We start from the raw sequence: 72,089 nt of genomic DNA, 5'->3' as shown, positions 1-72,089 counted from the left end.
TGTGATGACAGGGGTCTTGGAGCTTTGGGATAACAGGGGCCATGGAGCATTGTGATGAAATGGGTACTGCAGCATGTTGATGGAATGGGTCATGGTTTATTGTGATGATAGCGATCATGGAGCATTGTGATGAAAGCGTTCATGGAGCATTTTGATGAAATGGGTCATGGAGCATTGTTGTGAAAGGTGTCATGGAGCAATGTGATGAAAGCGTTCATGGAGCATTGTGATGACAGTGGTGATGGGGCATTGTGATGAAAAGAGTCAAGGATCATTGTGATGGCAAGGGCCATAGAGCATTGTGATGACAAGTGCCTTGGAGGATTGTGATGATAAATTCTTGGAACATTGTAATGACTCGGGCATGGAATATTGTGATGACAAGAGTCATGGAGAATTGTGATGTCAGGGGTCATCGGGCATTGTGATGACAGGGGTCATGAGGCTTTTTGTTGACAGGAGTCATGGAGCATTGTGATGACAAGGGCTATGGAAAATTGTGACAACAGGTGTCATGGAGCATTGGGATAAAACTCGTCATGGAGCATTGTGGTTAAAGGGGTCATGTAGAATTGTGGTGAAAATGGCATGGAGCATGGAGAAGACCACAGCATGGAACATTGTGATGACAGGCGGTACGGAGCATTGTGATGAGAAGCGCCATGGAGCATTGTGATGACAAGAACCATTTAGCATTGTGATGAAACGTGTCATGGAGCTTTGTGATGAATGTGGTCACGGAGCATTGTGATGACAGTGGTCATGGGGCATTGTGAAGACGGGGGCATGGATCACTGTGAAGAAATGTGGCACGGAGCATTGTGATATCTGGGATCATGGAGCATTATGATAACAAGGGCAATGGAGCATTGTGATGACAGGGGTCATTGAGCATTGTGATGAAAGCTGTCATGAAGCATTAGGATGAAACGGGGCATGGAGCATTGTGATGACTGGGGTCATGAAGCATTGTGATGTCAGGTGTCATGGAGCATTGTGATGAAAGGCGTCTGGAGCATTGTGATGAAAGTGGTCATGGATTATTGTGATGAAATGGATAATGGAGCATTGTGATGACAAGGGCCATGGAGCATTGTGATGACAAGGGCCATGGAGCATTGTGATGAAAGGGGTCAAGGAGCATTGTGGTGACATTGGGCATTGAGCATTGTGATGATAAGCGCCATGGAGCATTTTGATGAGAAGGGCCTTTTAGCATTGTAATGAAACGGGTCATGGAGTTTTGTGATGAATGTGGTCACGGAGCATTGGGATGACAAGGGTCATGGAGCATTGAGATAAGAGGGGCCATGGAGCATTGTGATGAAATTGGTACTGCAGCATGTTGATGGAATGGGTCATGGTTTATTGTGATGATAGCGATCGTGGAGCATTGTGATAAAAGCCTTCATGGAGCACTGTGATGAAATGGGTCATGGAGCATTGTTGTGAAAAGGGTCCTGGAGCAAAGTGGTGACAGCGGTCATGGAGCATTGTGATGACACTGGTGATGGAGCATTGTGATGAAAAGAGTCAAGGATCATTGTGATGGCAAGGAACATAGAGCATTGTGATGACAAGTGCCTTGGAGCATTGTGATGATAAATTCTTGGAATATTGTAATGACTCGGGCATGGAACATTGTGATGACAAGAGTCATGGAGAATTGTGACAACAGGTGTCATGGAGCATTGGGATGAAACTCGTCATGGAGCATGATGATGAAAGGCGTCCGGTAGAATTGTGATGACAAGGGCATGGAGCATGGTGAAGACCACAGCATGGAACATTGTGATGACAGGCGTCATGGAGCATTGTGATGACAAGGGTCATGAAGAATTTTGATGATAAGGGCCATTTTCAATTGTGATGAAAATGGCCATGTTGCATTGTGATGACAAGGGCATGGAGCATGGAGAAGAACAGAGCATGGAGAAGACCTCAACATGGAGCATTGTGATGAGACGGGTCATGGATCATTGTGATGAAAATGGTAATGAATCATTTTGATGACAGTGGATATGGAGCATTGTGATGACAAGGGCCATGGAGCATTGTGATGAAAGGCATACTGGAGTATTGTAATGAAAGGGGTGATGTATTATTGTGATAAAAGGGATTATGGGGCATTGTGATGACAGGGGGTATGGAGCATTGTGATGAGAAGCGCCATGGAGCATTGTGATGACAAGGGCCACTTATCATTTTGATGAAACGTGTCATGGAGCATTGTGATGAATGTGGTCATGGAGCATTTTGATGACATTGGGCATGGAGCATTGTGATGACAAGCTCCATCGAACATTTTGATGACAAGGGCCTTTTAGCATTGTGATGAAACGGGTCATAGGGCTTTGTGGTATATGTTGTTATGGAGCATTGTGACGCCAGGGGGCATGGAGCACTGTGATGACAGGGGTCATGGAGCATTTTTACGAAAGGGGTACTGGAGCATGTTGATGGAATGGGTCATGGTTTATTGTGATGATAGTGATCATGGAGCATTGTGATGAAAGCGTTCATTGGGCATTGTGATGAAATGGGTCATGGAGCATTGTTGAGAAAGGTGTCATGGAGCCTTTGGATGAAAGCGTTCATGGAGTATTGTGATGACAGTGGTGATGGGGCATTGTTATGAAAAGAGTCAAGGATCATTGTGATGGCAAGGGCCATAGAGCATTGTGATGACAAGTGCCTTGGAGGATTGTGATGATAAATTCTTGGAACATTGTAATGACTCGGGCATGGAATATTGTGATGACAAGAGTCATGGAGAATTGTGATGTCAGGGGTCATCGGGCATTGTGATGACAGGGGTCATGAGGCTTTTTGTTGACAGGAGTCATGGAGCATTGTGATGACAAGGGCTATGGAAAATTGTGACAACAGGTGTCATGGAGCATTGGGATGAAACTCGTCATGGAGCATTGTGGTGAAAGGGGTCATGTAGAATTGTGATGAAAAGGGCATGGAGCATGGAGAAGACCACAGCATGGAACATTGTGATGACAGGGTGTATGGAGCATTGTGATGAGAAGCGCCATGGAGCATTGTGATGACAAGAGCCATTTAGCATTGTGATGAACCGTGTCATGGAGCTTTGTGATGAATGTGGTGACGGAGAATTGTGATGACAGTGGTCATGGGGCATTGTAAAGACGGGGGCATGGATCACTGTGAAGAAATGTGGCACGGAGCATTGTGATATCTGGGATCATGGAGCATTATGATAAAAAGGGCAATGGAGCATTGTGATGACAGGTGTCATGAAGCATTAGGATGAAACGGGGCATGGAGCACTGTGATGACTGGGGTCATGAAGCATTGTGATGTCAGGTATCATGGAGCATTGTGATGAAAGGCGTCTGGAGCATTGTGATGAAAGTGGTCATGGATTATTGTGATGAAATGGATAATGGAGCATTGTGATGACAAGGGCCATGGAGCATTGTGATGAAAAGGGCCTTTTAGCATTGTAATGAAACGGGTCATGGAGTTTTGTGATGAATGTGGTCACGGAGCATTGGGATGACAAGGGTCATGGAGCATTGAGATAAGAGGGGCCATGGAGCATTGTGATGAAATTGGTACTGCAGCATGCTGATGGAATGGGTCATGGTTTATTGTGATGATAGCGATCATGGAGCATTGTGATGAAAGCGTTCATGGAGCATTTTGATGAAATGGGTCATGGAGCATTGTTGTGAAAGGTGTCATGGAGCAATGTGATGACAGCGTTCATGGAGCATTGTGATGACAGTGGTGATGGGGCATTGTGATGAAAAGGGTCAAGGATCATTGTGATGGCAAGGGCCATAGAACATTGTGATGACAAGTGCCTTGGAGGATTGTGATGATAAATTCTTGGAACATTGTAATGACTCGGGCATGGAATATTGTGATGACAAGAGTCATGGAGAATTGTGATGTCAGGGATCATCGGGCATTGTGATGACAGGGGTCATGAGGCTTTTTGTTGACAGGAGTCATGGAGCATTGTGATGACAAAGGCTATGGAAAATTGTGACAACAGGTGTCATGGAGCATTGGGATGAAAGGGGTCATGGAGAATTGTGATGACAAGGGCATGGAGCATGGTGAAGACCACAGCATGGAACATGAACATTTTGATGACAGGGGTCATGGAGCATTGTGATGACAAGGGTCCTGGAGCATTCTGATGATAAGGGCCATTTTACATTGTGATGAAAATGGTCATGTTGCATTGTGATGACAAGGGCATGGAGCATGGAGAAGACCGGAGCATGGAGAAGACCTCAAAATGGAGCATTGTGATGAAAATGGTAATGAATCATTGTGATGACAGTGGCTATGGAGCATTGTGATGACAAGGGCCATGGAGCATTGTGATGAAAGGCATACTGGAGTATTGTAATGAAAGGGGTCATGTATTATTGTGATAAAAGGGATTATGGGGCATTGTGATGACAAGGGGTATGGAGCATTGTGATGAGAAGCGCTGTGGAGCATTGTGATGACATGGGCCATTTATCATTGTGATGAAACGTGTCATGGAGCATTGTGATGAATGTGGTCATGGAGCATTTTGATGACATTGGGCATGGAGCATTGTGATGACAAGCTCCATCGAACATTTTGATGACAAGGGGCTTTTACCATTGTGATGAAACGGGTCATAGGGCTTTGTGATATATGTTGTTATGGAGCATTGTGATGAAAGGGGGCATGAAGCATTGTTCTGAAAGGGGTCATTGAGCAATGTGATGACAGCGGTCATGGAGCATTGTCATGAAAGCGTTCATGGAGCATTGTGATGAAACGTGTCATGGAGCATTGTGATGAATGTGGTCATGCAGCATTTTGATGACATTGGGCATGGAGCATTGTGATGACAAGCTTCATCGAACATTTTGATGAGAAGAGGCTCTTTGCATTGTGATGAAACGGGTCATAGGGCTTTGTGGTATATGTTGTTATGGAGCATTGTGACAACAGGGGGCATGGAGCACTGTGATGACAGGGGTCATGGAGCATTGTGATGCAGGGTTCATGGAGCATTGAGATGACAAGGGTCATGGAGGATTATGATAACAGGGGCCATGGAGCATTGTGATGAAAGGGGTACTGCAGCATTCTGATGGAATGGATCATGGTTTATTGTGATGATAGCTATCATGGAGCATTGTAATGAAAGCGTTCATGGAGCATTGTGATGAAATGGGTCATGGAGAATTGTGATGAAACTGTTCATGGACCTTTGTGGTGACAGTGGTGATTGACTATTGTGATGAAAGGAGTCATGGATCATTGTGTTGGGAAGCACCATAGGGCATTGTGATGATAAGGGCCAGGGAGCATTGTGATGACAAGTGTCAAGGAGCATTGTGATTACAAGGGTCATGGAGCATTGTGATGACAAGGGCCTTGGAGTATTGTGATGATAAATTCATAGAACATTGTGATGACTCGGGCATGGAACACTGTGATGAGAAGAGTCATGGAGAATTGTGATGTAAGGGGTCATGAGGCTTTTTGATGACAGGGGTCATGTAGCATTGTGATGACAAGGGCCAATGAGAATTGTGACAACAGGTGTCATCGAGCATTGGGATGAAAGTTGTCATGGAGCCTTGTGATGAAAGGGGTCATGTAGAATTGTGATGACAAGGGCATGGAGTATGGTGAAGACCACTGCATGGAACATTGTGATGATATGGGTCTTAGCGCATTGTGATGAGAAGTGCCATGGAGCATTGCGATTACAAGGATCATGGAGCATTTTGATGATAATGACCATTTAACATTGTGATGAAAAGGGTCATGTAGCATAGTGATGACAAGGGCATTGGGCATGGAGAAGAACGGAGCATGGAGAAAACCTCAACGTGGAGCATTGTGATGAGACGGGTCATGGATCATTGTGATGAAAGTGGTAATGAATCATTGTGATGACAGTGGATATGGAGCATTGTGATGACAAGGGGCATGGAGCACTGTGATGACAGGGGTCTTGGAGCTTTGGCATAACAGGGGCCATGGAGCATTGTGATGAAATGGGTACTGCAGCATGTTGATGGAATGGGTCATGGTTGATTGTGATGATAGCGATCATGGAGCATTGTGTTGAAAGCCTTCATGGAGCATTGTGATGAAATGGGTCATGGAGCATTGTTGTGAAAGGTGTCATGGAGCAATGTGATGACAGCGGTCATGGAGCATTGTGATGACAAGGGTCATGGAGCCTTTGGATGAAAGCGTTCATGGAGCATTGTGATGACAGTGGTGATGGGGCATTGTGATGAAAAGAGTCAAGGATCATTGTGATGGCAAGGGCCATAGAGCATTGTGATGACAAGTGCCTTGGAGGATTGTGATGATAAATTCTTGGAACATTGTAATGATTCGGGCATAGAATATTGTGATGACAAGAGTCATGGAGAATTGTGATGTCAGGGGTCATGAGGCTTTTTGTTGACAGGAGTCATGGAGCATTGTGATGAGAAGGGCTATGGAAAATTGTGACAACAGGTGTCATGGAGCATTGGGATGAAACTCGTCATGGAGCATTGTGGTGAAAGGGGTCATGTAGAATTGTGATGAAAAGGGCATGGAGCATGGAGAAGACCACAGCATGGAACATTGTGATGACAGGGGGTATGGAGCATTGTGATGAGAAGCGCCATGGAGCATTGTGATGACAAGAGCCATTTAGCATTGTGATGAAACGTGTCGTGGAGCTTTGTGATGAATGTGGTCACGGAGCATTGTGATGACAGTGTTCATGGGGCATTGTGAAGACGGGGGCATGGATCACTGTGAAGAAATGTGTCACGGAGCATTGTGATATCAGGGATCATGGAGCATTATGATAACAAGGGCAATGGAGCATTGTGATGACAGGGGTCATTGAGCATTGTGATGAAAGCTGTCATGATACATTAGGATGAAACAGGGCATGGAGCATTGTGATGACTGGGGTCATGAAGCATTGTGATGTCAGGTGTCATGGAGCATTGTGATGAAAGGCGTCTGGAGCATTGTGATGAAAGTGGTCATGGATTATTGTGATGAAATGGATAATGGAGCATTGTGATGACAAGGGCCATGCAGCATTGTGATGACAAGGGCCATGGAGCATTGTGATGACATGGGTCAAGGAGCATTGTGGTGACATTGGGCATTGAGCATTGTGATGATAAGCGCCATGGAGCATTTTCATGAGAAGGGCCTTTTACCATTGTAATGAAACGGGTCATGGAGTTTTGTGATGAATATGGTCACGGAGCATTGGGATGACAAGGGTCATGGAGCATTGAGATAAGAGGGGCCATGGAGCATTGTGATGAAATTGGTACTGCAGCATGTTGATGGAATGGGTCATGGTTTATTGTGATGATAGCGATCGTGGAGCATTGTGATGAAAGCGTTCATGGAGCATTGTGATGAAATGGGTCATGGAGCATTGTTGTGAAAGGGGTCCTGGAGCAAAGTGGTGACAGCGGTCATGGAGCATTGTGATGACAAGGGTCATGGAGCCTTTGGATGAAAGCGTTCATGGAGCATTGTGATGACAGTGGTGATGGAGCATTGTGATGAAAAGAGTCAAGGATCATTGTGATGGCAAGGAACATAGAGCATTGTGATGACAAGTGCCTTGGAGGATTGTGATGATAAATTCTTGGAACATTGTAATGAGTTGGGCATGGAATATTGTGATGACAAGAGTCATGGAGAATTGTGATGTCAGGGGTCATCGGGCATTGTGATGACAGGTGTCATGAGGCTTTTTGTTGACAGGGGTCATGGAGCATTGTGAAGACAAGGGCCATGGAGAATTGTGACAACAGGTGTCATGGAACATTTGGATGAAACTCGTCATGGAGCATTGTGATGAAGGGGTCATTTAGAATTGTGATGACAAGGGCATGGAGCATGGAGAAGACCGGAGCATGGAGAAAACCTCAACATGGAGCATTGTGATGAGACGGGTCATGGATCATTGTGATGAAAATGGTAATGAATCATTGTGATGAGAGTGGCTATGGAGCATTGTGATGACAAGGGCCATGGAGCATTGTGATGAAAGGCATACTGGGGTATTGTAATGAAAGGGGACATGTATTATTGTGATAAAAGGGACTATGGGGCATTGTGATGACAGGGGGTATGGAGCATTGTGATGAGAAGCGCCATGGAGCATTGTGATGACAAGGGCCATTTAGCATTGTGATGAAACGTGTCATGGAGCATTGTGATGAATGTGGTCATGGAGCATTTTGACGACATTGGGCATGGAGCATTGTGATGACAAGCTCCATCGAATATTGGGATGACAAGAGGCTTTTAGCATTTTGATGAAACGGGTCATAGGGCTTTGTGGTATTTTTTATTATGGAGCATTGTGACGACAGGGGGCATGGAACACTGTGATAACAGGGGTCATCGAGCATTGTGATGTCAGGTTTCATGGAGAATTGTGATGTCAAGGGTCAAGGAGGATTGTGATAAGCGGGGCCATGGAGCATTGTGATGAAAGGGGTACTGCAGCATGTTGATGGAATGGGTCATGATTTCTTGTGATGATAGCGATCATGGAGCATTGTAATGAAAGCGTTCATGGAGCATTGTGATGAAATGGGTCATGGAGCATTGTGATAAAACCGTTCATGGAGCTTTGTGGTGACAGTGGTGATTGAGTATTGTGATGAAAGGAGTCATGGATCATTGTGATGGGAAGCGCCATAGAGCATTGTGATGACAAGGGCCATGGAGCATTGTGATGACAAGTGTCAAGGAGCATTTTGATTACAAGGGTCATGGAACATTGTGATGACAAGGGCCTTGGAGTATTGTGATGATAAATTCAGAGAACATTGTGATGACTCGGGCATGGAACACTGTGATGACAAGAGTCATGGAGAATTGTGATGTCAGGGGTCATCGGGCATTGTGATGTCAGGGATCATGAGGCTTTTTGATGACAGGGGACATGGAGCATTGTGATGACAAGGGCCAACGAGAATTGTGACACCAGGTGTCATTGAGCATTGGGATGAATGTTGTCATGGAGCCTTGTGATGAAAGGGGTCATGTCGAATTGTGCTGACAAGGGCATGGAGCATGGTGAAGACCACTGCATGGAACATTGTGATGATATGGGTCATAGCACATTGTGATGAGAAGTGCCATGGAGCATTGCGATTACAAGGATCATGGAGCATTTTGATGATAATGACTATTTAACATTGTGATGGAAAGGGTCATGTAGCATAGTGATGACAAGGGCATGGGGCATGGAGAGGACTGGAGCATGGAGAAAACCTCAACGTGGAGCATTGTGATAAGACGCGTCATCGATCCTTGTGATGAAAGTGGTAATGAATCATTGTGATGACAGTGGATATGGAGCATTGTGATGACAAGGTTCATGGAGCACTGTGATGACAGGGGTCATGGAGCTTTGGGATAACAGGGGCCATGGAGCATTGTGATGAAAATGATACTGGAGCATTGTGTTGAAAACTGTCATGGATTATTGTGATGATAGTGATCTTGGACTACTGTGATGATAGAGATCATGGAGCATTGTGATGAAAGCGTTCATGGAGCATTGTGATGAAATGCGTCATTGAGCATAGGAATGAAAGGAGTCATAGATCATTGTGACGATAAGGGTCAAGGAGCTTTGCGATGACAGGGTTGATGGAGTATTGTTATGTCAATGGTCATGGAGCGTTGTGATGACAAGGGCCATAGAACTTTGTGATGACAAGTGTCATGGAGAATTTTGATGACACCTGCCAAGGAGCATTGTGATGAAAGGGGTGATGGAGCATTGGGATGAAACTCGTCATAGAGCATTTTGATGAAACTGGTCATGGAGGCTTGTGATGAAAGGTGTCATGTAGGATTGTGATGACAAGGGCTTGGAACATGGTGAAGACCGCATGATGGAGCATTGTGATGACAAGTGCATGGAGCCTGAGGAGATCACAGCATGGAACATTGTAATGAGAGGGGTCATGGAGCATTGTGACGAAAAGAGTTAGGGAACATTGTGATGACAACGGCCATAGAGCATTGTGATGGCACGGGCCAAGGTGCATTGTGATGAAAGGGGTCATGGATCATTTTGATGAAAGTGGTCATGTATTATTTTGATGACAGGGCATATGGAGCATTGTGATGACAAGGGCCATGGATCATTTTGATGACAAGGGCCTTTTAGCATTGTGATGAAACGGTTCATGGAGCTTTGTGATGAATGTGGTCACGGAGCATTGTGATGACAGGGGTCATGGGGCATTGTGAAGACGGGGGCATGGATCATTGTGAAGATATATTTCACGGAGCATTGTGATATCAGGGATCATGTAGCATTATGATGACAAGGGCCATGGAGCATTGTGATGACAGGGGTCATTGAGCATTGTGATGAAAGCTGTCATGAAGCATTAGGATGAAACGGGGCATGGAGCATTGTGATGACTGGGGTCATGAAGCATTGTGATGTCAGGTGTCATGGAGCATTGTGATGAACGGCGTCTGGAGCATTGTGATGAAAGTGGTCATGGATTATTGTGATGAAATGGATAATGGAGCATTGTGATGACAAGGGCCATGGAGCATTGTGATGACAAGAGCCATGGAGCATTGATATGACAAGGTCAAGGAGCATTGTGGTGACATTGGGCATTGAGCATTGTGATGATAAGCGCCATGGAGCATTTTGATGACAAGGGCCTTTTAGCATTGTAATGAAACGGGTCATGGAGCTTTGTGATGAATGTGGTCATGGAGCATTTTGATGACATTGGGCATGGAGCATTGTGATGACAAGCTCCATCGAACATTTTGATGACAAGGGGCTTTTAGCATTGTGATGAAACGGGTCATAGGGCTTTGTGGTATATGTTGTTATGGAGCATTGTGACGACAGGGGGCATGGAGCACTGTGATGACAGGGGTCATGGAGCATTGTGATGTCAGGGTTCATGGAGCATTGTGATGACAAGGGTCATGGAGGATTATGATAACAGGGGCCATGGAGCATTGTGATGAAAGGGGTACTGCAGCTTGTTGATGGAATGGGTCATGGTTTATTGTGATGATAGCGATCATGGAGCATTGTGATGAAAACGTTCATGGAGCATTGTGATGAAATGGGTCATGGAGCATTGTTCTGAAAGGGGTCATGGAGCAATGTGATGACAGCGGTCATGGAGCATTGTGATGACAAGGGTCATGGAGCCTTTGGATGAAAGCATTCATGGAGCATTGTGATGACAGTGGTGATGGAGCATTGTGATGAAAAGAGTCAAGGATCATTGTGATGGCAAGGGCCATAGAGCATTGTGATGACAAGTGCCTTGGAGGATTGTGATGATAAATTCTTGGAACATTGTAATGACTCGGGCATGGAATATTGTGATGACAAGAGTCATGGAGAATTGTGATGTCAGGGGTCATCGGGCATTGTGATGACAGGGGTCATGAGGCTTTTTGTTGACAGGAGTCATGGAGCATTGTGATGACAAGGGCTATGGAAAATTGTGACAACAGGTGTCATGGAGCATTGGGATGAAACTCGTCATGGAGCATTGTGGTGAAAGGGGTCATGTAGAATTGTGATGAAAAGGGCATGGAGCATGGAGAAGACCACAGCATGGAACATTGTGATGACAGGGTGTATGGAGCATTGTGATGAGAAGCGCCATGGAGCATTGTGATGACAAGAGCCATTTAGCATTGTGATGAACCGTGTCATGGAGCTTTGTGATGAATGTGGTGACGGAGAATTGTGATGACAGTGGTCATGGGGCATTGTAAAGACGGGGGCATGGATCACTGTGAAGAAATGTGGCACGGAGCATTGTGATATCTGGGATCATGGAGCATTATGATAAAAAGGGCAATGGAGCATTGTGATGACAGGTGTCATGAAGCATTAGGATGAAACGGGGCATGGAGCACTGTGATGACTGGGGTCATGAAGCATTGTGATGTCAGGTATCATGGAGCATTGTGATGAAAGGCGTCTGGAGCAATGTGATGAAAGTGGTCATGGATTATTGTGATGAAATGGATAATGGAGCATTGTGATGACAAGGGCCATGGAGCATTGTGATGAAAAGGGCCTTTTAGCATTGTAATGAAACGGGTCATGGAGTTTTGTGATGAATGTGGTCACGGAGCATTGGGATGACAAGGGTCATGGAGCATTGAGATAAGAGGGGCCATGGAGCATTGTGATGAAATTGGTACTGCAGCATGCTGATGGAATGGGTCATGGTTTATTGTGATGATAGCGATCATGGAGCATTGTGATGAAAGCGTTCATGGAGCATTTTGATGAAATGGGTCATGGAGCATTGTTGTGAAAGGTGTCATGGAGCAATGTGATGACAGCGTTCATGGAGCATTGTGATGACAGTGGTGATGGGGCATTGTGATGAAAAGGGTCAAGGATCATTGTGATGGCAAGGGCCATAGAGCATTGTGATGACAAGTGCCTTGGAGGATTGTGATGATAAATTCTTGGAACATTGTAATGACTCGGGCATGGAATATTGTGATGACAAGAGTCATGGAGAATTGTGATGTCAGGGATCATCGGGCATTGTGATGACAGGGGTCATGAGGCTTTTTGTTGACAGGAGTCATGGAGCATTGTGATGACAAAGGCTATGGAAAATTGTGACAACAGGTGTCATGGAGCATTGGGATGAAAGGGGTCATGGAGAATTGTGATGACAAGGGCATGGAGCATGGTGAAGACCACAGCATGGAACATGAACATTTTGATGACAGGGGTCATGGAGCATTGTGATGACAAGGGTCCTGGAGCATTCTGATGATAAGGGCCATTTTACATTGTGATGAAAATGGTCATGTTGCATTGTGATGACAAGGGCATGGAGCATGGAGAAGACCGGAGCATGGAGAAGACCTCAAAGTGGAGCATTGTGATGAAAATGGTAATGAATCATTGTGATGACAGTGGCTATGGAGCATTGTGATGACAAGGGCCATGGAGCATTGTGATGAAAGGCATACTGGAGTATTGTAATGAAAGGGGTCATGTATTATTGTGATAAAAGGGATTATGGGGCATTGTGATGACAAGGGGTATGGAGCATTGTGATGAGAAGCGCTGTGGAGCATTGTGATGACATGGGCCATTTATCATTGTGATGAAACGTGTCATGGAGCATTGTGATGAATGTGGTCATGGAGCATTTTGATGACATTGGGCATGGAGCATTGTGATGACAAGCTCCATCGAACATTTTGATGACAAGGGGCTTTTACCATTGTGATGAAACGGGTCATAGGGCTTTGTGATATATGTTGTTATGGAGCATTGTGATGAAAGGGGGCATGAAGCATTGTTCTGAAAGGGGTCATTGAGCAATGTGATGACAGCGGTCATGGAGCATTGTCATGAAAGCGTTCATGGAGCATTGTGATGAAACGTGTCATGGAGCATTGTGATGAATGTGGTCATGCAGCATTTTGATGACATTGGGCATGGAGCATTGTGATGACAAGCTTCATCGAACATTTTGATGAGAAGAGGCTCTTTGCATTGTGATGAAACGGGTCATAGGGCTTTGTGGTATATGTTGTTATGGAGCATTGTGACAACAGGGGGCATGGAGCACTGTGATGACAGGGGTCATGGAGCATTGTGATGCAGGGTTCATGGAGCATTGAGATGACAAGGGTCATGGAGGATTATGATAACAGGGGCCATGGAGCATTGTGATGAAAGGGGTACTGCAGCATTCTGATGGAATGGATCATGGTTTATTGTGATGATAGCTATCATGGAGCATTGTAATGAAAGCGTTCATGGAGCATTGTGATGAAATGGGTCATGGAGAATTGTGATGAAACTGTTCATGGACCTTTGTGGTGACAGTGGTGATTGACTATTGTGATGAAAGGAGTCATGGATCATTGTGTTGGGAAGCACCATAGGGCATTGTGATGATAAGGGCCAGGGAGCATTGTGATGACAAGTGTCAAGGAGCATTGTGATTACAAGGGTCATGGAGCATTGTGATGACAAGGGCCTTGGAGTATTGTGATGATAAATTCATAGAACATTGTGATGACTCGGGCATGGAACACTGTGATGAGAAGAGTCATGGAGAATTGTGATGTAAGGGGTCATGAGGCTTTTTGATGACAGGGGTCATGTAGCATTGTGATGACAAGGGCCAATGAGAATTGTGACAACAGGTGTCATCGAGCATTGGGATGAAAGTTGTCATGGAGCCTTGTGATGAAAGGGGTCATGTAGAATTGTGATGACAAGGGCATGGAGCATGGTGAAGACCACTGCATGGAACATTGTGATGATATGGGTCTTAGCGCATTGTGATGAGAAGTGCCATGGAGCATTGCGATTACAAGGATCATGGAGCATTTTGATGATAATGACCATTTAACATTGTGATGAAAAGGGTCATGTAGCATAGTGATGACAAGGGCATTGGGCATGGAGAAGAACGGAGCATGGAGAAAACCTCAACGTGGAGCATTGTGATGAGACGGGTCATGGATCATTGTGATGAAAGTGGTAATGAATCATTGTGATGACAGTAGATATGGAGCATTGTGATGACAAGGGGCATGGAGCACTGTGATGACAGGGGTCTTGGAGCTTTGGGATAACAGGGGCCATGGAGCATTGTGATGAAATGGGTACTGCAGCATGTTGATGGAATGGGTCATGGTTTATTGTGATGATAGCAATCATGGAGCATTGTGATGAAAGCGTTCATGGAGCATTTTGATGAAATGGGTCATGGAGCATTGTTGTGAAAGGTGTCATGGAGCAATGTGATGAAAGCGTTCATGGAGCATTGTGATGACAGTGGTGATGGGGCATTGTGATGAAAAGAGTCAAGGATCATTGTGATGGCAAGGGCCATAGAGCATTGTGATGACAAGTGCCTTGGAGGATTGTGATGATAAATTCTTGGAACATTGTAATGACTCGGGCATGGAATATTGTGATGACAAGAGTCATGGAGAATTGTGATGTCAGGGGTCATCGGGCATTGTGATGACAGGGGTCATGAGGCTTTTTGTTGACAGGAGTCATGGAGCATTGTGATGACAAGGGCTATGGAAAATTGTGACAACAGGTGTCATGGAGCATTGGGATAAAACTCGTCATGGAGCATTGTGGTTAAAGGGGTCATGTAGAATTGTGGTGAAAAGGGCATGGAGCATGGAGAAGACCACAGCATGGAACATTGTGATGACAGGGGGTACGGAGCATTGTGATGAGAAGCGCCATGGAGCATTGTGATGACAAGAACCATTTAGCATTGTGATGAAACGTGTCATGGAGCTTTGTGATGAATGTGGTCACGGAGCATTGTGATGACAGTGGTCATGGGACATTGTGAAGACGGGGGCATGGATCACTGTGAAGAAATGTGGCACGGAGCATTGTGATATCAGGGATCATGGAGCATTATGATAACAAGGGCAATGGAGCATTGTGATGACAGGGGTCATTGAGCATTGTGATGAAAGCTGTCATGAAGCATTAGGATGAAACGGGGCATGGAGCATTGTGATGACTGGGGTCATGAAGCATTGTGATGTCAGGTGTCATGGAGCATTGTGATGAAAGGCGTCTGGAGCATTGTGATGAAAGTGGTCATGGATTATTGTGATGAAATGGATAATGGAGCATTGTGATGACAAGGGCCATGGAGCATTGTGATGACAAGGGCCATGGAGCATTGTGATGAAAGGGGTCAAGGAGCATTGTGGTGACATTGGGCATTGAGCATTGTGATGATAAGCGCCATGGAGCATTTTGATGAGAAGGGCCTTTTAGCATTGTAATGAAACGGGTCATGGAGTTTTGTGATGAATGTGGTCACGGAGCATTGGGATGACAAGGGTCATGGAGCATTGAGATAAGAGGGGCCATGGAGCATTGTGATGAAATTGGTACTGCAGCATGTTGATGGAATGGGTCATGGTTTATTGTGATGATAGCGATCGTGGAGCATTGTGATAAAAGCCTTCATGGAGCACTGTGATGAAATGGGTCATGGAGCATTGTTGTGAAAAGGGTCCTGGAGCAAAGTGGTGACAGCGGTCATGGAGCATTGTGATGACACTGGTGATGGAGCATTGTGATGAAAAGAGTCAAGGATCATTGTGATGGCAAGGAACATAGAGCATTGTGATGACAAGTGCCTTGGAGCATTGTGATGATAAATTCTTGGAATATTGTAATGACTCGGGCATGGAACATTGTGATGACAAGAGTCATGGAGAATTGTGACAACAGGTGTCATGGAGCATTGGGATGAAACTCCTCATGGAGCATGATGCTGAAAGGCGTCCGGTAGAATTGTGATGACAAGGGCATGGAGCATGGTGAAGACCACAGCATGGAACATTGTGATGACAGGCGTCATAGAGCATTGTGATGACAAGGGTCATGAAGAATTTTGATGATAAGGGCCATTTTCAATTGTGATGAAAATGGCCATGTTGCATTGTGATGACAAGGGCATGGAGCATGGAGAAGAACAGAGCATGGAGAAGACCTCAACATGGAGCATTGTGATGAGACGGGTCATGGATCATTGTGATGAAAATGGTAATGAATCATTTTGATGACAGTGGATATGGAGCATTGTGATGACAAGGGCCATGGAGCATTGTGATGAAAGGCATACTGGAGTATTGTAATGAAAGGGGTGATGTATTATTGTGATAAAAGGGATTATGGGGCATTGTGATGACAGGGGGTATGGAGCATTGTGATGAGAAGCGCCATGGAGCATTGTGATGACAAGGGCCACTTATCATTTTGATGAAACGTGTCATGGAGCATTGTGATGAATGTGGTCATGGAGCATTTTGATGACATTGGGCATGGAGCATTGTGATGACAAGCTCCATCGAACATTTTGATGACAAGGGCCTTTTAGCATTGTGATGAAACGGGTCATAGGGCTTTGTGGTATATGTTGTTATGGAGCATTGTGACGCCAGGGGGCATGGAGCACTGTGATGACAGGGGTCATGGAGCATTTTTACGAAAGGGGTACTGGAGCATGTTGATGGAATGGGTCATGGTTTATTGTGATGATAGTGATCATGGAGCATTGTGATGAAAGCGTTCATTGGGCATTGTGATGAAATGGGTCATGGAGCATTGTTGAGAAAGGTGTCATGGAGCCTTTGGATGAAAGCGTTCATGGAGTATTGTGATGACAGTGGTGATGGGGCATTGTTATGAAAAGAGTCAAGGATCATTGTGATGGCAAGGGCCATAGAGCATTGTGATGACAAGTGCCTTGGAGGATTGTGATGATAAATTCTTGGAACATTGTAATGACTCGGGCATGGAATATTGTGATGACAAGAGTCATGGAGAATTGTGATGTCAGGGGTCATCGGGCATTGTGATGACAGGGGTCATGAGGCTTTTTGTTGACAGGAGTCATGGAGCATTGTGATGACAAGGGCTATGGAAAATTGTGACAACAGGTGTCATGGAGCATTGGGATGAAACTCGTCATGGAGCATTGTGGTGAAAGGGGTCATGTAGAATTGTGATGAAAAGGGCATGGAGCATGGAGAAGACCACAGCATGGAACATTGTGATGACAGGGTGTATGGAGCATTGTGATGAGAAGCGCCATGGAGCATTGTGATGACAAGAGCCATTTAGCATTGTGATGAACCGTGTCATGGAGCTTTGTGATGAATGTGGTGACGGAGAATTGTGATGACAGTGGTCATGGGGCATTGTAAAGACGGGGGCATGGTTCACTGTGAAGAAATGTGGCACGGAGCATTGTGATATCTGGGATCATGGAGCATTATGATAAAAAGGGCAATGGAGCATTGTGATGACAGGTGTCATGAAGCATTAGGATGAAACGGGGCATGGAGCACTGTGATGACTGGGGTCATGAAGCATTGTGATGTCAGGTATCATGGAGCATTGTGATGAAAGGCGTCTGGAGCATTGTGATGAAAGTGGTCATGGATTATTGTGATGAAATGGATAATGGAGCATTGTGATGACAAGGGCCATGGAGCATTGTGATGAAAAGGGCCTTTTAGCATTGTAATGAAACGGGTCATGGAGTTTTGTGATGAATGTGGTCACGGAGCATTGGGATGACAAGGGTCATGGAGCATTGAGATAAGAGGGGCCATGGAGCATTGTGATGAAATTGGTACTGCAGCATGCTGATGGAATGGGTCATGGTTTATTGTGATGATAGCGATCATGGAGCATTGTGATGAAAGCGTTCATGGAGCATTTTGATGAAATGGGTCATGGAGCATTGTTGTGAAAGGTGTCATGGAGCAATGTGATGACAGCGTTCATGGAGCATTGTGATGACAGTGGTGATGGGGCATTGTGATGAAAAGGGTCAAGGATCATTGTGATGGCAAGGGCCATAGAACATTGTGATGACAAGTGCCTTGGAGGATTGTGATGATAAATTCTTGGAACATTGTAATGACTCGGGCATGGAATATTGTGATGACAAGAGTCATGGAGAATTGTGATGTCAGGGATCATCGGGCATTGTGATGACAGGGGTCATGAGGCTTTTTGTTGACAGGAGTCATGGAGCATTGTGATGACAAAGGCTATGGAAAATTGTGACAACAGGTGTCATGGAGCATTGGGATGAAAGGGGTCATGGAGAATTGTGATGACAAGGGCATGGAGCATGGTGAAGACCACAGCATGGAACATGAACATTTTGATGACAGGGGTCATGGAGCATTGTGATGACAAGGGTCCTGGAGCATTCTGATGATAAGGGCCATTTTACATTGTGATGAAAATGGTCATGTTGCATTGTGATGACAAGGGCATGGAGCATGGAGAAGACCGGAGCATGGAGAAGACCTCAAAATGGAGCATTGTGATGAAAATGGTAATGAATCATTGTGATGACAGTGGCTATGGAGCATTGTGATGACAAGGGCCATGGAGCATTGTGATGAAAGGCATACTGGAGTATTGTAATGAAAGGGGTCATGTATTATTGTGATAAAAGGGATTATGGGGCATTGTGATGACAAGGGGTATGGAGCATTGTGATGAGAAGCGCTGTGGAGCATTGTGATGACATGGGCCATTTATCATTGTGATGAAACGTGTCATGGAGCATTGTGATGAATGTGGTCATGGAGCATTTTGATGACATTGGGCATGGAGCATTGTGATGACAAGCTCCATCGAACATTTTGATGACAAGGGGCTTTTACCATTGTGATGAAACGGGTCATAGGGCTTTGTGATATATGTTGTTATGGAGCATTGTGATGAAAGGGGGCATGAAGCATTGTTCTGAAAGGGGTCATTGAGCAATGTGATGACAGCGGTCATGGAGCATTGTCATGAAAGCGTTCATGGAGCATTGTGATGAAACGTGTCATGGAGCATTGTGATGAATGTGGTCATGCAGCATTTTGATGACATTGGGCATGGAGCATTGTGATGACAAGCTTCATCGAACATTTTGATGAGAAGAGGCTCTTTGCATTGTGATGAAACGGGTCATAGGGCTTTGTGGTATATGTTGTTATGGAGCATTGTGACAACAGGGGGCATGGAGCACTGTGATGACAGGGGTCATGGAGCATTGTGATGCAGGGTTCATGGAGCATTGAGATGACAAGGGTCATGGAGGATTATGATAACAGGGGCCATGGAGCATTGTGATGAAAGGGGTACTGCAGCATTCTGATGGAATGGATCATGGTTTATTGTGATGATAGCTATCATGGAGCATTGTAATGAAAGCGTTCATGGAGCATTGTGATGAAATGGGTCATGGAGAATTGTGATGAAACTGTTCATGGACCTTTGTGGTGACAGTGGTGATTGACTATTGTGATGAAAGGAGTCATGGATCATTGTGTTGGGAAGCACCATAGGGCATTGTGATGATAAGGGCCAGGGAGCATTGTGATGACAAGTGTCAAGGAGCATTGTGATTACAAGGGTCATGGAGCATTGTGATGACAAGGGCCTTGGAGTATTGTGATGATAAATTCATAGAACATTGTGATGACTCGGGCATGGAACACTGTGATGAGAAGAGTCATGGAGAATTGTGATGTAAGGGGTCATGAGGCTTTTTGATGACAGGGGTCATGTAGCATTGTGATGACAAGGGCCAATGAGAATTGTGACAACAGGTGTCATCGAGCATTGGGATGAAAGTTGTCATGGAGCCTTGTGATGAAAGGGGTCATGTAGAATTGTGATGACAAGGGCATGGAGTATGGTGAAGACCACTGCATGGAACATTGTGATGATATGGGTCTTAGCGCATTGTGATGAGAAGTGCCATGGAGCATTGCGATTACAAGGATCATGGAGCATTTTGATGATAATGACCATTTAACATTGTGATGAAAAGGGTCATGTAGCATAGTGATGACAAGGGCATTGGGCATGGAGAAGAACGGAGCATGGAGAAAACCTCAACGTGGAGCATTGTGATGAGACGGGTCATGGATCATTGTGATGAAAGTGGTAATGAATCATTGTGATGACAGTGGATATGGAGCATTGTGATGACAAGGGGCATGGAGCACTGTGATGACAGGGGTCTTGGAGCTTTGGCATAACAGGGGCCATGGAGCATTGTGATGAAATGGGTACTGCAGCATGTTGATGGAATGGGTCATGGTTGATTGTGATGATAGCGATCATGGAGCATTGTGTTGAAAGCCTTCATGGAGCATTGTGATGAAATGGGTCATGGAGCATTGTTGTGAAAGGTGTCATGGAGCAATGTGATGACAGCGGTCATGGAGCATTGTGATGACAAGGGTCATGGAGCCTTTGGATGAAAGCGTTCATGGAGCATTGTGATGACAGTGGTGATGGGGCATTGTGATGAAAAGAGTCAAGGATCATTGTGATGGCAAGGGCCATAGAGCATTGTGATGACAAGTGCCTTGGAGGATTGTGATGATAAATTCTTGGAACATTGTAATGATTCGGGCATAGAATATTGTGATGACAAGAGTCATGGAGAATTGTGATGTCAGGGGTCATGAGGCTTTTTGTTGACAGGAGTCATGGAGCATTGTGATGAGAAGGGCTATGGAAAATTGTGACAACAGGTGTCATGGAGCATTGGGATGAAACTCGTCATGGAGCATTGTGGTGAAAGGGGTCATGTAGAATTGTGATGAAAAGGGCATGGAGCATGGAGAAGACCACAGCATGGAACATTGTGATGACAGGGGGTATGGAGCATTGTGATGAGAAGCGCCATGGAGCATTGTGATGACAAGAGCCATTTAGCATTGTGATGAAACGTGTCGTGGAGCTTTGTGATGAATGTGGTCACGGAGCATTGTGATGACAGTGTTCATGGGGCATTGTGAAGACGGGGGCATGGATCACTGTGAAGAAATGTGTCACGGAGCATTGTGATATCAGGGATCATGGAGCATTATGATAACAAGGGCAATGGAGCATTGTGATGACAGGGGTCATTGAGCATTGTGATGAAAGCTGTCATGATACATTAGGATGAAACAGGGCATGGAGCATTGTGATGACTGGGGTCATGAAGCATTGTGATGTCAGGTGTCATGGAGCATTGTGATGAAAGGCGTCTGGAGCATTGTGATGAAAGTGGTCATGGATTATTGTGATGAAATGGATAATGGAGCATTGTGATGACAAGGGCCATGCAGCATTGTGATGACAAGGGCCATGGAGCATTGTGATGACATGGGTCAAGGAGCATTGTGGTGACATTGGGCATTGAGCATTGTGATGATAAGCGCCATGGAGCATTTTCATGAGAAGGGCCTTTTACCATTGTAATGAAACGGGTCATGGAGTTTTGTGATGAATATGGTCACGGAGCATTGGGATGACAAGGGTCATGGAGCATTGAGATAAGAGGGGCCATGGAGCATTGTGATGAAATTGGTACTGCAGCATGTTGATGGAATGGGTCATGGTTTATTGTGATGATAGCGATCGTGGAGCATTGTGATGAAAGCGTTCATGGAGCATTGTGATGAAATGGGTCATGGAGCATTGTTGTGAAAGGGGTCCTGGAGCAAAGTGGTGACAGCGGTCATGGAGCATTGTGATGACAAGGGTCATGGAGCCTTTGGATGAAAGCGTTCATGGAGCATTGTGATGACAGTGGTGATGGAGCATTGTGATGAAAAGAGTCAAGGATCATTGTGATGGCAAGGAACATAGAGCATTGTGATGACAAGTGCCTTGGAGGATTGTGATGATAAATTCTTGGAACATTGTAATGAGTTGGGCATGGAATATTGTGATGACAAGAGTCATGGAGAATTGTGATGTCAGGGGTCATCGGGCATTGTGATGACAGGTGTCATGAGGCTTTTTGTTGACAGGGGTCATGGAGCATTGTGAAGACAAGGGCCATGGAGAATTGTGACAACAGGTGTCATGGAACATTTGGATGAAACTCGTCATGGAGCATTGTGATGAAGGGGTCATTTAGAATTGTGATGACAAGGGCATGGAGCATGGAGAAGACCGGAGCATGGAGAAAACCTCAACATGGAGCATTGTGATGAGACGGGTCATGGATCATTGTGATGAAAATGGTAATGAATCATTGTGATGAGAGTGGCTATGGAGCATTGTGATGACAAGGGCCATGGAGCATTGTGATGAAAGGCATACTGGGGTATTGTAATGAAAGGGGACATGTATTATTGTGATAAAAGGGACTATGGGGCATTGTGATGACAGGGGGTATGGAGCATTGTGATGAGAAGCGCCATGGAGCATTGTGATGACAAGGGCCATTTAGCATTGTGATGAAACGTGTCATGGAGCATTGTGATGAATGTGGTCATGGAGCATTTTGACGACATTGGGCATGGAGCATTGTGATGACAAGCTCCATCGAATATTGGGATGACAAGAGGCTTTTAGCATTTTGATGAAACGGGTCATAGGGCTTTGTGGTATTTTTTATTATGGAGCATTGTGACGACAGGGGGCATGGAACACTGTGATAACAGGGGTCATCGAGCATTGTGATGTCAGGTTTCATGGAGAATTGTGATGTCAAGGGTCAAGGAGGATTGTGATAAGCGGGGCCATGGAGCATTGTGATGAAAGGGGTACTGCAGCATGTTGATGGAATGGGTCATGATTTCTTGTGATGATAGCGATCATGGAGCATTGTAATGAAAGCGTTCATGGAGCATTGTGATGAAATGGGTCATGGAGCATTGTGATAAAACCGTTCATGGAGCTTTGTGGTGACAGTGGTGATTGAGTATTGTGATGAAAGGAGTCATGGATCATTGTGATGGGAAGCGCCATAGAGCATTGTGATGACAAGGGCCATGGAGCATTGTGATGACAAGTGTCAAGGAGCATTTTGATTACAAGGGTCATGGAACATTGTGATGACAAGGGCCTTGGAGTATTGTGATGATAAATTCAGAGAACATTGTGATGACTCGGGCATGGAACACTGTGATGACAAGAGTCATGGAGAATTGTGATGTCAGGGGTCATCGGGCATTGTGATGTCAGGGATCATGAGGCTTTTTGATGACAGGGGACATGGAGCATTGTGATGACAAGGGCCAACGAGAATTGTGACACCAGGTGTCATTGAGCATTGGGATGAATGTTGTCATGGAGCCTTGTGATGAAAGGGGTCATGTCGAATTGTGCTGACAAGGGCATGGAGCATGGTGAAGACCACTGCATGGAACATTGTGATGATATGGGTCATAGCGCATTGTGATGAGAAGTGCCATGGAGCATTGCGATTACAAGGATCATGGAGCATTTTGATGATAATGACTATTTAACATTGTGATGGAAAGGGTCATGTAGCATAGTGATGACAAGGGCATGGGGCATGGAGAGGACTGGAGCATGGAGAAAACCTCAACGTGGAGCATTGTGATAAGACGCGTCATCGATCCTTGTGATGAAAGTGGTAATGAATCATTGTGATGACAGTGGATATGGAGCATTGTGATGACAAGGTTCATGGAGCACTGTGATGACAGGGGTCATGGAGCTTTGGGATAACAGGGGCCATGGAGCATTGTGATGAAAATGATACTGGAGCATTGTGTTGAAAACTGTCATGGATTATTGTGATGATAGTGATCTTGGACTACTGTGATGATAGAGATCATGGAGCATTGTGATGAAAGCGTTCATGGAGCATTGTGATGAAATGCGTCATTGAGCATAGGAATGAAAGGAGTCATAGATCATTGTGACGATAAGGGTCAAGGAGCTTTGCGATGACAGGGTTGATGGAGTATTGTTATGTCAATGGTCATGGAGCGTTGTGATGACAAGGGCCATAGAACTTTGTGATGACAAGTGTCATGGAGAATTTTGATGACACCTGCCAAGGAGCATTGTGATGAAAGGGGTGATGGAGCATTGGGATGAAACTCGTCATAGAGCATTTTGATGAAACTGGTCATGGAGGCTTGTGATGAAAGGTGTCATGTAGGATTGTGATGACAAGGGCTTGGAACATGGTGAAGACCGCATGATGGAGCATTGTGATGACAAGTGCATGGAGCCTGAGGAGATCACAGCATGGAACATTGTAATGAGAGGGGTCATGGAGCATTGTGACGAAAAGAGTTAGGGAACATTGTGATGACAACGGCCATAGAGCATTGTGATGGCACGGGCCAAGGTGCATTGTGATGAAAGGGGTCATGGATCATTTTGATGAAAGTGGTCATGTATTATTTTGATGACAGGGCATATGGAGCATTGTGATGACAAGGGCCATGGATCATTTTGATGACAAGGGCCTTTTAGCATTGTGATGAAACGGTTCATGGAGCTTTGTGATGAATGTGGTCACGGAGCATTGTGATGACAGGGGTCATGGGGCATTGTGAAGACGGGGGCATGGATCATTGTGAAGATATATTTCACGGAGCATTGTGATATCAGGGATCATGTAGCATTATGATGACAAGGGCCATGGAGCATTGTGATGACAGGGGTCATTGAGCATTGTGATGAAAGCTGTCATGAAGCATTAGGATGAAACGGGGCATGGAGCATTGTGATGACTGGGGTCATGAAGCATTGTGATGTCAGGTGTCATGGAGCATTGTGATGAACGGCGTCTGGAGCATTGTGATGAAAGTGGTCATGGATTATTGTGATGAAATGGATAATGGAGCATTGTGATGACAAGGGCCATGGAGCATTGTGATGACAAGAGCCATGGAGCATTGATATGACAAGGTCAAGGAGCATTGTGGTGACATTGGGCATTGAGCATTGTGATGATAAGCGCCATGGAGCATTTTGATGACAAGGGCCTTTTAGCATTGTAATGAAACGGGTCATGGAGCTTTGTGATGAATGTGGTCATGGAGCATTTTGATGACATTGGGCATGGAGCATTGTGATGACAAGCTCCATCGAACATTTTGATGACAAGGGGCTTTTAGCATTGTGATGAAACGGGTCATAGGGCTTTGTGGTATATGTTGTTATGGAGCATTGTGACGACAGGGGGCATGGAGCACTGTGATGACAGGGGTCATGGAGCATTGTGATGTCAGGGTTCATGGAGCATTGTGATGACAAGGGTCATGGAGGATTATGATAACAGGGGCCATGGAGCATTGTGATGAAAGGGGTACTGCAGCTTGTTGATGGAATGGGTCATGGTTTATTGTGATGATAGCGATCATGGAGCATTGTGATGAAAACGTTCATGGAGCATTGTGATGAAATGGGTCATGGAGCATTGTTCTGAAAGGGGTCATGGAGCAATGTGATGACAGCGGTCATGGAGCATTGTGATGACAAGGGTCATGGAGCCTTTGGATGAAAGCATTCATGGAGCATTGTGATGACAGTGGTGATGGAGCATTGTGATGAAAAGAGTCAAGGATCATTGTGATGGCAAGGGCCATAGAGCATTGTGATGACAAGTGTCTTGGAGGATTGTGATGATAAATTTTTGGAACATTTTAATGACTCGGGCATGGAACATTGTGATGACAAGGGTCATGGAGAATTGTGATGTCAGGGGTCATCGGGCATTGTGATGACAGTGGTCATGAGGCTTTTTGTTGACAGGGGTCATGGAGCATTGTGATGACAATGGCCATGGAGAATTGTGACAACAGGTGTCATGGAGCATTGGGATGAAACTCGTCATGGAGCATTGTGATGAAAGTGGTCATGTAGAATTGTGATGACAAGGGCATGGAGCATGGTGAAGACCACAACATGGAACATTGTGATGACAGGGGTCATGGAGCATTGTGATGACAAGGGTCCTGGAACATTTTGATGATAAGGGCCATTTTACATTGTGATGAAAATGCTTATGTTGCATTGTGATGACAAGGGCATGGAACATGGAGAAGACCGGAGCATGGAGAAGCCCTCAACATGGAGCATTGTGATGAGACGGGTCATGGATCATTGTGATGAAAATGGTAATGAATCATTGTGATGAGAGTGGATATGTAGCATTGTGATGACAAGGGCCATGGAGCATTGTGATGAAAGGCATACTGGAGTATTGTAATGAAAGGGGTCATGTATTATTGTGATTAAAGGGATTATGGGGCATTGTGATGACATGGGGTATGGAGCATTGTGATGAGAAGCGCCATGGAGCATTGTGATGACAAGGGCCATTTAGCATTGTGATGAAACGTGTCATGGAGCATTGTGATGAATATGGTCATGGAGCATTTTAATGACATTGGGCATGTTGCATTGTGATGACAAGCTCCATCAAACATTTTGATGACAAGGGGCTTTTTGCATTTTGATGAAACGGGTCATAGGGCTTTGTGATATATGTTGTTATGGAGCATTGTGTTGACAAGGGCCATGGAGCATTGTGATGACTGGTGCATGGAGATTTGTGAAGAATGTGGTCATGGAGCATTGTGATGAAATGGATCATGGAGCATTGTGATGAAAGTGGTCAGGGAGCATTGTGCTGAAAGGGGTAATGGAGCATTGTGATAAAAGGGATTATGTGGCATTGTGATGATAAGGGGCCTGGAGCATTGTGATGAGAATCACCATGGAGCATTGTGATGACAAGGGTCATTTAGCATTGTAATGAAACCTGACATGGAGCTTTGTGATGGATGTGGTCATGGAGCATTTTGATGACTTTGGGCATTGAGAGTTGTGATGACAAGAGTCATGGAGCATTGTGATGACAGGTTTCATGGAGTATTGTGATGACAATGGTCATGGAGCACTGTGACGGCAAGGGCCATAGAGCATTGTGATGACAAGGGTCATGGAGAATTGTGATGATATGGGCCAAGGAGCATTGTGATGAAAGTGGTCATGTAGCATTTTGATGAAATTGGTCATGGAGCTATGTGATCAGAAGCGCCATTGTGCATTGTGATGACAAGGGCCTTTAGCATTGTGATGAAACCTGTCATGGAGCTTTGTGATGAATGTGGTCATGGAGCATTACGATGACAGTGCGCATTGAGCATTGTGATGAAAAACGCCATGGGTCATTGTGATGACCAGGGGCATGGAGCATTGTGATGACAGTGGTCATGGAGCCTAGTGATAACAGCGGCCATGGAGCATTTTGATGAAATTGGTACTGGAACATTGGGATGAAAGTGGTCATGAATTATTGTGATTATAGCGATCATGGATCATTGTGATGAAAGCGGTCATGGAGCATTGTGATGACAAGGGTCATGGAGCATTGTAATGACAAGTGTCATGTAGCATTGTGATGACAAGGGCATGGAGCCTGTAGAAATCACAGCATGGAATATTGTAATGAGAAGCACCATGGAACATTGTTGCAACTAGGGTCATGGATAATTGTGATGACATGGGATAAGGAACATTTTGATGAAAGTCGTCATTAAGCATTTGAATGACAGGGGGCATTGATCAGTGTGGTGATAAGGACCATGGAGCTTTGTGATGAAAATGTCATGGATCATTGTGGTGACATGGTTGATGGAGCAGTGTGATGACGGGCCTTGCACAGTGTGATTAGAGGGGTCATGTAGCATTGTGATTAAAGTGGTTAGGGAGCATTGTGATGAAAGGGGTGATGGAGAAATGGAATAAAAGTGGTCAGGGAGCATTGTGATGATAGCGATCATGGAGCATTGTGATGAAAGGCGTACTGGGGCATTGTGTTGAAAGGGGTCATTATCATTGTCATGATAACGATAATGGAGCATTGTGTTGAAAGTGGTCATGGAGCATTTTGATGAAATGGATCACGGAGCATTGTTATGTTAGAGGTCATGGAGCATTGTGATGAAAGTTGTCTTGAAGCATTATGATCACGGGGTCATGGAGCATTGTGGTGACAATCACATGGAGCATTGTGATGACAAGGGTCATGGAGCATTGTGATGACAGTGGTTATGGAGCATTGTGACTACAGGGGGAATGGAATGTTTAGATGACAGTGGTCATGGGGACTTGTGATGACAGGAGTCATCGAATATTGTGAGGAAAGGCATACTGGAACATTGTGATGAAAGGGGTCATGGATTATTATCATGAAAGTGATCATGGTGCATTGTGATGACAGGGGGCCTGAAGCATTGTGATGGAAAGCGTACTAGAGCATTGTGTTGTCAGGTGTCATAGTGAATTGTGATGTCAAGGGCCATGGAGCCTTGTGATGACAGGGGTCATGGAGCATTGTCATACCAAGGTCATGGAGGATTTTGATGACAGGTGTTATGGAGCATTGTGATGACAAGGGCTATGGAGCCTTCTGATGACAGGGGTCATAGGGTAGTGTGATGACAGGGGTCATGCAGCATTGTGATGACAAGGGCCATGGAACATTGTGATGACAGGTGCATGGAGCTTTGTGAAGAATGTGGTCATGGAGCATTGTGTTGATAGTGGGCATGGAGCATTGTGATAACAGGTGTCATGGGGCATTGTGGTAACAGTAGCCATGGAGAATTGTGATAAAAGTGGTACTGGAGCATTGTGATGAAATGGGTCATGGAGCATTGTGATAACAAGTGTCATTTAACATTGTGACGAAAAGTGTTATGTAGCATTGTGATGACAAGTGCATGGAACATGGTGAAGACCACAGAATGGAGCATTCTGATGACAGGGGTCATGGAGCAATGTGATGACAGGTTTCATGGAGCATTCTGTTTACAGGGGTCTTAGAGCATTGTGATGAAAGCAGTCATGGTGCATTGTCATGGTAAGGGACATGGAGCATTTTGATGACATGGGTCATAGAGGATTGTGATGACTGGTGTCATGGAGCATTGTGATGAAAAGCACCATGGAGCACTGTAATGACATGGGCGATTTAGCATTGTGAGGAAACGTGTTATGGAGCATTGTGATGAATGTGGTCATAGAGCATTTTGATGACATTGGGCATGGAGCATTGTGATGACAGGGGTCATGGAACATTGTGATGTCAGGAGTCATGGAGCATTGTGATGACAAGGGCCATGAAGCCTGGAGAAAATCACAGCATGGAGTATTGCAATGAGACGGGTCATGGAATATTGTGATGAAAAGAGTTAGGGAACATTGTGATGACAAAGGCCATAGAGCATTGTGATGACACGGGCCAAGGTGCATTGGGATGAAAGGGGTCATGGATCATTTTGATGAAAGTGGTCTTGTATTATTGTGATGACAGGGCGTATGGAGCATTGTGATGACAAGGGCCATGGAACATTTTGATGACATGGGCCTTTTAGCATTGTGATGAATCGGGTCATGAAGCTTTGTGATGAATGTGGTCACCGAGCATTGTGATAACAGGGGTCATGGGGCCTTGTGATGACAGCGGGCATGGAGCATTGTGATGAAAGACGTACTGGAGTATTGTAATGGAAGGGGTCATGGCTCATTGTGATGATAGCGATCATGGAGCATTATGATGAAAGCGGTCATGGAGCATTGTGTTAAAATGGGTCATGGAGCATTGTGATTAAAGGTGTTATGGATCATTTTGATGATAGTGATCATGGAGCATTGTGATGAAAGTGGTCATGGACCATTGTGATGAAAGGGATAATTGAGCATTTTGATGAAAGGGGTCATGGAGCATTGTGATGAAATGTGTCATGGAGCATTGTGATGACAGTGCATATGGATCATTGTGATGATAAGTGCTATGGAGCATTGTGATGACAAGTGTCATGGACCATTTTGATGAAAGAGTCATAGAGCATTGTGATGAGAGGGGTTATGGAACATTGTGATGACAGATGTCATGGAGAATTGTGATGACATGGGCATGGAGCATTGTGATGACAAGATACATGGAGCATTGTGTTGACAGTGGTCATGGGACATTGTGATGACAGGGGGCATGGATTATTGTGCTGAAAGGCGTCTGGAGCATTGTGATGAAAGTGGTCATGGATTATTGTGATGAAATGGATAATGGAGCATTGTGATGACAGGGGGCATGGAGCATTGTGATGAAATGTGTCACGGAGCATTGTGATATCAGGGATCATGGAGCATTGAGAGGACAAGGGCCATGGAGCATTGTGATGACGGGTCATTGAGAATTGTGATGAAAGTTGTCCTGAAGCATTGTGATGACACGGGGCATGGAGCATTGTGATGACATGGATCATGAATCATTGTGAGGTCAGGTGTCATGGAGCATTGTGAAGAAAAGCATCTTGAGCATTGTGATGAAAGTGGTCATGGAATATTGTGATGAAATGGATAATTGAGCATTGTGATGACAAGGGCCTTTGCACATTGTGAGGTAAGCGGTCATGGAGCATTGTGATGAAAGGGGTACTGGAGCATTGTGATGACAAGGTTCATTTAACATTGTGATGAAAAGGGTCATGTAGCATTGTGATGACAAGGGCATGGAACATGGTGAAGACCACAGCATGGAGCATTGTGATGACAGGGGTCATGGAGCATTGCGATGAAAGCAGTCATGGCGCATTTTCATGTGAAGGGCCATGGATCATTGTGATGACATAGGTCATGGAGCATTTTGATGGCAAGGGTCATTTAACATTGTGATGAAAAGGGTCATGTAGCATTGTGATGACAAGGGCATGGAGCCTGGAGAAGATTACAGCATGGGGTATTGTAATGAGAGGGCTCATGGAGCATTGTGTTGAAAAGAGTTAGGGAACATTGTGATGACAACGGCCATAGAGCATTGTGATGACACGGGCCGAGGTGCATTGTGATGAAAGGGGTCATTGATCATTTTGATGAAAGTGGTCATGGATTATTGTGATGACAAGGGCCATGGAACATTTTGATGACAAGGACCTTTTAGCATTGTGATAAATCGGGTCATGGAGCTTTGTGATGAATGTGGTCACCGAGCATTGTGATAACAGGGGTCATGGGGCCTTGTTATGACAGCGGGCATGGAGCATTGTGATGAAAGACGTACTGGAGAATTGTAATTGAATGGGTCATGGCTCATTGTGATGATAGCAATCATGGAGCATTATGATGAAAGTGGTCATGGAGCATTGTGTTGAAATGGGTCATGGAGCATTGTGATGGAAGGTGTCATGGATCATTGTGATGATAGTGATCATGGAGCATTGTGATGAAAATGGTCATGGACCATTGTGATGAAAGGGATATGGAGCATTTTGATGAAAGCGGTCATGGAGCCTTGTGATGAAATGTGTCATGGAGCATTGTGATGACAGTGCATATGGAGCATTGTGATGACAAGTGTCATGGAGCATTTTGATGAACGGGTCATAGAGCATTGTGATGAGAGGGGTTATGGAACATGGTGATGATAGATGTCATGGAGAATTGTGATGACATGGGCATGGAGCATTGTGATGACAAGATACATGGAGCATTGTGATGACAGTGGTCATGGGACATTGTGATGACAGGGGGCATGGAGAATTTTGATGACATGTATCATGAAGCATTGTGATATCTGGTGTCATGGAGCATTGTGATGAAAGGCGTCTTGAGCATTGTGTTGAAAGTGGTCATGGAATACTGTGATGCAATGGATAATAGGGCATTGTGATGACAAGGGCCATGGCGCATTGTGAGGTTAGCGGTCATGGAGCATTGTGATGAAAGGGGTAGTGGAGCATTGTGATGAAATGGGTCATGGAGCATTGTGATGACAAGGGTCATTTAACATTGTGATGAAAAGGGTCATGTAGCATTATGATGAAAAGGGCATGGAACATGGTGAAGACCACAGAATGGAGTATTGTGATGACAGGGATCATGGAGCATTGCGATGAAAGCAGTCATGTCGCAATGTCATGTGAAGGGCCATGGAGCATTGTGATGACATGGGTCACGGAGCATTGTGATGACAAGGGTCATTTAACATTGTGATGAAAAGGGTCATGTAGCATTGTGATGACAAGGGCATGGCGCCTGGAGAAGATCACAGCATGGAGTATTGTAATGAGAGGGGTCATGGAGCATTGTGATGAAAAGAGTTAGGGAACTTTGTGATGACAAGGGCCTTTTAGCATTGTGATAAATCGGGTTATGGAGCTTTGTGATGAATGTGGTCACGGACCATTGTGATGACAGGGGTCATGGGGCATTGTGATGACAGGGGGCATGGAGCATTGTGTTGAAAGATGTACTGCAGTATTGTAATGGAAGGGATCATGGATTATTGTGATGAAAGTGATCATGGAGCATTGTGATGAAAGTATTCATGAAGCATTATGATGACAGGGGCCATGTACAATTTTGATGACAAAGGCCATGGAGCATTGCGATGACAAGTGTCACGTATCATTGTGATGACAGGGGTCATGGGGCACTGTGATGACAAGGGCCCTGGAGCATTGTGATGACAGTGATCATGGGGCATTGTGATGACAAGTGTCATCAATCATTGTTATGACAAGTGCCATGGACATTTTGATGAGAGGGTTCATGGAGCATTTTGGCAAATTTGATCAGGCAGCATTGTGATGAAAGGCATACTGGAGCATTGTGATGAAAGGGTTCATGGCTCATTGTGATGATAGTGATCATGGAGCATTATGATGAAAGCGGTCATTGAGCATTGTGTTGAAATGGGTCATGGAGCATTGTGATGAAAGGTGTAATTGATCATTGTGATGATAGTAATCATGGAGCATTGTGATGAAAGTGGTCATGGAGCATTGTGATGAAAAGCGCCATTGAGCATTTTGATGACATGGACCTTTAGAATTGTGATGAAACCTCTCATGGAGCTTTGTTATGAATGTGGTCATGGAGCATTGTGATGACAGTGGGCATGGAGTTTTGTGATGAAAAGCGCCATGGACCATTGTGATGACAAGGGGCATGGAGCACTGTGATGACAGGGGTCAAGGAGCTTAGGGATAACAGGGGGCATGGAGCATTGTGATGAAAGTGGTACTGGAGCATTGTGTTGAAAAGGGTCATGGATTATTGTGATGATAGTGATCATGGATTACTGTGATGATAGCGATCATGGAGCATTGTGATGAAATCGGTCATGCAGCATTATGAAGAAATGGGTCATTGAGCATAGGAATGAAAGGAGTCATGGAGCATTGTGATGACAAGTGTCAAGGAGCATTGAGATGACAGGGTTCATGGAGTATGGTGATGACAGTGGTCATGGAGCATTGTGATGAAAGGAGTCATGGAGGATTCAGATGACAAGGGCCATAAAGCTTTGTGATGACAAGGGTCATGGAGGTTTTTGATAACATGGGCCAAGGAGCATTGTGATGAAATGGGTGATGGAGCATTGGGATGAAACTCGTCATAGAGCATTGTGATGAAAGTGGTCATTGGAGCTTGTGATGAAAGGTGTCATGTAGGATGATGAAAAGAGTCATGTAGCATTGTGATGACAAGGGTCATTTAGCATTGTGATGAAATCTGACATGGAGCATTGTGATGAATATGGTCATGGAACATTGTGATGACAAGGGTCATGGAGCATTGTGATGACAAGTGCATAGAGCTTGGAGAAGATCACAGCATGGAGCATTGTGATGATAAGGGCCATGGAGCATTGTGGCAACAAGGGTCATGGATAATGGTGATGAAATGGGATAAGGAGCATTGTGATGAAAATGGTCATGAAGCATTTGAATGACAGGGGGCATTGATCAGTGTGATGATAAGGACCATGGAGCATTTTGATGAAAAGTGTCATGGATAATTGTGGTGACAGGGGTCATGGAGCATTGTGATGACAGGGCTCATGGGGCATTGTGATGAAAGGGGGCATGGAGCATTGTGACGAAAAGCACACTGGAGTATTTTGATGAAAGTTGTCATGGATTTTTGTAAAGAAATGGATCATGGAGCATTGTGATGTTAGGGGTAATGGAGCATTGTAATCAAAGTTGTAAGGGAGCATTGTGATGAAAGGGGTAATGGAGCATTGTGATAAAAGTGGTCATGGGTCTTTTGATGTCAGGGGGCATGGAGCAATGTGATGCCAAGGGCCATGGCGCCTTGTGAGGAAAGCGGTCATGGAGCAATGTGATGAAAGTGGTCAGGGAGCATTGTGATAAAAGGGGACATGGGGCTTTGTGAGGACAAGGGGCATGGAGCAATGTGATGACAAGGGCCATGGCGCATTGTAAGGAAAGCGGCCATGGAGCATTGTGATGACAAGGGCATGGAGCATGGAGAAGACCGGAGCATGGAAAAGGCCTCAACATGGAGCATTGTGATGCAATGGGTCATGGATCATTGTGATGAAAGTGGTAATGAATCATTGTGATAGCAGTGGATATGGAGCATTGTGATGACAAGGGCCATGGAGCATTGTGATGAAAGGCGTACGGAAGTATTGTAATGAAAGGGGTCATGGATTATTGTGATAAAAGGGGTTATGGGGCATTGTGATGACAGGGGCCATGGAGCATTGTGATGAGAAGCGCCATGGAGCATTGTGATGACAAGGGCCATTTAGCATTGTGATGGAACGTGTCATGGAGCATTATGATGAATGTGGTCATGGAGCATTTTGATGATATTGGGCATGGAGCATTGTGATGACAAGCTCCATCTAGCATTTTGATGAGAAGGGCCTTTTAGCATTGTGATGAAATGGTTCATGGCGTTTTGTGATGAATATGGTTATCGAGCATTATGATGACTGTGGGCATGGAGCCCTGTGATAACAGGGGTCATGGAGCATTGTGATGTCAGGCATCATGGAGCATTGTGATGACAAGGCCATGGAACATTGTGATGACAGGTGCATGGAGCTTTGTGAAGAATGTGGTCATGGAGCATTGTGATGTTATTGGGCATGGAGCATTGTGATAACAGTTGTCATGGAGCATTGTGATAACAGTGGCCATGGAGCATTGTGATGAAAGGGGTACTGGAGCATTGTGATGAAATGGGTCATGGAGCATTGTGATGACAGGTATCATGAAGCATTGTGATGAAAATTGTCATGGAGCATTGTGATGACAAGCGCCTTTGAGCACTGTGATGACAAGGGCCTTTTAGCATTGTGACGAAACTTGTCATAGAGCTTTCTGATGAATGTGGTCATGGTGCATTGTGATGAGAGTGGGCATGGAGCATTGTGATGACTAGCGCCATGGACTATTTTGATGACAAGTGGCATGGAGCTTTGTGATGACATGTTCATGGAGCATTGTGATGACAGGGTCATGGGGCATTGTGATAACAGGGGCCATGGAGAATTGTGATGAAAGGGGTACTGGAGCATTGTGATGAAATGGATCATGGATCATTGTGATGAAAGTGGTCATGGACCACTGTGATGACAGGGGTCATGGAGTATTGTGATGACAGGGGTCATGGAACATTGTGATGACAGGGTTCTAGTAAGCATAGTGATGACAGATGTCATGGAGCATTGTGATGAAAGGAGTCATGTAGCATAGTGATGGCAAGGGCCATAGAGCTTTGTGATAACAGGGGTCATGGAGAATTGTGATGACACGTTCCAAGTTGCATTGTGATGAAAGTGGTCATGGAGCATTGTGATGAAAATGGTCATGGAGCACTGTGATGACAGGGGTCATGGAGCTTTGTGATGACAAGGGCCATACAGTTTTGTGATGACAAGGTTCATGGAGAATTGTAATGACACGGGCCAAGGAGCATTGTGATGAAAGGGGTGATGGAGCATTGGGATGAAAATCGTCATAGAGCATTGTGATGAAAGTGGTCATGGAGGCTTGTGATGAAAGGGGTCATGTAGGATTGTGATGACAAGGGCATGGAGCATGGTGATGAAAGGAGTCATGGAGCATAGTTATGGCAAGGGCCATAGAGCTTTGTGATGAGAAGTGTCACGGAGAATTTTGATGACATGGGCCAAGTAGCATTGTTATGAAAGGGGTCATAGAGCATTGTGATGAACGTGGTCATGTAGCTTTGTGATGACAAGTATCATGGAGCATTGTGATGACAAGGGCAATGGAGCATTGTGATGGTAGGCATCATGAGGCATTGTGATGTCATGTGTCACGAGGATTTTTGATGACAGGCGTCATGGAGCACTGTGATGAAAGGGGTCATGGAGCATTGTGTTGACAAGGGCCAAGGAGCATTGTGAGTACAAGAGTCATGGAGCATTGTGATGACAAGGGCCTTGGAGTATTGTGAAGATAAATCATGGAACATTGTGATGACACGGGCATGTAACATTGTGATTACAATAGTCATGGAGAATTTTGATGTCAGGGGTCATCGGGCATTGTGATGTCAGGGGTCATGAAACTTTTTGAAGACGAGTCATGGAGCATTGTGATGAAAGGGGTCATTGAGCATTGTGACGACAAGGGCCATGGAGAGTTGTGATGACAGGTGTCATGGAACATTGTGATGAAAAGGCCATGGAGCATTGTGATGACAGGGGTCATGGAGCTTTGTGATGACAAGGGCCATACAGCTTTGTGATGACAAGGTTCATGGAGAATTGTAATGACACGGGCCAAGGAGCATTGGGATGAAAATCGTCATAGAGCATTGTGATGAAAGTGGTCATGGAGGCTTGTGATGAAAGGGGTCATGTAGGATTGTGATGACAAGGGCATGGAGCATGGTGAAGACCACAGCATGGAGCATTGTGATGACAGAGGTCATGGAGCATTGTCATGGGAAGGGCCATGGAACCGTGTGATGACATTGGTCATGGAGCATTGTGATGACAAGGGTCATTTAACATTGTGATGAAAAGGGTCATGTAGGATTGTGATGACATGGGCATGGAGCCTGGAGAAGATCCAGCACGGAGTATTGTAATGAGAGGGGTCATGGAGCATTGTGATGAAAAGAATTAGGGAGCGTTGTGATGCCAAGTGCCATAGAGCATTGTGACGACAAGGGAAATGGAGCATTGTGATGACACAGGCCAAGGTGCATTGTGATGAAGGGGTCATGGATCATTTTGATAAAAGTGGTAATGTATTATTGTGATGAAAGGGGTCATGGATCATTTTGATGGAAATGGTAATGTATTATTTTGATGATAGGGGATATGGAGCATTGTGATGACAGGGGGCAAGGAGCATTGTGATGAAAGACGTACTGGAGTATTGTAATGAAAAGGGTCATGGATTATTGTGATGAAAGTGATCATGGAGCATTGTGATGATAGGGGTCATGGAGCATTGTGATGAAAGTAGTCATGAAGCATTGTAATGAAACGGGGCATGGAGCATTGTGATGAGAGGGGCCATGGAGCATTGTGATGAAAGGGGTCATGGATTATTGTGATGATAGTGATCATGGAGCACTGTGATGGAAGTGGTCATGGAGCATTGTGATGACAGGTGTCATGGAGCATTGTGATGACAAGGGTCTTGGAGCATTGTGATGACAGGGTTCATGGAGCATTGTGATGAGAGTGGTCATGGAGCATTGTGATGAAAGTTGTCAGGGCGCATTGTGATGAATAGGGTAATGGAGCATTGTGATAAAAGGAGTCATGGGGCACTGTGATGACAGGAGGCATGGAGCATTGTGATGACAAATGCCATGGGGCATTGTTATGACAAGGATCATGGAGCATTGTGATGAAAGTGGTCAAGGATCATTGTGGTGATTGCGATCATGGAGCATTGTGATGGAATTTGTCATGGAGCATTGTGATGAAAAGGGTCATGGAGAATTGTGATGACAGGGGTCAAGGAGAATTGTGTTGACAAGGGTCTTGGAGTATTTTGATGAAAGGAGTCATGGAGCATTGTGATGACAAGGGTCATAGAGCATTGTGATGATAAGAGTCATGGACTATTGTGATGAAAGTGGTCAGGGAGCATTGTGATGACAAGTGTCTTGGAGCTTAGTGATAATAGGTTTCATGGAGCATTGTGATGACAGGGGTCATGGAGCATTGTGATGAAAGTGGTCAGGGAGCATTGTGATGACAGAAGGCATGGAGCACTGTGATGAAAACCCCATGGAGCATTGTGATGACAAGTGTCATTAACATTGTGATGAAACGGGTCATGGAGCATTGTGATGAAGGTGGTCATGGAGCATTGTGATGACAAGGGTCATGGAGCATTTTGATGAAAGGCGTGCTGGAGCATTGTGATGAAAGGAGTAATGCATAATTATGATGACAAGGATCATGGAGCATTGTGAATACATGGGGCATGGTGCATTGTGATGAAAATGGTCATGGAGCATTTTGATGAGAAGGGGCATGGAGCATTGTGATGACAGGGTTTATGGAGCATTGTGATGACAGGGGTCATGGGGCATTGTGATGACAGGGGTCATGGGACATTGTGATGTCAGCGGTTATGGAGCATTGTGATGACAAACGCCATGGAGCATTGTCAGGACAAGGGCCATTTAGCATTGTGATGAAACGGGTCCTGGATCATTGTGATGATAGCGATAATGGAGTACTGTAATGAAAGTAGTCATGGAGCATTGTGATGAAAGGGGTCATGGAGCATTCTGATGACAGATGTCATGGAGCATTGTGATGAGAAGGGCCATGGAGCACTGTGATGAAAGGGGTCATGGGGTATTCTGATGACAGGGGGCATGGAGCATTGTGATGACAAGCGGCATGGAGAATTGTGATGACAAGGGCCATGGAGCATTGTGATTACAGCGGTCATTTGGCATTGTGATGCCAAGATCCATGGAGTATTGGGATGAGAGGGGTCATCTGGCATTGTGATGTAAGGGTTACTGGATCATTGTGATGAAAGGCGTCTTGGATCAGTGTGGTGAAAAGGATCATGGAGCATTGTGATGAAAGTAGTCATGGACTATTGTGATGAAAGGGGTCATGGGTCATTGTGATTATAGCGATCATGGAGCATTGTGATGAAAGTGGTCATGGAGCATTGTGATGAAAGAGGCCATGGAGCATTGTGATGACAGTGGTCATGTCGCATTGTGATGTCAGGGGTTACAGAGCATTGTGGTGACAGTCTGCATGGAGCATTGTGATGACATGGGCCATGGAACATTTTGATGAAAGGCGTCATGGATCATTGTGATCAATATTGTCATGTAGCATTGTGATGAAAGGAGTCATGGGGCATTGTGATGAGAGGTGGCTTGGAACATTGTGATGACAGTGGGCATAGAGCATTGTGATGACAAGCGACATGGACCATTGTGATGACAAGGGGCATGGAGCATTGATGACAGGGGTCATGGTGCATTGTGATAACAGGGGCCATGGAGCATTGTGATGAAAGGGGTCATGGATTATTGTGATGATAGTGATCATGGAGCATTGTGATGAAAGTGGTCATGGAGCATTGTGATGACAGGTGTCATGGAGCATTGTGATGACAAGGGTCTTGGAGCATTGTGATGACAGGGTTCATGGAGCATTGTGATGAGAGTGGTCATGGAGCATTGTGATGAAAGTTGTCAGGGCGCATTGTGATGAATAGGGTAATGGAGCATTGTGATAAAAGGAGTCATGGGGCACTGTGATGACAAATGCCATGGAGCATTGTCATGACAAGGGCCATTTAGCATTGTGATGAAATGATTCAGTGAGCATTGTGATGAATGTGGTCATGGAGCATTGTTATGACAGAGGGCATGGAGCATTGTGATGAGAAGGGTCATGGAGCCTTTTGATGAGAAGTGTCATGGAGCATTGTGATGACAAGGGCCTTGGAGCATTGTGATGGAAGGGGTACTGGAACATTGTGATGAAAAGTGTCATGGATCATTATGAAGATAGCGATGATGGAGCATTGTGATGAAAATCGTCATGGAGCATTGTGATGACAGGGAGTATGGAGCCTTTTGATGACAAGTGCCATTTAGCATTGTGATGAAACGGGTCATGGAGCATTGTGATGAATGTGGTCATGGAGCTTTGTGATGCCAGTGGGCATTGAGCAGTGTGATAACAAGGGTCATGGAGCATTGTGATGACAAGTGTCATGGAGCATTGTGATGACAAGGATCATGGAGCATTGTGATGAAAGTGGTCAAGGATCATTGTGGTGATTGCGATCATGGAGCATTGTGATGGAATTTGTCATGGAGCATTGTGATGAAAAGGGTCATGGAGAATTGTGATGACAGGGGTCAAGGAGAATTGTGATGACAAGAGTCTTGGAGTATTTTGAGGAAAGGAGTCATGGAGCATTGTGATGACAAGTGCCATAGAGCATTGTGATGATAATAGTCATGGACTATTGTGATGAAATTGGTCAGGGAGCATTGTGATGACAAGTGTCTTGGAGCTTAGTGATGATAGGTTTCATGGAACATTGTGATGACAGGGGTCATGGAGCATTGTGCTGAAAGTGGTCAGGGAGCATTGTGATGACAGAGGGCATGGAGCACTGTGATGAAAACCCCATGGAGCATTGTGATGACAAGTGCCATTAACATTGTGATGAAACGGGTCATGGAGCATTGTGATGAGAGGGGACATGGAGCACTGTGATGAAAAGGGTCATAGAGCATTGTGATGACAGGGTTCATGGACCATTGTGATGACAAGTGCCATGGAGCATTGTTGTGGAAGGGGTACTGGAGCGTTGTGATGAAAGGGGTCATGGATAATTGTCTTGATAGCAATCGTGGAGCACTTTGAAGACAAGGGTCGTGGTGCATTGTGATGAAAGGGATTATGGAGCATTTTGATGTCTGGGTTCATGGAGCATTGTGTTTATAGCGATCATGGAACATTGTGATGAAAGGGGTCATGGATTATTGTGGTGAAAGGGATTATGTAGCATTGGGATGTCAACGGCCATGGAGCATTGTGATGACAGGTGTCATAGGGTATTGTGATGAATAGGGCCATGGAGCATTGTGATGACAAAGGCCATGTAGCATTTTGATCAAATGGGTCATGGGGCATTGTGATGAATGTGGTCATGGAACATTGTGATGACAAGGATCATGGAGCATTTTGATGACAGATGTCATCGAGCATTGTGATGAAAATTGTCATGAAGCATTGTGATGTCGCGGCATGGAGCAATGTGATGACAGGGGTTATGGAGCATTGTGATGAGAGGGGTCATGGAGCATTGTGATGACAAGTGCCATGGCGCATTGTGATGAGAGGGGTCATGGAGCATTGTGATGACAGGGGTCATGGAGCATTGTGATGACAAGGGCCATCGCGCATTGTGATGAGAGGGGTCATGGAGCATTGTGATGACAAGGGCCATGGAGCATTGTGATGACAGGGGTCATGGAGCATTGTGATGACAAGGGCCATGGTGAGTTGTGATGACAAATGTCATGGACCATTGTTATGAAAATTGTCATGAAGTATTGTGATGACAGGGGCCATGGAGCATTGTGATGACAGGGGACATGGAGCATTGTGATGAATGGCGTCCTTTAGTATTGTGATGAAACGGGTCATGGACTATTGTGATAAAAGGGGTCTTGGAGCATTGTGATGAAAGTGGTCAGGGAGCTCTTTCATGAAAGCGTTAATGGAGCATTGTAATAAAAGGGTTCATGGAGCATTTTGATGACAGCGATCATGGAGCATTGTGATGAAAGGCATACTGGAGCATTGTGATGAACGGGGTCGTGGATCATTCTGATGATAGCGATCATGGAGCATTGTGATGAAAGCGATCATGGAGCATTGTGATGAAAGGCATACTGGAGCATTGTGATGAACGGGGTCGTGGATCATTCTGATGATAGTGATCATGGAGCATTGTGATGAAAGCGATCATGGAGCATTGTGATGAAAGCGATCATGGAGCATTGTGATGAAATGTTTCATGGAGAATTGTGATGGAAGGTGTCATGGATCATTGTGATGATAGCGATCATGGAGCATTGTGATGAAAGCAGTCATGGAGCATTGTGATGAAATGTTTCACGGAGAATTGTGATGGAAGGTGTCATGGATCATTGTGATGATAGAGATCATGGTGCATTGTGATGAAAGCTGTCATGGAGCATTTTGATGAAATGGATCATGAAGCATTGTGATGAAAGTGGTCATGTAGCATTGTGATGACATTTGTCATTGAGCATTGTAATGATCGGATCATGGAGCATTGTGATGAGACGGGCCATCGAGCATTGTGATGAAAGACATAGTAGCACATTGTGATAAAAGATTTCATGGATCATTGTGATGATAGTGATCATGTAGCATTGTGATGAAAGTGGTCATGGAGCGTGGTGATGAAAGGAATAATGGAGCATTGTGATGAAAATTGTCATGGTGCATTGTGATGACAGGGGTTATGGAGCATTGTGATGACAGTGGACATGGAGCATTGTGATGCCAGAGGTCATGGGGCATAGTCATCACAGGGGGCATGGAGTATTATGATGAAAGTCCTACTGGAGCATTGTGATGAATGTGGTCATGGGTTATTGTGATGAAATGGATAATGGAGCATTGTGATGACAGGGAGCATGGAGCATTGTGATGAAAGTGTCATGGAGCTTTGTGATGAGAGAGGCCATGGAACATTGTGATGAAATGTGTCATGCATCATTGTGATGATAGCGATCATGGAGCATTGTGATGAAAGTGGTTATGGAGCATTATGATGAAATGTTTCACGGAGAATTGTGATGGAAGGTGTCATGGATCTTTGTGATGATAGTGATCATGAAGCATTGTGATGAAAGCGGTCATGGATCATTTTGATGAAATGGATCATGAAGCATTGTGATGAAAGTGGTCATGAAGCATTGTGATGACAGGCACATGGAGCATTGTGATGACAAGTGTCATGGAGAATTGTGATGACAAGGGTCATGGAGCATTGTGATGAAATGTGTCATGGAGCATTGTGATAACAGTGGGTATGGATCATTGTGATGACAAAGGCCATGGAGCTTTGTGATGACAAGTGTCATTGAGCATTGTAATGTTCGGATCATGGAGCATTGTGATGAGACGGGCCATCGAGCATTGTGATGAAAGATGTAGTAGCACATTGTGATGAAAGATTTCATGGATCATTTTGATGATAGCGATCATGTAGCATTGTGATGAAAGTGGTCATGGAGCGTGGTGATGAAAGGAGTAATGGAGCATTGTGATGAAAATTGTCATGGAGCATTGTGATGACAGGGGTTATGGAGCATTGTGATGACAGTGGACATGGAGCATTGTGATGACAGAGGTCATGGGGCATTGTTATGACAGGGGGCATGGAGTATTATGATGAAAGGCCTACTGGAGCATTGTGATGAATATGGTCATGGATTATTGTGATGAAATGGATAATGGAGCATTGTGATGACAGGGAGCATGGAGCATTGTGATGACAGTGTCATGGAGCATTTTGATGAGAGTGGCCATAGAGCATTGTGATGAAATGTGTCATGCATCATTGTGATGATAGCGATCATGGAGCATTGTGATGAAAGTGGTCATGGAGCATTGTGATGAGAGGGATAATGGAGTATTGTGATGACAAGGCCCAGGGAGCATTGTGATGAAAATTGTCATGAATCATTGTGATGATCGGGGGCATGGAGCATTGTGACGAATGTGGTCCTGGAGAATTGTGATGACAGGGAGCATGGAGCATTGTGATGAAAGGGGTCATAGATCATTGTGATGTCAGGGGTCATGAAGCATTGTGCTGACAAGGATCATGGACCATTGTGATGGCAGGGGCCATGGAGAATTGTGATGAAAGTGGTACTCGAGCAGTGTGATGACAGGGTTCATTGAAGATTGTGATGAAAGTTGTCATGAAGAATTGTTATGACAGGGGGCGTGAAGCATTGTGATGACAGTGGTCATGGAGACTTGTGATGACAGGAGCCATGGACCATTGTGATGAAATGTGTACACGAGCATTGTGATGACAGGGGTCATTGAGCATTTTGATGAAATGGATCATGGAGCATTGTGATGAAATTTGTCATGGAGCATTTTGATGACAGGGGTCATGGAGAATTGTGATGATAAGGGTCATGGGGCATTGTGATGGCAGGTTTCATTGAGCATTGTAATAAAATATGTCATGGAGCATTGTGATAACTGTGGGCATGGATCAGTGTGATGACAAGGGCCATGAACCTTTGTGATGACAAGTGTCATGGAGCATTGTGATGAAAGTGTTATGGAGCATTGTGATGAGAGTGGACTTGGAGCATTGTGATGAAAGGGGTACTTTCGCATTGTGATGATAGCGATCATGGAACATTGTGATGAAAGTGGTCATGGAGCATTGTGATGGAAGGGATAATGGAGCATTGGATGACAGATGTCATGGAGCATTGTGATGAAAAGATCCATTGAGAATTGTGATGAAAGGGTTCACAGGTCATTGTGATGATAGCGGTTTGGGAGCATTATGGTGATAGAGGGCATGGAGCATTCTGATGAAAGGGGTACTAGAGCATTGTGATGAAAGTCATCATGGAGCATTGTGATGAAAATTGTCTTTGAGCATTGTGATGACAGGGGTTATTGAGCATTGTGATGACAGTGGACATGGAGCATTGTGATTACAGAGGTCATGGGGCATTGTCATGACAGGGTCATGGAGTATTGTGATGAAAGGCCTACTGGAGACTTGTGATGAATGTGGTCATGGATTATTGTGATGAAATGGATAATGGAGCATTGTGATGAAAGGGGTCAAGGAGCAATGTGATATCAGGCATCATGGAGCATTGTGATGACAAAGGCCATGGAGCATGGTGATGACAGTGGTCATGGAGCGTTGTGATGAGAGTGGTCATGGAGCATTGTGATCCCAAGCGCCATGGAGCCTTGTGATGACAAGGGTCTTTTAGCATTGAGATGAAATGGGTCACGCAGCATTGTGTGAATGTGGTCAGGAAACATTGTGATGATAGTGGACATAGAGCATTGTGATGACAAGTAACATGGAGCATTGGGATGACAGGGGTCATGGAGCCTTGCGATGACAGGGCTCATGGAGCATAGTGATGAAAGATGTACTCGAGCATTGTGATGACAGGGGTCATCAACCATTGTGGTGAAAATTGTCATGAAGCATTGTGATGACAAGGGCCATAGATCATTGTGAAGAAAAGGGTCATGGAGCATTGTGATGCCACGGGCCAAGGAGCATTGTGATGAAGGGGGTCATGGATCATTGTGATGAAAGAGTTCATGGATCATTGTGATGAAAGTGATAATGAAGCATTGTGATGACAGTAGGCATGGAGCATTGTGATGACAAGAGCCTTGGAGCATTGTGATGACAGGGTTCACGGGGCATTGTGATGATATTGGGCATGGAGCATTGTGATGAAAGGCTTACAGGAGTATTGTAATGAAAGGTGTAATGGAATATTGTGATGAAAGGGATCATGGAGCATTGTGATGTTACGGGTCATGGAGCATTGTGATGAAAGTGGTCAGGGAGCATTGTGATGAAAAGGGTAATGGAGCCTTGTGATAAAATGGGTTATGGGGCACTGTGACTTCAGGGGGCATGCAGCATTGTGATGAGAAGCGCCATGGAGCATTGTGATGACAAGGGCCATTTAGCATTGTGATGAAACGTGTCATGGAGCATTGTGATGAATGTGGTCATGGAGCATTTTGATGACATTGGGCATGGTGCATTGTGATGAGAGGAGCCATGGAGCATTTTGATGACACGTGCCTTTTAGCATTGTGAGGAAACGATTCATGGATCTTTGTGATGAATGTGGTCATGGATCATTGTGATGACCGAGGGCATGGTGCATTGTGATGAAAGGGGTCGTGGAGTAATGTGATGACAGGTGTCATGGAGCATTATGATGAAGGGTGTCGTGGAGCACTGTGATGACAGGGGTCATGGAGCACTGTGATGAAAAGGGTCATGGAGCATTTTGATAACAGTGTTCTTGGAGCATTGTGATGACAGTTGTCATGAAGCATTGTGATGCGAAGCGCCATGGAGAGTTATGATGGCAAAAGCCTTTTAGCATTGTGATTAAATGGATCATGGAGCATTGTGATGAATGTGGTCATGAAGCATTGTGATGATAGTGGACATGGAGCATTGTGATGAGAAGCGCCATGGAGCATTGTGATCACAGGTGTCATGGAGCTTTGCGATGACAGGTGCCATGGAGCATTGTGATGAAAGGCCTACTGGAGCATTGTGATGAAAGTGGTCATGGATTATTGTGATGAAATGGATAATGGAGCATTGTGATGACAGGGAGCATGGAGCATTGTGATGAAAGGGGTCAAGGAGCATTGTGATATCAGGGATCATGGAGCATTGTGATGACAAAGACCATGGAGCATTTTGATGACAGGGTCATGGAGCATTGTGATGAAAGTTGTCATGGAGCATTGTGATGACAAGCGCCATGGAGCATTGTGATGACAAGGGCCTTTTAGCATTGTGATGAAACGTGTCATGAAAAATTGCGATAAATGTGGTCATGAAGCATTGTGATGATAGTGGACATGGAGCATTGTGATGAAAATTATCATGAAGCATTGTGGTGACAGGCATCATGGAGCATTGTGATGGAAAGAGTCATGGAGCATTGTGATGACAAGGGTCATGGAGCATTGTGATGACAGGGGCCATAGAGCATTGTGATGATAGGAGTCATGGAGCGTTGTGATGAAATTGGTCATGGAGCGTTGTGATGCAAGGGGTCATGGAGCACTGTGATGACAGGGGTAAGGGAGCATTGTGATGCAAATGGTCAGGGAGCATTTTGATGAATGGGGTAATGGAGCCTTGTGATAAAAGGGGTTATGGGGCATTGTGATGACAGGGAGCGTGGAGCATTGTGATGAGAAGGGCCATGGGGAATTGTGATGTCAAGGGGAATGGAGCATTGTGATGATAAGGGCCATTTAGCATTTTGATGAAATGTGTCATGGAGCATTGTGATGAATGTCATGGAACATTGTGATGACATTGGGTATGGAGCATTGTGGTGACAAGCACGAACATTTTGATGACAAGTGCCTTTTAGCATTGTGATGAAACGGGTCATGGAGCTTTGTGATGAATATGGTCAAGGAGCATTGTGATGACAAGGGCCATGGAGCACTTTGATGACAGGTGTCATGGAGCATTGTGATGAAAGGGGTCATGCAGCACTGTGATGACAAGGGTCATGGAGCATGTGAAGACAGGGTTCTTTGAGCATTGTGATAACAGTGGTCATGGAGCATTTTGATGAAAGGGTCATGGAGCATTGTGATGAGAGTGGCCATCGAGCATTGTGATTAAAGGGGTACTAATGCATTGTGATGAAAGTCGTAATGGATCATAGTGATGATAGCAACCATGGTGCATTGGTGATGAGACGGGCCATGGAGCATTGTGATGAAAAGTGTCATGGATCATTTTGATGACAAGATCCATGAAGAATTGTGATGAAAGGGGTCATGGGGCATTGTGATGACACTGATTATGGAGCATTGTGGTGAAAGAGGATATGGAGCATTGTGATGACAAGGCCATGGAGCATTGTGATGACAGGGGTCATGGGGCATTGTGATGACAGGGGGCATGGAACTTTGTGATGAAAGGCGTACTGGAGTATTGTAGTGAAAGAGGTCATGGATTACTGTGAGGAAAGGGATCATGGAGCAATGTGATCATAGGGGTCCTGCAGCACTGTGATGACAGGGAGCATGGAGCATTGTGATGAGATGCGCCATGGAGCATTGTGATGAATAGTGCCATTTAGCGTTGTGATGAAACGTGTCATGGAGCATTGTGATGAATGTGGTCATGGAGCATTGTGATGATATTGGGCATGGAGCATTGTTATGACAAGAGCCATGGAGCATTTTGATGGCAGGTGCCTTTCAGCATTGTGATGAAACGGTTCATGGAGCTTTGTGATGAATGTGGTCATTGAGCATTGTGATGACAGGGAGCATTCAGCGTTGTGATGAAAGGGGTCATGGAGCATTGTGATATCAGTGTTCATGGAGCATTGTGATGAGAAGGGCAATGGAGCATTGTGATGACAGGGGTCATGGAGAATTTTGATGTCACGGGCCAAGGAGCATTGTGATGAAAGGGATCATGGAGCATTGTGATGACATTGAGCATTGAGCATTGTGATGACAGGGGTCTTGGAGCATTGTGATGACAATTGCCATGGAGCATTGTGATGACAGTGGTCATAGGGCATTTTGATGACAAGTGTCATGGAGCATTGTGATGACAAGCGCCATGGAGCATTATGCTGACAGGTGTCATGGGGCATTGTGATGTAAGGGGTCATGGAGCATTGTGATTACAGGGGGCATGGAGCATTGTGATAACAAAGGCCATGGAGCATTGTGATCCCAAGGGTCATGGATATTTATGCTGACAGGGATCATGGAGTACTGTGATGACAAGCGCCATGGAGCATTGTGATGACAGGGGTGATGGGGCATTGTGATGACAGGGGCAGGGAGCATTGTGATGAAAGGCTTACTGGAGAATTGTGATGAAAGGGGTCATGGAGTATTGTGATGAAATTGATAATGGAGCATTGTGATGACAGGTGTCATGGAGCTTTGTGATGACAACTGTCATGGAGCATGGTGAGGACAAGGGCCATGGAGCATTGTGATGACAGGGGTCATGGCGCATTGTGATGACAGGGCCCATGGAGCATTGTTATGAAAGGGGGTATTGGAGCATCGTGATGAAAGGGGTCATGGATCATTGTGATGATAGCGATCATGGAGCACTGTGATGATAGTGGTCCTGGAGCATTGTGGTGAAAGGGATCATGGAGCATTGTGATGACATGGGTCATGGAGCACTGTGATGAAAGGGTCATGGAGCATTGTGATGACATGGGTCATGGAGCATTGTGATGACACGGGCATGGAGCATTTTCATGACAAAATCCATGGAGAATTGTGATGACAGGGGTCGTTGTACATTGTGATATCAGGGGTTATGGAGCACTGTGGTGACAGAGGGCCTGGAGAATTGTGATAAAAGGGGTTTTGGTGCATTGCGATGAAAGACGTCATGGAGCATTGTGATGACAAGGGTCATGGAGCATTGTGATGACAGGGGTCATGGAGAATTGTGATGACGATTGTCTTGGAGCATTGTAATGACAGGTGTCATAGTGCATTCTTATGTCAGGGCTCATGGTGCACTGTGATGATAAGGTTCATGGAGCATTGTGATGACACGTGCCAAAGAGCATTGTGATGAAAGGGTCCTGGAGCATTGTGTTGACATGGGTCACGGAGCATTGTGATGAAAGGGCTTATAGAGCATTGTTTTGACAGGGGTCATGGGGCATTGTGTTGACAGGGGGCATCGAGTATTGTGATGAAAGGCATACTGGAGCATTGTGATGAAAGGGGTCATGGATTATTGTCATGAAAGGGATCATGGTGCATTGTGATGACAGGGGGCCTGGAGCATTGTGATGAAAGGCGTACTGGAGCATTGTGTTGTCAGGTGTCAGGTGAATTGTGATATCAAGGGCCATGGAGCCTTGTGATGACAGAGGTCATAGGGCAGTGTGATGACAGGGGTCATGCAGCATTGTGATGACAAACGCCATGGAGCATTGTGATGACAAGGGCTATAGAGCATTGTGATGATAAGTGTCATGGAGCATTGTGATGATAGGTGTCGTGGAGCATTGTGAGGAAACTTGTACTGGAGCACTGTGATGAAAGGGGTCGTGGAACATTGTGATGATAGCGATCATGGAGCTCTGTGATGAAAGTGGTCATGGAGCATTGTGATGAAAGTGGTCATGAAGCCTTGTGATGACAGGGGGCCTGGAACATTGTGATGACAAGGGATATGGAGCATTGTAATGACAGGGGTCATAGGGCATTGTGATGACAGTAGGCATGGAGCGTTCTGATGACAAGGGTCATGGAGCATTTTGATGACAGGGGCATGGAGCATTTTGATGACAAGATCCATGGAGAATTGTGATGACAGGGTTCATGGGGCATTGTGATGTCAGGGATTAACGAACATGATGTTGACAGAGGGCATGGAGTATTTTGATGAAACGGGTATTGGAGCACTGTGATGAAATGCATCATGTGGCATTGTGATGACAAGGGTCTTGGAGCATGGTGATGACAGGGGTTATGGAGCATTTTTATGACAGGGGTCAAAGAGCATTGTGATGATAAGATTCATGGAGCATTGTGATGACACGTACCAACGAGCATTGTGATGAAACGAATCATGGAGCATTGTGATGACAGGGTTTATCTAGCATTGTGATGACAGTGGTTATGGAGTATTGTGATGAAATGGATCATGGAGCATTGTAATGACAGGTGTTATGGAGTATTGTGATGACAAGTGTCATGGAGCATTGTGAGGACAAAGGCCATGGAGCATTGTGATGACAGGGATCATGGAGCATTGTGATGAAGGTGGTCAGGGAGCAGTGTGATGAAAGGGGTTATGGAGCATTGTGATGACAATGGCCATGGAGCATTGTCATGACAATTGTCATGGAGCATTGTGATGATACAGGTCATGGAGCTTTGTGATGAAGGTGGTCAGGGAGCATTGTGTTGAAAGGGGTAATGGAGCATTGTGATAAAAGGGGTGACGTGGTATTGAGATGACAGTGGTCATGGAGCACTGTCATGACACATGCCATAGAGCTTTGTCATGACAAGGGCCATTTAGCATTGTAATGAAACGGTTCATGAAGCATTGTGATGAATGTGGTCATGTAGCATTGTGTTGAAAGTGGGCATGGAGCATTGTGATGAAAGGTGTCATGGATTATTATGATGAAAGTGATCATGGATCATTGTGATGAAAGGGGTCATGGAGCATTGTGATGTCAGGGGTTATGGAGCATTGTGGTGACAATGGCCATGGAGCAGGGTCATGACAAGGGTCATGAAGCATTGTGATGACATGGGTTATGGAGAATTGTGATAACAATGGCCATGGAGCATTGTGTTGACAGTGGTCATAGGGCATTTTGATGACAAGTGTCATGGAGCATTGTGATGACAAGCGCCATGGAGCATTATGATGACAGGTGTCATGGGGCCTTGTGATGTAAGGGGTAATGGAGCATTGTGATAAAATGTGTTATGGGGCATTGTGATGACAGGGGACGTGGAGCATTGTTATGAGAAGCACCATGGAGCATTGTGATGATAAGGGCCATTTAGCATTTTGATGAAACGTGTCATGGAGCATTGTGATGAATGTGGTCATGAAACATTGTGATGACATTGGGTATGGAGCATTGTGGTGACAAGCACTAAGGAGCATTTTGATGACATGTGCCTTTTAGCATTGTGAAGAAATGGGTCATGGAGCTTTGTGATGAATGTGGTCATGGAGCATTGTGATGACAAGGGCCATGGAGCACTGTGATGACAGGTGTCATGGAGCATTGTGATGAGAGGTGTCATGGAGCACTGTGATGATAAGGGTCATGGAGCATGTGAAGACAGGGTTCTTTGAGCATTGTGATGACAATGGTCATGGAGCATTGTGATGAAAGGGTCATGGAGCATTGTGATGAGAAGGGCCATCGTGCATTGTGATGACAAGTGTCATGGATCATTTTGATGACAAGATCCATGGAGAATTGTGATGAAAGGGGTCATGGAGCATTGTGATGATATTGGGCATGGAGCCTTGTGATGACAAGAGCCATGGAGCATTTTGATGACAAGTGCCTTTTAGCATTGTGATGAAACGGTTCATGGAGCTTTGTGATGAATGTGGTCATTGAGCATTGTGATGACAGGGTGCATGGAGCATTGTGATGTCAGGGTTCATGGAGCATTGTGATGAGAAGGTCAATGGAGCATTGTGATGACAGGGGTCATGGAGCATAGTGATGATAGTGGTCATGGAGCATTGTGATGAAAGGAGTCATGGAGAATTGTGATGGCAAGGGCCATAGAGCTTTGTTATGACAAGGGTCATGGAGAATTGTGATGACACGGGCCAAGGAGCATTGTGATGAAAGGGATCAATGAGCATTGTGATGAACGTGATCATGAAGCATGGTGATAACAGGGGGCATGGAGCATTGTGATGACAAGTGCCATGGATAGTTGTGATGACAAGTGTCATGGAGCATTGTGATGAAAGTGGTCATAAAGCATTGTGATGACAGTGGGCATGGAGCATTGTGATGACAAGGGCCATGGAGAGTTTTGATGACAAGTGTCATGGAGCATTGTGATGAAAGGGGTCATGGAGCATTGTACTGACAAGGTCTATGGAACATTGTGATAACAGGGGTCATGGGGCATTGTGATGACATGGGGCATGGAGCATTGTGATGAAAGGTGTACTGGAGTATTGTGTTGGAAGGAGTCATGGATTATTATGATGAAATGGATCATGGAGCATTGTGATTACAGTGGTCATGGAGCATTGTGATTTTTTTTTAATTCAAACAGAATGTCACAAAAGTTATAATCATCCTCTTCAGTTTCCTCAGTCCCATGTAATTAATTTTTTTTTCATCTTGATCTTTTGTTAGCACTTTTATGAGTTCATCAATTTTTCATTAGAGTTCTGAAAATGCTTATTCATTCAGTTCAGCCGTACAGTCAGTTACCAGAAACCTGTACTTGTCAGAGTCTTTTCCATGAATTCCTTGCAGATGAAACCCTTTTATAGGAACATATTTGCAAAAGCATCACAGTACACCCAGAAGTGTCTGTAAATGATAAAAGACTTAAAAATGACCATGGTTAAAGGTTTGATGAAAGTTCATAATAATGCAATTGGCAAGGAAATTTAGTTATTTCTGAGATATACATTATAAAGTAATAAATAGAATTATGACATAACCTTATACCAGAACATATAAGATTTTTAGAAATTTCATGTAATGTCTGAAACATTTATATTAACATATTTCCATACAAATAAGCCAATGAAAGTTTAGTATTAGTTGTTTTGTTTGTTTGGGTTTTTTTATACTGCAGGTTCTTATTAGTCATCAATTTTATACACATCTCTGTATACATGTCAGTCCCAATCGCCCAATTCAGCACACAACCATCCCCACCCCACCGCACTTTTCCCCCCTTGGTTTCCATACGTTTGTTTCCTACATCTGTGTCTCAACTTCTGCCCTGCAACCCGGTTCATCTGTACCATTTTTCTAGGTTTCACATACATGCGTTAATATACGATATTTGTTTTTCTCTTTCTGACTTACTTCACTCTGTATGACAGTCTCTCGATCCATCCACATCTCAAAAAATGACCCAATTTCGTTCCTTTTTATGGTTGAGTAATATTCCATTGTATATATGTACCACAGCTTCTGTATCCATTCGACTGTTGATAGGCATTTAGGTTGCTTCCATGACCTGGCGATTGTAAATGTGCTGCAACGAACATTCAAGTGCATGTGTCTTTTTTTTTTTTTTTTTTTTTTTAAATTTATTTCTTTATTTATTTATGGCTGTGTTGGGTCTTTGTTTCTGCCCAAGGGCTCTCTCTAGTTGTGGCGAGGGGGGGCCACTCTTCATCGCGGTGCGCGGGCCTCTCACTGTCGCGGCCTCTCCCATTGCGGAGCACAGGCTCCAGACGCGCAGGCTCAGTAGTCGTGGCTCACGGGCCTAGCCGCTCTGCGGCATGTGGGATCTTCCCAGACCAGGGCTCGAACCCGTGTCCCCTGCATTGGCAGGCAGATTCTCAACCACTGCGCCACCAGGGAAGCCCCCGCATGTGTCTTTTTGAATTATGGTTTTCTCTGGGTATATGCCCAGTAGTGGGATTGCTGGGTCATATGGTAATTCTATTTTTAGTTTTTTAAGGAACCTCCATATTGTTCTCCATAGTGGCTGTATCAATTTACATTCCCACCAACAGTGCAAGAGGGTTCCGTTTTCTCCACACCCTCTCCAGCATTTGTTGCTTGCAGATTTTCTGATGATGCCCATTCTAAATGGTGTGAGGTGATACCTCATTGTAGTTTTGATTTGCATTTCTCTAATAATTAGTGATGTTGATCAGTTTTTCATGTGCTTCGTGGCCGTCTGTATGTCTTCTTTGGAGAAATGTCTATTTAGGCCTTCTGCCCATTTTTGGATTGGGGTGTTTGTTTCTCTAATATTGAGCTGAATGAACTGTTTATATATTTTGGAGATTAATGCTTTGTCTGTTGATTAGTGTGCAAATATTTTCTCCCATTCTGAGGGTTGCCTTTTCGTCTTGTTTATGGTTTCCTTTGCTGTGCAAAAGCTTTGAAGTTTCATTAGGTCCAATTTGTTTATTTTTGTTTTTATTTCCATTACTCTAGGAGGTGGATCAAAAAAGATCTTGCTGTGATTTATGTCAAAGAGTGTTCTTCCTATGTTTTCGTCTAAGAGTTTTATAGTGTCCAGTCTTACATTTAGGTCTCTAATCCATTTTGAGTTTATTTCTGTGTATGGTGTTAGGGAGTGTTCTAATTTCATTCTTTTACATGTAGCTGTCCAGATTTCCCAGCACCATTTATTGAAGAGACTGTCTTTTCTCCATTGTATATCTTTGCCTCCTTTGTCATAGTTTAATTGACCATACGTGTGTGGGTTTATCGCTGGGCTTTCTATCTTGTTCTATTGATCTATGTTTCTGTTTTTGTGCCAGTACCATATTGTCTTGATTACTGTAGCTTTGTAGTATAGCCTGAAGTCAGGGAGTCTGATTCATCCAGCTCCGTTTTTTTCCCTCAAGACTGCTTTGGCTATTTGGGGTCTTTTGTTTCTCCATACAAATTTTAAGATGATTTGTTCTAGCTTCGTAAAAAATGCCATTGGTAATTTGATAGGGATTGCATTGAATCTGTAGATTGCTTTGGGTAGTATAGTCATGTTCACAATATTGATTTTTCCAATCCAAGAACATGGTATATCTCTCCACCTGTTGGTATCATCTTTAATTTCTTTCATCAGTGTCTTATAGTTTTCTGCATACAGGTCTTTTGTCTCCCTAGGTAGGTTTATTCCTAGGTATTTTATTCTTTATGTTGCAATGGTAAATGGGAGTGTTTCCATAGTTTCTCTTTCATATTTTTCATCATTGGTGTATAGAAATGCAAGAGATTTCTGTGCATTAATTTTGTATCCTGCAACTTTACCAAATTTATTGATTAGCTCTAGTAGTTTTCTGGTGGAATTTTTAGGATTCTCTATGTATAGTATCATGTCATCTGCAAACAGTGACAGTTTTACTTCTTCTTTTCCAATTTGTATTCCATTTATTTCTTTTTCTTCTCTGATTGCCTTGGCTAGGACTTCCAAAACTATGCTGAATAATAGTGGTGGGAATAGACATCCTTGTCTCCTTCCTGATCTTAGAGGAAATGCTTCCAGTTTTTCACCATTGAGAATGATGTTTGCTGTGGGTTTGTCATATATGGCCTTTATTATGTTGAGGAAAGTTCCCTCTATGCCCACTTTCTGGAGAGTTTTTTATCATAAATGTGTGTTGAATTTTGTCAAAAGCTTTTTCTGCATCTATTGAGATGATCATATCGTTTTTATTCTTCAATTTGTTAATATGGTGTATCACATTGATTGATTTGTGTATATTGAAGAATCCTTGCATCCCTGGGATAAATCCCACTTGATTGTGGTGTATGATACTTTTAAAATGTTGTTGGATTCTGTTTGCCAGTATTTTGTGGAGGATTTTTTGCATCTATATTCATCAGTGATATTGGTCTGTAATTTTCTTTTTTTGTAGTATCTTTGTCTGGTTTTGGTATCAGGGTGATGGTGGCCTCATAGAATGAGTTTGGGAGTGTTCCTTCCTCTGCAATTTTTTGGAAAAGTTTGAGAAGGATGGGTGTTAGCTCTTCTCTAAATGTTTGATAGAATTCACCTGTGAAGCCATCTGGTCCTGGACTTTTGTTTGTTGGAAGATTTTTAATCACAGTTTCAATTTCATTACTTGTGATTTGTCTGTTCATATTTTCTGTTTCTTCCTGGTTCAGCCTTGGAAGGTTATACCTTTCTAAGAATTTGTCCATTTCTTCCAGGTTGTCCATTTTATTGGCATAGAGTTGCTTGTAGTAGTCTCTTAGGATGTTTTGTATTTCTGCGGTGTCTATTGTAACTTCTCCTTTTTCATTTCTAATTTTATTGATTTGAGTCCTCTCCCTCTTTTTCTTGATGAGTCTGGCTAATGGCTTATCAATTGTGTTGACCTTCTCAAAGAACCAGCTTTTAGTTTTATTGATCTTTGTTATTGTTTTCTTTGTTTCTATTTCATTTCTTTCTGCTCTGATCTTTATGATTTCTTTCCTTCTGCTAACATTGGGTTTTGTTTGTTCTTCTTTCTCTAGTTCCTTTAGGTGTAAGGTTAGAGTGTTTACTTGAGATTTTTCTTGTTTCTTTAGGTAGGCTTGTATAGCTATAAACTTCCCTCTTAGAACTGCTTTTGCTGCATCCCATAGGTTTTGGATCGTCACGTTTTCATTGTCATTTTTCTCTAGGTATTTTTTGATTTCCTCTTTGATTTCTTCAGTGATCTCTTGGTTATTTAGTAACGTATTGTTTAGCCTCCATGTGTTTGTGTTTTTTACGTTTTTTTTCCCAGTAATTCATTTCTAATCTCATAGCATTGTGGTCAGAAAAGATGCTTGATGTGATCTCAATTTGCTTAAATTTACTGAGGCTTGATTTGTGACCCAAGATGTGATCTATCCTGGAGAATGTTCCATGTGCACTTGAGAAGAAAGTGTAATCTGCTGTTTTTGGATGGAATGTCCTATAAATATCAATTAAATCTATCTGGTCTGTCGTGTCATTTAAAGCTTCTGTTTCCTTAATTATTTTCATTTTGGATGATCTGTCCATTGGTGTAAGTGAGGTGTTAAAGTCCCCCACTATTATTGTGTTACTGTCAATTTCCTCTTTTATAGCTGTTAGCAGTTGCCTTATGTATTGAGGTGCTCCTATGTTGGGTGCATATATATTTATAATTGTTATATCTTCTTCTTGGATTGATCCCTTGATCCTTATGTAGTGTCCTTCCTTGTCTCTTGTAACATTCTTTATTTTAAAGTCTATTTTATCTGATATGAGTATAGCTACTCCAGCTTTCTTTTGATTTCCATTTGCATGGAATCTTTTTCCATCCCCTCACTTTCAGTCTGTATGTGTCCCTAGGTCTGAAGTGGGTCTCTTGTAGACAACATATATATGGGTCTTGTTTTTGTATCCATTTTGTATCCATTCAGCAAGCCTGTGTCTTTTGGTTGGAGCATTTAATCCATTCATGTTTAAGGTAATTATCCATATGTATGTTCCTATGACCATTTTCTTAATTGTTTTGGGTTTGTTTTTAGGTCCTTTTCTTCTCTTGTGTTTCCCACTTAAAGAAGTTCCTTCAGCATTTGTTGTAGAGCTGGTTTGGTGGTGCTGAATTCTCTTATGTTTTGCTTGTCTGTAAAGCTTTTGATTTCTCCATCAAATCTGAATGAGATCCTTGCCAGGTAGAGTAATCTTGGTTGTAGGTTCTTCCCTTTCATCACTTTAAGTATATCATGCCACTCCCTTTTGGCTTTAAATATATCATGCCATTCCCTTCTGGCTTGTAGAGTTTCTGCTGAGAAATCAGCTGTTAACCTTATGGGAGTTCCCTTGTATGTTATATGTCGTTTTTCCCTTGCTGCTTTCAATAATTTTTCTTTGTCTTTAATTTTTGCCAATTTGATTATTATGTGTTTCAGCGTGTTTCTCCTTGGGTTTATCCTGTATGGGACTTGCTGCGTTTCCTGGACTTGGGTGGCTATTTCCTTTCCCATGTTAGGGAAGTTTTCGATTATAATCTCTTCAAATATTTTCTCTGGTCCTTTCTCTCTCTCTTCTCCTTCTGGGACCCCTATAATGCGAATGTTGTTGTATTTAATGTTGTCCCAGAGGTCTCTTAGGCTGTCTTCATTTCTTTTCATTCTTTTTTCTTTAGTCTGTTCTGCAGCAGTGAATTCCACCATTCTGTCTTCCAGGTCACTTATCCATTCTTCTGCCTCAGTTATTCTGCTATTGATTCCTTCTAGTGTAGTTTTCATTTCAGTTATTGTATTGTTCATCTCTGTTTGTTTGTTCTTTAATTCTTCTAGGTCTTTGTTAAACATTTCTTGCATCTTCTCGATCTTTGCCTCCATTCTTATTCCGAGGTCCTGGATGATCTTCACTATCATTATTCTGAATTCTTTTTCTGGAAGGTTGCCTATCTCCACTTCATTTAGCTGTTTTTCTGGGGTTTTATCTTGTTCCTTCATCTGGTATGTAGCCCTCTGCTTTTTCATCTTGTCTATCTTTCTGTGAATGTGGTTCTTCTTCCACAGGCTGCAGGATTATAGTTTTTCTTGATTCTGCTGTCTTCCCTCTGGTGGTTGAGGCTATCTAAGAGGCTTGATGGGAGGCTCTGGTGGTGGGTAGAGCTGACTGTTGCTGTGATGGTCAGAGCTCAGTAAAAGTTTAATCCACTTGACTGTTGATGGGTGGGGCTGAGTTCCCTCCCTGTTGGTTGTTTTGCCTGAGGTAACCCAACACTGGAGCCTACCTGGACTCTTTGGTGGGGCTAATGACAGACTCTGGGAGGGCTCACGCCAAGGAATACTTCCCAGAACTTCTGCTGCCAATGTCCTTCTCCCCACGGTGAAACAGAGCCATCCCCCGCCTCTGCCGGAGACCTTCCAACACTAGCAGGTAGGTCTGGTTCAGTCTCCCCCGGGGTCACTGCTCCTTCCCCTGGGTCCTGATGCACACACTATTTTGTGTGTGCCTTCCAAGAGTGGGGTCTCTATTTCCCCCAGTCCTGTCGAAGTCCTGCAATCAATTACTACTAGTCTTCAAAGTCTGATTCTCTATGAATTCCTCCTCCCATTGCTGGTCCCCCAGGTTGGGAAGCCTGACGTGGGGCTCAGAACCTTCACTCCAGTGGGGGGACTTCTGTGGTATAAGTGTTCGCCAGTCTGTGAGTCACCCACCCACCAGTTATGGGATTTGATTTTACTCTGATTGCGCCCCTCCTACCATCTCATTGTGGCTTCTGCTTTGTCTTTCGATGAGAGGGTGTTAGAACACATCCCTGGACCCAGGGCAGTATGAAGTGTATTATGGTTAGACCCGAGGACTCAGCAGGCCCGTAACTTTGGTCTGTTCTCTCCTGTCTACCTTCCTATGTCTCCAGCTGTCAACATTTGACAGTCGAACCAGCAGATGTGATGTGTTCAAAGCATTTGCTTCTGATGTCAGATAAGCTCCTATCCCACATCTAATTTCTCTGTAAAAGAAGAATTTTCATGTTATTATGTGTATTGTAATAATGCTGCTTAGACTTTTTAGGTTAGAAAACTGATGGCTTGCCAAAGATCTCCAATATAGAAAATGTCAGTCTCTAGCACTGTCCCATGTGACTTGAGGGGCAAACCTAGATAATACCAGATGGTCACATGCTATCTATTTCATTTCTGCCGCAGGATTAGCTGTGTAAGTCGGGAAGTCTGTAGGTTTACAGGTGGGTAGTAAATGCCCTGTTACCTGCTAAAGATGAGTATCCGTGGTTTTCTCTAAGGCAGGGTTTCTCAACCAAGGCACTGACTTTTGGGGCCAGATAAACCTTTGCTGTGGTGTGTGAGTCCTGTGCATAGTAGAGTGTTTAGCAAGGTCTCGACCTCTACTCACTAGGTGCCCGTAACATTCCCTCTCTCTCCTCCCAGTTGTGACAACCAAAATCACCTTCAGACTTTCCCAGATGTCCCCTGGGGGGCACAGTTACACTCAGTGAGAAGCAGTGGACTCAAGGCTACCAATATCTTTGAGGTAGACTTGACGTCCTGTTGTAAAAGACATACTCATTCTCCTGTGTTTATTTTGGAAATTAGATGCCACTGTTCATGATCCTTATTCAGATGTCTGTAATTAAGTTTAGTCAGACTACCCACTCACAGGTGGGACACTGAGACAGAGGGAAACAGCTTGTCCAAGTCATATGGCCACATCCCTTGCCTCCTAAGAAAACGTGTCACAAGTGAAAGCAAGCTGGCTCTTGTAATGTTGACAAGTCTTTTTTTTTCAACAAATGTGTCAGTTTTAGAGTTGTTCTTTGCCCTCTAACCTTTCGGAGGGCTTACATAGCCTTCAAGCTTCTAAAGAAACGAAATGGGGCACTCTTTCACAAGCAGGAAGCAGTTTCACTGGCAGTGTGTGAGAGGCCTTGGGGACTTGGAGGATGAACACTTGTCGAAACAGGGTTTATCCGGATATGCTAGAGTAAGGCTCAGTGCACCACACTGGTGTTATCAGGTGGTGTTGATCAAATAAGTAGTACTACAGAGAGAATCTTACTTTAGTCAATTTAAAGTTTTGAGATCTCACTATGTTTTTTAAAACAGGTATTAAATACATGCATTTGGTAAAACAGTACAAAAGACTGTTTGGTACATAGCAGCCAAAGAAAACCAATGTGGCTATTCCATGCTGAGCTATGCTGTGAGCATTATCAAATAGATACTGGATTCTGAGGCCTTTGTTCAGGAACAAAAAAGAATATAAAATATCTCATTACCACAACTAAGGAGCTGGCCTGTGGCAACTAAGAGCCGGCACAATTAACTAACTAACTGACTATTTTTAAAAATCTCATTAATAGGTATTTAATATGATTTTGTTAAATTTATTTATTTATTTTATTTATTTATTTTTGGCTGTGTTGGGTCTTCCTTGCTGCGTTCGTGCTTTCTCCAGTTGCGGTGAGTGGGGGCTATTCTTCGTTGCGGTGCGTGGGTTTCTCATTGCGGTGGCTTCTCTTGTTGCGGATCATGGGCTCTAGGCACGTGTCTTCAGTAGTTGGGGCATGAGGACTCAGTAGTTGTGGCTTTTGCATGCTAGAGCGCAGGCCCAGTAGTGGTGGCTCACGGGCTTCATTGCTCCGCGGCGTGTGGGAACTTCCCGGACCAGGGCTTGAACCCTTGTCCCCTGCATTGGCAGGCGGATTCTTAACCACTGTGCCACCAGGGAAGCCCAGGCTCCAACCTTTTTAAAAATGTGTTCCTTCCACCTTCATGGAGCAGGCATAGGAGATGGGGAGGAGTGAGAACCCGATTGGCAGGGGTCCGGTCGCAACCCCAGAAGGGGATGGGGGAGGATCTAAGAGGTGGCATTGGACCACAGTCGACCCCCAGTGACAGCTAACAGTTGCATTGCTGCCCCTTCCTGCCCCAGGACTTGAGCTCAGGTCCGAGGGCGGCTGGAGAAACGCACTGTTTTTGGTGAGATGCTCTTACTTACTGTGTGGAGCTGCTCCGGCTGCCCCAGCGACCACAACCCTGCAGGGCCCTGTGCCCGTCCTCCCTTCCCCCTGCCCAGGGCTCGGAGAACAGCAGTCTCTGTGGGGCAACCTGTTTCCAAGTCCTTCAGTGACCGTGGAGGACTGGGAACGGGCTGGGCTGCCAGGGAGCCTGGGCATCCAACACCTGAGCTCAGCCCTGGGGGCTCACATGAGGGCAGGGGCTGAGGGGTGCGGGCAGTGAGTGGAGGGGCCTCCAGCCGGCGTCAGTCTGGGCCCTGGACCCAGGGAAAGGCCTCACCCTCTCAGTCCTGACCTGCCGCTCGGGAACCCTGTGGCCCACCAGGCCGAGGCCTGCGGCGCCCGCCGTGGACTGCCTGGCACACGGCTGGGGTGCCAACGCCACACCTGGATTTTGCACGGGGACCATGTGGGGGCTCAGTGCATGGGAAGACGAGCAGCCCCCAGGCCCTGACACGCCCCTTCCATATCCATTGAGAGGTGCCTGATGGAAGGCCGACTGTGCTCCTTTTCAAGCCCCAGGGAATTCACACGGACAGCCCTCCCAACCACAAGGTGCCTGCCCACCGGCTCTGGGCCTGTGACCAGCCCAGAACACAGAAGGCACAGAATTGGGTGCAGGGAGCTGAGCCGGGTCTGCAGAAGGGCAGACATCACAGCATGGTCCACAACTGACTGGCCTAGGGTGGGTGAGAACGGGCGGGCAAGCTGAGGGGAGGACAGAGTGTGGCACGGCCTGCCCGCCTGGGCCACGGGGAGAAGGTCAGGGTGCCACCCGCACCCTCGTTCCACTGCCTGGCATCCTTTGTGGGGGCGAAGGGCTGGAGGCAGGGCTCCCAAGTAGCTCAAAGGCCAGGGAAGGACACACGGGATGGTCCAGAACCACCCTACCGCTCCAGTGGTGCAGCACCCCCTCTGAGTTCCTACTGCCACCAAAACACATCCCTAAGTCCTTTGGGAAGAATCGCTAGGACCCAGGAAGATGGCCCCTTGCCGTGGTCCAGACTTCAGCAGCTGCCGTTGACCAGAGGGAGCCAGCCGTCTGGCCGTGAGCAGGAGGACAGGACACGGGGACAGGGAGAGCCACAGCCGGGCTTCCCGCAGCTGTGCCCACTGCCAGAACCAGCTCCAGCCAATCACAGCCCCCGAGATGCCAAACAGTGATGGGCGAGAGGCCAGCAGGAAACTGACACCCCCTCACTGGAGGGCCTGCCCAGCCAGGGTGTGGGGCACCATCCCCGTCTGAACTCAGTGCAGAGCTCAGCCATCTCCCAGTGACCAAGACACATCACCACGGCCCCAGGGCTTATCCCCGACCAAGGTCAGAACTCCCCGCAGTGTGACAGCCCCCATACCACTCCTGTGGTGGAAGGGACGGCAGGCAGAGACCAGGGGTAGAGTCTTTTTATTAATGGCTGCGTTTTCAAAGAACCGTTTTGTTACCAGGAAAGCTCCCCAGGAAGGGATTGCATTAGTGCAACAAGGGGGAGCCTTGATGCCAGGCTCTCCAGACACTTCCAGGTGGAGACTTTTGGCCTAGGCCGGCCACTGGAGACTCAGGGGCTGGGAGGACACATGGCCCCTCCCCGACCCCGACGGGGCGCTAAGGCACCCAGCCTGCCTGGGTGGGCAAAACCCCATGCCGTCAGCAGGCGGGCGGCCTGCAGCCCTCAACCTGCAGCCCTTTGCTCAGGAGGAAGGCGTCCTGCGTGGGGTCACAACCCAGGAAGAGCTTCACCATGCCCTTGGCATCCTCAGAGCCCCCTGGCCTCAGAATGCAGCTTCTGTAGTCCATGGCAACCTGACGAGAGGGGGCGGGGCTGCAGGAGGGTGGAGCACCCCCTTCACTGAGGGTGTGGGTGTGGCCACCTCTGCTGTGACTCAACAAAGGGCAGGGGAGCAGGGGGTCCAGGGCAGGGCCCTCAGAGCCTGGCAGTCCCAGGTGGGTGGCACAAGCATCTAGGCCCAGGCCAAGGGCCTCCGTGTTAGTCTGCACAGCAGGCCGGCCTCTCACCTTGCCACTCAGGACGCCATCCTGCTTGAAAAGTGTGTGGAACATGTCCGCAGTGTACACCTCACTGCACAGGTAGCCATAGGAATGGGCGTCGTAGCTTCCTGCCAGGTGGCCGAAGGTCGCAGGCAGGTGGGTCCCTGGGACACACGCGGAGAGACTCCTACCCGGCCCCCTGGCCGCGCCATGCCCGTTCCCCAGAGCGGGGGCCTCAAAGCAGCCCTGTCTGAGTCCCCTGCCACTAGAGGGAGTATTGGCCCAACCCTTCTAGAAAACGGGGACCTTGCAGGCAACTCAGTGGAGGGAAACAAAGCAATATTTGCCAACTTTCTGCTGAAGCTCACGAGGGTTCACCCCTAAGCCTCTTACAAGGACAGCTGCCCGAGGCTCCGAGGGATGAATCAGGGCTCGCCCTCCAGCACGGGGAGAGCACAGGTTAAAGCGCTCACGAGGGAGTGAGCTGAGTCTCCACACCGCACTGACATATACGGGCAAACCTCGTCGACACGTTCTGTCCGGGGTATGAAGCCCTCTCCTGCCTCTTCCAGGCTCTCCAGAAAGCACGTGCAGATAGGCCCAACCCACCCTTGGACTCCAAGGGCCACAGCTGAAGGGACCATCCCAGGAACCCAGGCAGGAAGAGGCCAGAGGTCAGCGGGCCTCGGCCAGAGCCCGTCAGTCGGTACCCCTTCACACACCACCAGAGGATCCTCTTGACCTGGGCAGTAGCCGCCAACCGACCGCTAAGGTGGGCCCGGCATGCATTTGAATACCTGGCGTGGCTGGGACCCCGAGGATCTCCTCACAGAGGCGGGCATTCTCCTGGGCCGGGTACAAGGGCGTCTGCATGTGCAGGGCCTGGTCCAACGTGGCCAGGATGATCGGGCACAGGTGGAAGAGGCATGGAGGGTGGGAGGAAGGAGACGGGGGACTGGAACTGTGTCCAGGCCGCGCTTTCCAGCCGGGCGGTCCGGGAACCCCTTTCCATTTCTTCAGCCCGGCCGCACCAGGGTTGGCCAGCCAGGACTTGATAAGCTTGCCCAGCAGGTCCTGGGGGATGGCGTTGCCCGTGCCCCACCAAGACAGGCAGCAGTGCCAGGTCTTCACAGGGCACGACGCTCCCGGCCCCAGAGCCTTCCCTCAGGTTCTCATCACCAGCTGTCACCAGAGACACAGGAAACGTGCCTTTCTTTTCGTTTGTCTTTTTTCCGGCCCTCAGCCTCGCAAAGGTGTGAAGCCCTGACACTCGCTGCCACGTGGATGCACCCTGAGAACATGATGCTCACCGAGAAAAGTCAGACACAGAAGGACACACAGGGTGTGACCCCACTGAAGGGAAACGTCCAGAACAGGTAGATCCACAGAGTCAGAATGGGTTCCTGGTTAACAGGGGAAGGGGGGGGGGGAAGGAATGATAACTAACGGTGTGAGGGACATTATTTGGGTGAGGGAAATGTTCCAAAACGGGCAGTAGTGACAGCTGCATAGCTCAGTAAAGTGTCGCCACGTGCTCTGGTGCAGCCTGTGAGAGCATCGGTCTCAGGACAAAGGGCTGACCACAGGAAGACTGAACAAGCACTGGGTCCCGGGCCCAGACGCTCAGCTGGGGTCTCCCCCGTGGGGAAGTCACTGGGATTTGCTGAGCCTACACTGAGACAGGCAGCAGCCCCAGGGCCTCATAGGTCGCGGCTCTCCCGTCCCTAGGGCCTAGCCTCTGTTTCTCATCACCGGCTGTCACCACAGTCGCAAGCAACATGCCTTTCTTTTCATTTGTCTTTTATCCAGCCCTCAGCCGCACAAAGGTGTGAAGCCCTGACACTCGCAGCCACGTGGATGCACCCTGAGTACACGATGCTTAGTGGGAGAAGTCACACAGAAGGACACACAAGGTATGAACCCACTGAGAGGAAAAGCCCAGAACAGGTAGATCTACAGAGTCAGACGTGGTTCCTGGTTGTCAGGGGCAGGGGAGGGGAGGGAATGATAACTAAGGGCGTGACGGACATTTTTGGGGTGAGGGAAGTGTTCCAAAACAGGGCAGTAGTGACGGCTGCACACCTCAGTAAAGTGTTCCCACGTGCTCTGGTGCAGCATGTGAGAGCATCACTCTTAGGACGAAGGTCTGACTGCAGGAAGACTGATTGAGCCATGGGTCCTGGGCCCAGACGCTCATCTGGGGACACCCTCCCCCTGTGGAGAAGTCACTGGGAATTGCTGAACCTCCACTTAGACTGGCAGCAGCCCCAGGACCTCGCAGGGTGCAGCGCTCCCGGCCCCAGAGCCTACCCTCTGGTTCTCATCACAGGCTGTCTACAGATTCGCAGGCAAAGTGCATTTCTTTTCACTTGACTTTTTTCTGGCCCTCAGCCATGCAAAGGTGTGAAGTCCTGACACTGGCTGTCACGTGGATACACCCTGAGAACACGATGCTCAGCGGGAGAAGTCAGACATAGAAGGACACACAGGTTGTAACCCCACGGAGGGGAAACGTCCAAAACACGTAGATACCAGAGTCAGAGTGGGTTCCTGGTTGTCAGGGGCAGTGGAGGGGAGGGAGTTATAACTAAGGGCGTTAGGGATATTTTTGGGGTGAAGGAAATGTTCTAAAGCTGGGCAGTAGTAAGGGCTGCACAGCTTAGTAAAGTGTTCCCTCGCGCACCGGTGCAGCCTGTGAGAGCATCGCTCTCAGGACGAAGGGCTGACAGCAGGAAGAATGAATGAGCACTGCGTAACGGGTCCAGATGCTCAGCTGGGGACCCGTCCGTGGGTACGTCACTGGGACTTTTTGAGCCTCCACTTAGACGGGCAGCAGCCCCAGGACCTCGCAGGGTGCAGCGCTCCCGGCCCCAGAGCCTAGCCTCCGGTTCTCACCACCGGCTGTCACCAGAGTCGCAGGCAACGTGCCTTTCTTTTCGTTTGTATTTTTTCCGGCACTCAGCCACACAAAGGTATGAAGCCCTCACATTCGCTGCCACGTGGATGCACCCTGAGAACACGATGCTCAGTGAGAGAAGTCAGACACAGAACTACACAAAGGGTGTGAACACACTGAGGGGAAACGTCCAGAACAGGTAGATCCACAGAGTCAGAGTTTGTTTCTGGTTTGCAAGGGCAGGGGTTGGGAAGGAATGATAACTAAGGGCCTGAGGGACATTTTTTGGGTGAGGGAAATGTTCCAAAACAGGTTAGTAGTGAAGGCTGCACAGCTCAGTAAAGTGACTGCATGCGATCTGGTGCAGCCTTTGAGACGATCGGTCTAGGGACGAAGGGCTGACCGCAGGAAGACTGAACGAGCACTGGATCCTGGGCCCAGATGCTCAGCTGGGGATCCCTCCGTGGGTAAGACACTGGGACTTGTTGAGCCTCCACCGAGACTGGCAGCAGCCCCAGGGCCTCACAGGGCACGGCCTCCCATCCCCAGAACCTAGCCTCCGCTTCACATCACCGGCTGTCACCACAGTCGCAGGCAACGTGCCTTTCTTTTCATTTGTCTTTTATCCAGCCCTCAGCCACGCAAAGGTGTGAAGCCCTGACACTCGCTGCCACGTGGATGCACCCTGAGAACATGATGTTCAGCGAGAGAAGTCAGACACAGAAGGACACAGGGTGTTACCCCACTGAGGGCAAACGTCCAGAACAGGTAGAACCACAGAATCAGAGTGGGTTCTTGGTTTTCAGTGGCAGGGGAGGGGAGGGAATGATAACTAAGGGCGTCAGGGACATTTTTGGGGAGAGGTAAATGTTCCAAAACAGGGCAGTAGTGACGGCTGCACACCTCAGTAAAGTGTCCACAAGCCTTCCGGTGCAGCCTGTGAGAGCATAGCTCTCAGGACGAAGAGCTGACCGCAGGATGATGGGCAGACTGCAGTAAGACTGAACTAGCACTGGGTACTGGACCCAGACAGTCAGCTGCGGACCCCTGCGTGGGTAAGTCACTTGGACTTCCTGAGCCTCCACTGAGACTGGCAGCAACCCCAAGACCTCACAGGGCACGTCGCTCCCGTCTCCAGAGCCTAGCCTCTGTTTCTCATCACCGGTTGTCACCACAGTCGCAGGCAACGTACCTTTCTTTTCATTTGTCTTTTATCCAGCCCTCAGCCACGCAAAGGTGTGAAGCCCTGACACTAGCTGCCACGTGGATGCACCCTGAGAACACGATGCTCAGCGAGAGAAGTCAGACACAGAAGGACACAGGGTGTGAAATCACTGAGCGGAAACGTCCAGAACAGGTAGATCTACAGAGTCAGAGGTGGTTCCTGGTTGTCAGGGGCAGCGGAGGGGAGGGAATGATAACTTAGGGCATGAGGGACATTTTTGGGGTGAGGGAAATGTTCCAAAACGGGTTAGTAGTGACAGCTGCACAGCTCAGTAAAGTGTCCCCACGCGCCCCGGGGCAGCTTGTGATAGCATCTTTCTGAGGACGAAGGGCTGACCACAGGAAGACTGAACGAGTACCGTGTCCCCTTCACCGACGCTCAGCTGGGGATCCCCCTGTTGGTAAGTCACTCGGATTGCTGAGCCTCCACCGAGACTGGCAGCAACCCCAGGGCCTCACAGGCCGCGGCGCTCCCGTCCCCAGTGCCTAGCCTCTGTTTCTCATCACTGGCTGTCACCAGAGTCGCAGGCATCGTTCCTTTCTTTTCATTTTTTCTTTTATCCAGCCCTCAGCCACGCAAAGGTGTGAAGTCCTTACACTCGCTGCCACGTGGATGCACCCTGAGAACACGATGCTCAGCGACAGAAGTCAGACACAGAGGGACACCCAGGGTGTGACCCCACTGAGGGGAAACGTCCAGAACAGGTACATCCGCAGAATCAGAGTGGGTTCCTGGTTTCAGGGTCAGTGGAGCGGAGGGAGTGATAACTAAGGGCCTGAGGGACTTTTTGGGTGACGGAAATGTTCCAAAACAGGTTAGTAGAGACAGCTGCTCTGCTCAGTAAAGTGTCACCATATGCTCCGCTGCAGCCTGTGAGAGCATCGCTCTCAGGACGAATGGCTGACCACAGGAAGACTGAACTAGCACTGGGTCCTGGGCCCAGACACTCAGCAGGGCACCCCTCCGTGGGTAAGTCCCTCGGATTGTTGAGCCTCCTCCGAGTCGGGCAGCAGCCCCAGGGCTTCATAGGGCATGGCGCTCCCGTTCCAAGAGCCTAACCTCTGTTTCTCATCACCGGCTATCACCAGAGTCGCAGGCAACGTTCCTACCTTTTCATTTGTCTTTTTTCTGGCCCTCAGCCACATAAAGGTGTGAAGTCCTGACACTCGCTGCCACGTGGATGCACCCTGAGAACACGATGCTCAGCGAGAGAAGTCAGACACAGAAGGACACACAGGGTGTGAACCCACTGAGCAGAAACGTCCAGAACAGGTAGATCTACAGAGTCAGACGTGGTTCCTGGTTGTCACGGACAGGGGAGGGGAGGGAATGATAACTTAGGGCATGAGGGACATTTTTGGCGTGAGGGAAATGTTCCAAAAGAGGTTAGAAGTGACGGCTGCACAGCTCAGTAAAGTGTCCCCATGAGCTCCAGGGTAGCCTGTGAGAGCATCGCTCTCAGAACCAAGGGCTGACTGCAGGAAGAAGGGCTGATCGCAGGAAGATTGAACGAACACTGGGTCCTGAGCCCAGACGCTCAGCTGGGGGCCCCTCCGTGGGTAAGTCACTGGGACTTGCTGAGCCACCACTGAGACTGCCAGCAGCCCCAGGACCTCGCAGGGCGCAGCTCTCCCGACCCCAGAGCCTGGCCTCAGGTTCTCATCACCGGCTGTCACCAGAGTCGCAGGCAACGTGCCTTTCTTTTCGTTTGTGCTTTTTCCAGCGCTCAGCCACGTAAAGGTATGAAACCCTCACATTTGCTGCCATGTGGATGCACCCTGAGAACACGATGCTAAGCGGGAGAATTCACACACAGAAGGACACACAGGGTGAAAAACCAATGAGGGGAAACGTCCAGAACAGGTAGATCCACAGATTCAGAGTTGGTTCCTGGTTGGCCCGGGCAGGGGAGGGGAGGGAATGATAACTAAAGGCGTGAGGGACATTTTTGGGATGAGGGAAATATTCCAAAACAGGTTAGTAGTGACGGCTGCGCAGCTCAGTAAAGTGTCCACACGCGCTCCGGGGCAGCCTGTGATACCATCTTTCTCAGGACGAAGGGCTGACCACAGGAAGACTGAACGAGTACTGGGTCCCGGGACCAGATGCTCAACTGGGGACCCCCTCCGTGGGTAAGTCACTCTGAAAGCTGAGCCTCCAACGAGATTGGCAACAGCCCCAGGGCCTCACAGGGCGTGCCTCTCCCGGCCCCGGAGCCTACTCTCTCGTTCTCATAACAGGCTGTCACCAGAGTCGCAGGCAACGTGCCTTTCTTTTCGTTTGTGTTGTTGTTCCGGCCCTCAGCCACACAAAAGTATGAAGCCCTCACATTCGCTGCCACGTGGATGCACCCTGAGAACACGATGCTCAGTGGGTGAAGTCAGAGAGAGAACTACACACATGGTGTGAACCCACTGAGGGGAAACGTCCAGAACAGGTAGATCCACAGAATCAGAGTTGGTCCCTGGTTTTCAGGGGCAGGGGAGGGGAGGGAATGATAACTAAGGGCGTCAGGGACATTTTTGGGGTGAGGGAAATGTTCCAAAACAGGGCAGTAGTGACGGCTGCACAGCTCAGTAAAGTGTCCACAAGCCTTCCGGTGCAGCCTGTGAGAGCATCGCTCTCAGGACGAAGAGCTGACCGCAGGATGATGGGCAGACCGCAGTAAGACTGAACTAGCACTGGGTACTGGACCCAGACAGTCAGCTGCGAACCCCTGCGTGGGTAAGTCACTTGGACTTCCTGAGCCTCCACTGAGACTGGCAGCAACCCCAAGACCTCACAGGGCACGTCGCTCCCGTCCCCAGAGCCTAGCCTCTGTTTCTCATCACCGGTTGTCACCACAGTCGCAGGCAAATTACCTTTCTTTTCATTTGTCTTTTATCCAGCCCTCAGCCACGCAAAGGTGTGAAGCCCTGACACTCGATGCCACGTGGATGCACCCTGAGAACACGATGCTCAGCGACAGAAGTCAGACACAGAGGGACACACAGGGTGTGAGCCAACTGACGGGAAACATCCAGAGCAGATACATCCACAGAGTCAGAGTGGGTTCCTGGTTGTCAGGGGAAGTGGAGTGGAGGGAATGATAACTAAGGGCCTGAGGAACATTTTTGGGTGACGGTAATGTTCCAAAACAGGGCAGTAGTGACGGCTGCACAGCTTAGTAACGTGTCCCCTCGTGCACTGGTGCAGCCTGTGAGAGCATCGCTCTCAGGACGAAGGGCTGACTGCAGGAAGACTGAGCGAGCACTGGGTCCTGGGCCCAGACACTCAGCTGGGGATCCCTCCATGTATAAGTCACTCAGATTGTTGAGCCTCCACCGAGACTGGCAGCAGCCCCAGGGCCTCACAGGGCGTGGCGCTCCCGTTCCTAGAGCCTATCCTCTGTTTCTCATCACCGTCTGTCACCAGAGTTGCAGGCAACGTTCCTTTCTTTTCATTTGTCTTATTTCCGACCCTCAGCCACGCAAAGGTGTGAAGTCCTGACACTCGCTGCCACGTGGATGCACCCTGAGAACATGATGCTCAGCGAGAGAAGTCAGACACTGAAGGACACAAAGGGTGTGAACCAACTGAGTGGAAACGTCCAGAACAGATAGATCTACAGAGTCAGAGGTGGTTCCTGGTTGTCAGGGGCAGAGGAGGGGAGGGAATGATAACTAAGGGCGTGAGGGACACTTTTGGCATGAGGGAAATGTTCCAAATCAGGTTAGAAGTGACGGCTGCACAGCTCAGTAAAGTGTTCCCAAGTGCTCCGGGGCAGCCTGTGAGAGGATCGCTCTCAGAACGATGGGCTGACCGCAGGAAGAAGGGCTGACCGCAGAAAGACTGAACTAACACTGGATCCTGGGCCCAGACGCTCAGATTGGGACCCCTCCGTGGGTATGTCACTGGGACTTGCTGAGCCTCCACTTAGACTGGCAGGAGCCCCAGGGCCTCACAGGGCGCAGCTATCCCGACCTCAGAGCCTAGCCTCTGGTTCTCATCACTGGCTGTCACCAGAGTCGCAGGCAACGTGACTTTCTTTTCGTTTGGGTTTTTTTCGTCGCTCAGCCACACAAAGGTATGAACCCATTACATTCGCTGCCAAGTGGATGCACCTTGAGAACACGATGCTCAGCAGGAGAAGTCAGTCACAGGACTACACACATGGTGTGAACCCACTGAGGGGAAACGTCCAGAACAGATAGATCCACAGATTCAGAGTTTGTTCCTGGTTTTCAGGGGCAGGGGTGGGGAGGGAATGATAACTAAGGGCGTGAGGGACATTTTTGGGGTGAGGGAAATGTTCCAAAACAGGTTAGTAGTGACGGCTGCAC

This window comes from Balaenoptera ricei, chromosome 1 (assembly GCF_028023285.1).
Source record: "Balaenoptera ricei isolate mBalRic1 chromosome 1, mBalRic1.hap2, whole genome shotgun sequence".
NCBI classification, from domain to species: Eukaryota; Metazoa; Chordata; class Mammalia; order Artiodactyla; family Balaenopteridae; genus Balaenoptera; species Balaenoptera ricei.
Note: the sequence above shows the minus strand (reverse complement) of the source record.